The sequence below is a fragment of the Triticum aestivum genome, chromosome 2D (genome assembly GCF_018294505.1).
Source record: "Triticum aestivum cultivar Chinese Spring chromosome 2D, IWGSC CS RefSeq v2.1, whole genome shotgun sequence".
Lineage (NCBI taxonomy): Eukaryota > Viridiplantae > Streptophyta > Magnoliopsida > Poales > Poaceae > Triticum > Triticum aestivum.
This window is the reverse complement of record NC_057799.1, coordinates 26897877-26969965: the sequence shown is the minus strand read 5'-3', so window position 1 is coordinate 26969965 and position 72089 is coordinate 26897877. Positions and strand designations below refer to the sequence as shown.

The 72089-nt window shown below is 44.9% G+C and overlaps 2 protein-coding genes and 1 pseudogene across 2 annotated transcripts; all 3 read left to right on the top strand.

Annotated features, from left to right (window-relative positions):
* Positions 1 to 13403: 13403 nt before the first annotated feature.
* Positions 13404 to 14443, top strand: LOC123048450 (proline-rich protein 4). The gene has a single exon (XM_044471551.1). It carries the CDS (start codon positions 13489 to 13491, stop codon positions 14122 to 14124), a length of 636 nt encoding a protein of 211 aa, XP_044327486.1. The 5' UTR covers positions 13404 to 13488; the 3' UTR covers positions 14125 to 14443.
* A 6817-nt stretch (positions 14444 to 21260) lies between these two features.
* Positions 21261 to 27820, top strand: LOC123051229 (tyrosine-protein kinase JAK1-like; annotated as a pseudogene).
* Positions 27821 to 29607: 1787 nt separating this feature from the next.
* Positions 29608 to 34622, top strand: LOC123051228 (endo-1,4-beta-xylanase 5-like). The gene is made up of 7 exons (XM_044474043.1): positions 29608 to 29873; positions 29971 to 30008; positions 30123 to 30273; positions 32620 to 32795; positions 32899 to 33000; positions 33120 to 33266; positions 33518 to 34622. Exons 1-7 carry the CDS (start codon positions 29615 to 29617, stop codon positions 34502 to 34504), a joined length of 1860 nt encoding a protein of 619 aa, XP_044329978.1. The 5' UTR covers positions 29608 to 29614; the 3' UTR covers positions 34505 to 34622.
* Positions 34623 to 72089: the final 37467 nt, after the last annotated feature.

The following is a 72089-nucleotide window of genomic DNA, read 5'->3' as shown; positions in this document are numbered from 1 at the left end:
TACTGACTAGACATTGTAATTCATGGTAAAAGAGATCCAGTCATAGTCATACCCAATATAAATTAATAATAATGAATGCAAATGACAGCGGTGCTCTCCAGCTGGTGCTTTTTAATAAGTGGGTGATGACTCAACATGAAAGTAAATAGATAGGCCCTTCGCAGAGGGAAGCAGGGATTTGTAGAGGTGCCAGAGCTCGATTTTAAAGCAGAGATAAATAATATTTTGAGCGGCATACTTTCATTGTCAACATAACAACCAAGAGATGGCGATATCTTCCATGCTACACACATTATAGGCGGTTCCCAAACAGAATGGTAAAGTTTATACTCCCCCTTCACCAACAAGCATCAATCCATGGCTTGCTCGAAACAACGAGTGCCTCCAACTAGCAACAGTCCCAGGGGGAGTTTTGTTTGCAATTATTTTGATTTAGTTTGCATAAAGCATGGGACTGGGCATCCCGGTGACCAGCCATTTTCTCGTGAGTGAGGAGCGGAGTCCACTCCTCTTGAGAATAACCCGCCTAGCATGGAAGATACGGACAGCCCTAGTTGATACATGAGCTATTCGAGCATACAAAACAGAATTTCATTTGAAGGTTTAGAGTTTGGCGCATACAAATTTACTTGGAACGGCAGGTAAATACCGCATATAGGAAGGTATAGTGGACTCATATGGAATAACTTTGGGGTTTAAGGGATTGGATGCACAAGCAGTATTCCCGCTTAGTACAAGTGAAGGCTAGCAAAAGATTGGGAAGCGACCAACTACAGAGCGACAACAGTCATGAACATGCATTAAAATTAATAAACATTGAGTACGAGCATGAGTAGGATATAATCCACCATGAACATAAATATCGTGAAGACTATGTTGATTTGTTTCAACTACATGTGTGAACATGTGCCAAGTCGAGTCACTCAAATCATTCAAAGGAGGATACCACCCCACTATACCACATCACAACCATTTTAATAGCATGTTGGCACGCAAGGTAAACCATTATAACTCATAGCTAATCAAGCATGGCATAAGCAACTATGATCTCTAATTGTCATTGCAAACATGTTTATTCATAATAGGCTGAATCAGGAACGATGAACTAATCATATTTACAAAAACAAGAGAGGTCGAGTTCATACCAGCTTCTCTCATCTCAGCCAGTCCATCATATATCATCATAATTGCATTTCACTTGCACGACCGAATGACGTGAATAATAAGAGTGCACGTGCATTGGACTAAGCTGGAATCTGCGAGCATTCAATAAACAGGAGAAGACAAGGCAATATGGGCTCTTGGTTAAATCAACAATAATGCATATAAGAGCCACTTCAACAATTTAATTATGGTCTTCTCCTATCGACCCCCAAAGAAAAGAAAAGAAAAAAAACTATTTACACGGGAAAGCTCCCAACAAGCAAAAGAAGAAAAGGAAATCTTTTTTGGGTTTTCTTTTTAATTATTACTACTACAGCAAGAAAGTAAACTAGCTTAAAGCTATAACTAATTTTTGTTTTGTTTTTCTTAAGGTTTAAAAAACACACAAGAAGGAAGCAAGAAAAAGAAAATAAACTAGCATGAATATTACAGTGAAAGATTATGAGCACCGACATCTAGCAATGAGTGTGTGAACATAAATGTAATGTCGGTGAGAAATACGTACTCCCCCAAGCTTAGGCTTTTGGCCTAAGTTGGTTCATTGCCACGGATGGCCTGGCGGATATCCATAGTTGTAGCCGGGGTCGTACTGAGATGAAGAAGACTCTGATTGCCACTGGTTAGAAATCATCTCCGGATCCCAATAATTGTTAGACTGTCGTGGAGGTTCAGATTGTGGTTCCGGCTCCGTGGCTGGTGTACGGTTCCGGTAGGCGTGAATGGCCGCCAACGGAACGAGATACGGACCTTCAGATAAATTAAACAAGGAGGGAGCAGGCAAGGTAATAGTCTCAGGGTGATGTTTATCAAAGAACAATTTGTATTTAAGCGCTCCTTCCCTATTCTTAACAATAAAGTCATGCGCTACCATACTCTTATAATCTAAATAAGCAGTGGGCAGCAATTTTTCTTCTTTTTCATAGTGTCTAATAGGTATGTTATAGTGTGCAGCAAGGCGTGAAGCATAAATACCTCCAAAGATGGGGCCCTTTGTATGGTTCAGACTTAACCGTTTGGCAATAATACCGCCCATACTAACAGTGTTATCGCAGAATAAACCATGGAACAGAATAATAATATCAGGAACACTAAGGTTTCCACAGTTTCCGCGACTAATTAAGCAACGACTAGCAAATATGGCAAAGTAGCGTAAAACAGGAAAATGTATGCTAGTGATTCTTGCATCGAAAACCTTCCTGGTTTCCCCCACAGTGATAGTGTCAATAAACCCATCCACATCTTTACGATGTGGTTCATCTAAACTACCCTCAAAAGGTATTTTGCAAATATTGCAAAATTCATCTAGTGGCATCTTCTTAACCGCATCATATAAATGAAACTCTACTGAAGGAGGTGATTCCTTAGGAAAATAGTAGAAGTTTTGCACAAAAGTATTGGTGAGTAAGAGATACTGATTGCGTTGGTCGCGGAGGAAGTCGGTGAGGCCTGCATTCTCAGCCAATTCATAAAAATCATCATAAATCCCGGCTTCTCTCAAGAAATCATTGGAAGGCCATTCACACGGCTGGATCTCCGCGATGCGAGGCAAATTATATTTGGGCCTCTGTGCTTCTTCACTTTGCTTTTCCTTCGAGCTTCGGCTCGATGAGCCCCTCAAAAATCTCTTCATTATTTTCTGAAAAATTCTGAAATTTTTAGTAACTTTCAATAAAAGTGAACCAAGCTCAACAAGATTGATAGCAACTACTCCTTCAAGTGCCTAGAGCCTATATCAAGCATTAGAACTACTTGGAACCATATAAATTTGACATGCAAGCTCAAGAACATGGTCACCTAGGCAGCACAAATTTGCAATGAATAAAGCACCAGAACAAAAACTAATTGGACCAATGGAGGAGTCACATACCAAGGAACAATCTCCCCAAGCAGTTTTGTGAGAGGTGCTTTGAGCAAGGAGATCAAAAATCACAGGAAAGTGAGCTAGAACTCGTGCTTGAGCTGGATAGTGATTTTTTTGGGAGGAAGAAGAAGTGTGCGGGTGCAGGAATAAGTGGAGGGGAGCCACCGTGGGCCCATGAGGCAGGGGGCGCGCCCAGGGGGGTAGGGCGCGCCTTCCACCCTCGTGGCCAGGTTCTTGCCCCTCCTGCTGTGTTCTCAGTGCCAGATATTCTCAAATATTCCAGAAAAATCATATTCCATTTTCAGGGCATTTGGAGAACTTTTATTTTCGGGGTATTTTTATATTTTACGGATAAATCAGAAAACAGACAGAAAATACTATTTTTACTTTATTTCAACTAAATAACAGAAAATAAAAGGAGGGTACAGAAGGTTGTGCCTTCTAGTTTCATCCATCTCATGCTCATCGAAAGGAATCCACTAACAAGGTTGATCAAGTCTTGTTAACAAACTCATTCCGAATAACATGGAACCGGAGAAATTTCGAATGACACTATGTTACCTCAACGGGGATATGCACATCCCCAATAATAAGGATATCATATTTCTTCTTGACAGTCGGAAGAGGAAATTCGAAACCTCCAAAAATAATTGATGGAATTTTTCCAATAGAATTGATACTATGAACTTGAGGTTGTTTCCTCGGAAAGTGTACCGTATGCTCATTACCATTAACATGAAAAGTGACATTGCATTTGTTGCAATCAATAACAGCCCCTGCAGTATTCAAAAAAGGTCTTCCAAGAATAATAGACATACTATCGTCCTCGGGAATATCAAGAATAACAAAGTCCGTTAAAATAGTAACGTTTGCAACCACAACAGGCACATCCTCACAAATACCGACAGGTATAGCAGTTGATTTATTAGTGTCACGACCGGTTTTTCAATAAAATAATTATTGAGAGACCAATCCCTTTTACGGACCAGCGAGGAAGAATTCCTTCTCACTGGTAGACATTATCTTGGTCACAGAAGAAAAATACCAGGAGTACTAAATATAATACAAGGTTGAGCAGAGACTGCCCAACAATTTATTACATGCCCGCCGATAAACAATACGGCGGATAGGGTGGCAAACTACTAACTCACGATAATAACGGTGGTGGAGATATCACCGCGAAGCGACTGATATGATTCCAGAAGACTACAGCTCTTCGAGCGTCGGAGTGAGGCTCGAGAAGACTTATTGCGGGTGGCGGAAGCGTATACAAAACAAGTGACCAAAAACCGGGATCGCGCAGGACTGACTGGGACTCCTCTAGGCATCGGACGCGCTATCAAACTCTTCATCCAAGAGATCGCCTTCATCAACATCTGGCCAAATCAACAAGCCAGGTGAGTACTATGAAAGTACTCGCAAGACAGTTCGGACATAAGATATAACAAATGCGAACATGAAGTACATGAATAAGTTAACCAGTACGATTCAGGCATAGAGGTAATAAATGCTGGGTGCCAAGCGAGGGTCTGAATGACGCCTCGAGCGGAAACTGCAGAATAGTAATACTGGTGCCAAGCGAGTGTCTGAAAGACTCCTCGAGCGGAAAATGCGGAATAATAATACTGGTGCCAAACGAGTGTCTGAAAGACTCCTCGAGCGGAAAATGCGGAATAATAATACTGGTGCCAAACGAGTGTCTGAAAGACTCCTCGAGCGGAAAATGCGAAATAATAATGCCACAGTCGGGCGTCGAGGCGACACCACATAAAGGGCTTATAATAGAAAATAAGGACGGTGCATGCCACAGTCGGACGTCTGAACGACGTCACATAAAGGGCTTATATTTAATGTAAGAAACAAAAACACGCCACAGTCGGACGTCTGCGCGACGTCACATAAAGGGCTTATATCACAGCTCAATAATACAACAGTTAGGGAACATAATTTATCACGAGCATGAAACAAATATAGGGTTAGTCCATCCACAGGAATAACAATAAAACTGGATTACCACCTGAGCTTGCTCGCCGGGAACAAGTTTTCCACGCGGATAGATATGGATATAATGTTTTCAATTACTTGATCAGGGATACGATGATTTGGAAAGAATTGACTCTGCAGAGTTTGTACTTAACCACAGCCAATGGATTTCAGTAGTCACGGGGACTAGTTCCGTCTACGGTGTTTTGGAAGAAACACGTCTAACCAGTACACACCCAATTCAACCATCCGAAGCCAGGGATCACCCTAAGCATCGTTCAAGAAAAACCTTGAGACGGGGAGGCTACAACCTCGCGTAGCATGGGATCAAATTTCTATACGCGCGCTTTAAGGGGGTGCCCCCCCTCTCGGTCCCAACCGGAAACACCCATGCCCCCTGACCGGATGACTGGCATTAATCCTGGGCCAAGGTACCATCATCCCGGCCTCTTTGTTTGGTGTGTACACGGAAAGAGGTTACCAACTTACTAAACCGCATCCCTGGCAATGAGACATGTGGTAGCACGGAAGGGGGAAGGAACGGTAACGCGGCTCCAACCACATTAACGTCGGAGAAAGTCGGATGACGCAAGGCTGGCATGCTACAACAGTACCACCTTGCTGCCCTTCATGTCACCACATGATTTGGCCATCTCTCATCAGAGATCATCGCAACTTTGGAACATGCAAAAAAAAAGGAAGAACGATAACGTGGCTCCAACCACGTTAACGTCGGAGAAAGTCGGATGACGCAAGGCTGGCATGCTACAACAGTACCCCCTTGCTGCCCTTCATGTCACCACATGATTAGGCCATCTCTCATCAGAGATCATCACGACTTTGGAACAACCGGGTAGTTGCCTTACAAGCAACGAGGTATTTACCGACACTCATATGCCACGCACCAACTTTCACGCAAACATGCAAAACACCTGTCATCTCAAATTTTCAAAACATGCTTTCCTGGTTCGGAGAAGTCGAAGTCTAGCTCGGCGAAGTTCGCGGCTCCGTCACCTCTCCCGGAACCTACGGCAATCACCAAACGGATACTAACGTGAAAACCAACACATGCACAGAAACTTTGCCAAATATTTTTCAGATAAATCCCATAAAAAACTAGACAAAATTTGAAGATTGTCAGAAAAAGAATCACCCAAAAATACCTTTTTATTAAAAAGTTATAAAGGTTTCTGTCTAGGGATCTTTTTGTAATGAAACAGAAAAGTTCCAGGGTTTTAACTGAGAAAACAAAAAACGCTTCGGCTGGGAATGCGCAAGCGCAAGGGAGAAAGCGTATTTGCCCGAAGGCGTCAACAGAAAACGGTTCGGAGGAGAAAAGAATAGAGGCTGACAGGCGGGGTCCACCTGTCAGGTTTAAAAAGCTCGCCGGCGCCCGAAGACTGCGGTGGACGCCGGCGTCGAACCACGGCGAGTTAGGAGAAACGGAGGGTACCAAGAGCTTCAGCGTCTTCTTCCGCGTCGGTGGGTGGTGGACTCGTCCAACGGGGAGCACCACGTCGACGGCGACACTATCTCCGGCGGACGGCGGCTCGGGTGAGGATGGGGAACTCCGGTGTAGGGCTGCAAATTACGAATTGAGGCGCGGGTCAGAATGAGGGGTGCCAGGTGAAGCTACTGGCAAGAGAATGGAGGCGGAGGAGCACACACGGGGGCGAATCGGGCTGGATCCCGTGGCGGGTCGCGGCGGCCGGAGTCGAGGAAGGAGACCTCCTCGGGGTTCTTCCAGTGGCTAGGCGTGCTCTAGGGGAAGTGCAGGGATGGTGGGTGCTCGAGTTGAAGCTCGGGGCCTCTATTTATAGGCAGATCGACGGGGTGGCCGTGAACGGAGAATCTCCGGCGAGCGATTACGGCGGAGCAGTGGATTGGCAGGTGGTTTGAGCGGCCAGGCAGCATCAGTGGAGGTTACTGGAGTCGTTCCACAGCTAAACGGGGCTGGTCTCGGCGTAATGGCGTCGGTCCACGGTGAGGTGACCGCACGGGCTCAACGGCGGCAGAGAGCGCGCTCCACGCCCTGCGGTTCACGACGAGAGCGGCAGCGCATTTGGGGGAGTGGAAGGCCACTCGGCGGGCTCCGGTGGTTTGGGCGGCGCTGGGTGGCGTCGTCGGTGCCGTGTCTCCCGCTGGCGTCCGCAAAGCCGCCGCCGGCGTCGGTCACAGGGCGGCGCACCTTCTGCTGCTCGTCGCCGACGCCCGCAAGGTGCCAGGCGTTCGTGCGGTGCAGGAACAAGAGGGCGGGGACGAGGAGCAAGGCGACGCGGTGGCACTGGCGAGATCGACGTCCTCCTCTGAAGAAAACGACAGCAGCCACTGCAGTGTTGTCTGAACTTTCTGAACTTGACATAGACAGTGCACTGCAGGTGTTCGACAGAAGGATTTTGCAATGAGATGAATTTTTCTGGAGCTGTAACTTGGTGAGATGACCACTCAATGCACCCAGAGGCTGCATGATTTTACTTGGAATTTTTGGGGAGAGTTTTGAATGAATTTTGCCAAATTTGGCAAATCTGGTCCAAACTTGCAGCAGGTGTAGTTTGAAAATTTTAAACTGGAGACCAGTGGATCTTCATGGTTCTAGGTTGAGGGTTCAAAGGACTAGGAGGGAAAAAGGTTTGGTGGCAAAAATCAAGACAGAAAGTGGAGTTCCTTTGTAAATCCCCAAGTGCTAGAAAAGGAGGCAGAAAATTATTTGAATAGAATTTAAATGGAAATGATCACATGGGGAGGTTCAACTTGCTGGATTAGATGCAAAACCTGATCCAAAGGTGAGGGAGGAGTTAGGAGAGAGCATTTGCACTAAGGCTATGGCAAGAAGGAATTGTGGAAAGTGGCAAAGGAGTTTTCCAAAAGCCATAGTGCATTTCCCAAAAAGATTTTCAAAAGTTATTTTCCCAAATGAAAGACATTAAACATTTTGCCTTGAGTCCAAATGAAAGGCAAGAGCCTCCAAGACCAAAAACAGATCTTGGTTGAATCCAAATAAAACTTCTGCCATAAAGAAAAATATATGAGAGGGGGAGTTCTCTTGAAGAAAAAAAAATTAAATCACTCCCCTCAAGTCAAATAAAAATCTTTTGAAAAATCCAAATAAAAACTTGGGTGTCACAATTAGCCATTTGCAAAGATATTTCAGTAGGTGTCAACTTATTCAAGTCAAGTCTACGATATAAAGAGAGAGGCATGACACTAACACCGGCTCCAAGATCACATAAAGCAGTTTTAACATAGTTTCTTTTAATGGAGCATGATATAGTAGGAACTCCTGAATCTCCAAGTTTCTTAGGTATTCCACCCTTAAAAGTATAATTAGCAAGCATGGTGGAAATTTCAGCTTCCGGTATCTTTCTTTTATTAGTGACAATTTCTTTCATATACTTAGCGTAAGGATTCATTTTGAGCATATCAGTTAATCGCATACGTAGAAAGATAGGTCTAATCATTTTAGCAAAGCGCTCAAAATCCTCTTCATCCTTTTTCTTGGATGGTTTGGGAGGAAAAGGCATGGGTTTCTGAACCCATGGTTCTCTTTCTTTACCGTGCTTCCTAGCAACAAAATCTCTCTTATCATAACGTTGATTCCTTGATTGTGGGTTATCAAGATCAACAGCAGGTTCAATTTCTATATCATTGTCATTGCTAGGTTGAGCATCAACATGAACATCATTATTAACATTATCACTAGTTTCATGTTCATTACCAGATTGTGTTTCAGCATCAGAAATAGAAATATCATTTGGATTCTCAGGTGGTTCAGGAATAGGTTTACTAGAAGCATGCAAAGTCCTATCATTTTTCTTTTTCTTCCTTTTAGAAGGGCTAGGTGCATCAATATTATTTCTCTGAGAATCTTGCTCAATTCTCTTAAGGTGGCCTTCAGGATACAAAGGTTCCTGAGTCATTTTACCAGTTCTAGTAGCCACTCTAACAGCATAATCATTATTCTTACTATTCAATTCATTGAGCAAATCATTTTGAGCTTTAAGTACTTGTTCTACTTGAGTGGTAACCATAGAAGCATGTTTACTAATGAGTTTAAGTTCACCTTTAACTCTAGACATATGATCACCCAAGTGTTCAATCATATAAGCATTTTTTTTTTAATTGTCTACCAAAATAAGCATTAAAATCTTCTTGCCTAACCATAAAGTTATCAAACTCATCCAAATATTGGCTAGCAAACTTAGTAGGAGGGATTTCAGCTTTATCATATCTATAGAGAGAATTCACCTTTACTACCCGTGTCGGGTTATCAAGACCATGAGCTTCTTCAATAGGTAATGGATTAGGATCATATGTTTCTTCAACAGGCGGTAAATTAAGACCATGTATTTTTTTCAATAGGAGGTAAATTCTTAACATCTTCAGCTTTAATACCCTTTTCTTTCATAGATTTCTTTGCCTCTTGCATATCTTCAGGACTGAGAAATAGAACACCTCTCTTCTTCGGAGTTGGTTTAGGAATAGGCTCAGAAACTGGCTCAGGAAGTGTCCAATTATTTTCATTTGTCAACATATTATTCAATAGAATTTCAGCTTCATCTGGTGTTCTTTCCCTGAAAACAGAACCAGCACAACTATCCAGGTAATCTCTGGAAGCATCGGTTAATCCATTATAAAAGATATCAAGTATTTCATTTTTCTTAAGAGGATGATTAGGCAAAGCATTAAGTAATTGGAGAAGCCTCCCCCAAGCTTGTGGGAGACTCTCTTCTTCAATTTGCACAAAATTATATATTTTCCTTAAAGCAGCTTGTTTCTTATGAGCAGGGAAATATTTAGCAGAGAAGTAATAAATCATATCCTGGGGACTACGCACACAACCAGGATCAAGAGAATTAAACCATATCTTAGCATCACCCTTTAATGAGAACGGAAATATTTTAAGGATATAAAGGTAGCGGGTTCTCTCATCATTAGTGAACAGGGTGGCTATATCATTTAATTTAGCAAGATGTGCCACAACAGTTTCAGATTCATAGCCATAAAAAGGATCAGATTCAACCAAAGTAACTATATCAGGATCAACAGAGAATTCATAATCCTTATCAGTAACACAGATAGGTGAAGTAGCAAAATCAGGGTCAGGTTTCATTCTAGCATTAAGAGATTGCTGCTTCCATTTAGCTAATAATTTCTTAACATCATATCTATCTTTGCAGGCAAAAATTTCGTTAGCAATTGCTTCATCCATAACATAGCCCTCAGGCACAACAGGTAATTCATACTTATTAGGGGAAGAGTCTTCATCATCACTTTCATAAATATTATCAATAATTTCAGTCTCTCTAGCCCTAGCAAGTTGTTCATCCAGAAATTCACCAAGTGGCACAGTAGTATCAAGCATAGAAGTAGTTTCATCATAAGTATCATGCATAGCAGAAGTGGCATCATCAATAACATGTGACATATCAGAACGAATAGCAGAAGCAGGTTTAGGTGTCGCAAGCTTACTCAAAACAGAAGGTGAATCAAGTGCAGAGCTAGATGGCAGTTCCTTACCTCCCCTCGTAGTTGAGGGATAAATTGTTGTCTTAGCGTCTTTCAAATTCTTCATAGTGACCAGCAGATATAAATCCCAAGTGACTCAAAGAATAGAGCTATGCTCCCCAGCAACGGCGCCAGAAAATAGTCTTGATAACCCACAAGTATAGGGGATCGCAATAGTTTTCGAGGGTAGAGTATTCATCCCAAATTTATTGATTCGACACAAGGGGAGCCAAAGAATATTCTCAAGTATTAGCAACTGAGTTGTCAATTCAGCCACACCTGGATAACTTAATATCTGCAGCAAAGTATTTAGTAGCAAAGTAAATAAGCAAAGAACAGTACGTGAAAAGCTCGTAGGCATTGGATCGGTGATGGAGAATTATGCCGGATGCGGTTCATCATGTAACAATCATAACATAGGGTGACACAGAACTAACTCCAATTCATCAATGTATGTAGGCATGTATTCCGAATATAGTCATACGTGCTTATGGAAAAGAACTTGCATGACATCTTTTGTCCTACCCTCCCGTGGCAGCGGGGTCCTAATGGAAACTAAGGGATATTAAGGCCTCCTTTTAATAGAGTACCGGAACAAAGCATTAGCACATAGTGAATACATGAACTCCTCAAACTACGGTCATCACCGGGAGTGGTCCCGATTATTGTCACTTCGGGGTTGCCGGATCATAACACATAGTAGGTGACTATAGACTTGCAAGATAGGATAAAGAACTCACATATATTCATGAAAACATAATAGGTTCAGATCTGAAATCATGGCACTCGGGCCCTAGTGACAAGCATTAAGCATAGCAAAGTCATAGCAACATCAATCTCAGAACATAGTGGATACTAGGGATCAAACCCTAACAAAACTAACTCGATTACATGATAGATCTCATCCAACCCATCACCGTCCAGCAAGCCTACGATGGAATTACTCACACATGGCGGTGAGCATCATGAAATTGGTGATGGGGGATGGTTGATGATGACGACGGCGACGAATCCCCCTCTCCGGAGCCCCGAACGGCCTCCAGATCAGCCCTCCCGAGAGGTTTTAGGGCTTGGCGGCGGCTCCGTATCGTAAAACGCGATGAATCCTTCTCTCTGATTTTTCTCTCCCCGAAAGTGAATATATGGAGTTGGAGTTGAGGTCGGTGGAGCGTCAGGGGGCCCACGAGGCAGGGGGCGCGCCCTCCACCCTCGTGGACAGGGTGTGGGGCCCCTGACGTGGATTTTTCTTCCAGTATTTTTCTTATTTTCCAAATAGATGTTCCGTGGAGTTTCAGGTCATTCCGAGAACTTTTGTTTCTGCACATAAAAAACACCATGGAAAGTCTGCTGAAAACAGCGTCAGTCCGGGTTAGTTCCATTCAAATTATGCAAGTTAGAGTCCAAAACAAGGGCAAAAGTGTTTGGAAAAGTAGATACGACGGAGACGTATCAGCGGCGCTCTCTCAGCCGGTGTCGCTTCAATGACGGCGCTAGTGAGAGGTTGTGTCCGCTCTAACCGGGCATGAATGCGGTACTGACGCTCTGGAGCAGCGCTGACTATTTCGGGCGAGAAGCGCACGCGTGCGCAAGGGGAGGGATTTGGGTGGGCCATGGCGGTCAGAAGCGGACGTGACAGCGATTCGGACACCCTCAAAGCCACCACACTTTGTCTCCAGTTAACGAGAAAAAGTGCGTCTGAACCGTGGAGCGAATAGATACAGAACAGCGTTGGCTGCCACAATATGGTCCGGACTTATGCAGGCGGGATTCGCGTTGGTGATGCCCTTACAACCAAATCAGAGCTAGAAGGATTTGAGCACCAGAGCTAGGTGGCATAATAACATAAAAACCTCTCAAACCTTGAATATAATAATGCGGTTGCAACCGTACGTATTTTGTTCTGCAGTTCAGATGATAGTTGTATTCCTGTTCGTGAGAGCTTATATATATTGAGATATGTGGAAAAAAGAATCTTGGATGCGATTGAAGCATCCACGACAAAGATGTTTGCTAGCTAGGATACATTCGTGACGGATACAGCAACGGCATGAGCAGGTGGTCGAGGTTCCCAACAATGGCCGAATTTCATCAGCAACCTTGGCTGTTGCTGTGACCGCGAGGTCGGCACGGTGACTGGTTCGGGGGCTCGGCGCGGCACAGCTACTCATCTTCACATGGTGCGGGTAGTGGCGGCGGTGCCCATCGAGATCTCCGGCCTACTGTAGGGAACCGAACGGTGGTGCGGTCCTTCATTCTTCTTTTCTCTAAGATGGCATTCTGCTGGTGAAAATCCAAGGCCTGAACTTAATTGGTTGTGCCTTCCAATAACTTTGTTGAAGGCATTGTTTTGACAGCGCAGATCTTCTCCAGGGTGAAAACCTAAAATCTAGGATCGAGCGATGACGGTGTTTGTGCAGTATTTTCTTCTTGGAGGCGTCGCTTTTGAAGAATTTGGACTTCAGATGTTGTCTAGGTGATGATCAGTGCTGCAGCTACAAAGAATTAATCACTTTAGCAGGATCTTTCTTTTTTCCTTCTTCTTCTTTTTATCTTTAGGTTGTATGCATCCGTAATGTCTTTACGTCATGACGTTGTTGCAGAGGCTGGATGCAACTGCTATCTTTGCAATATTAATGTATTTTTATATTCGTGACCTGTTTGTATATTTTAAATAAATCACCAGCTGAACAATGACGTGGATCTAAACGACGATCGGTATTAATTCGCCATCGGGAACTTCGGCGCGCCGAAAGCGAATTAGCTCATCTCTCGTTGTCTCGCTTCACTGCGCCCGCCGGCCACCCTTCTTCTTCTGCGCTTGCAGACAGATCGGCCAGTTGAGCATTCGAGCTGTGTCGATCAATACAGAGGCCTATAAAAGCCATGCGTCGCCTGTTCCATCCACTCGTCCATCCATCGATCGAGCAGCCACTTCACACCAGCAAGTGGCAGTAGTTCGATCCAGAGGTTCAAGCATGGCGGCTCCGAGAGCACTCGCCCTCTGCGTCCTGCTGGCCATCGCCGTCGCCAATGCGGAGGCGGCGTCCGTGGTCGTCGGCCTGGCCAAATGCGCCGACTGCACCAGGAAGAACATGAAGGCCGAGGAAGCCTTCAAGGCTCTGCAGGTGGCGATCAAGTGCAAGAACAGCGCCGGCGAGTACGAGAGCAAGGCCGTGGGCGCCCTCGACGGCACCGGCGCCTTCAGCGTGCCCCTCGCTTCTGACCTTCATGGCGCCGACTGCGTCGCTCAGCTCCACAGCGCCGCCTCCAACGCGCCGTGCCCCGGCCAGGAGCCGTCCAAGATCGTGCCGGTGTCTGACGGCACAACCTACGGCGTCGTCGCCGGCGAGAACACCGCCACGTCGTCCGCGGCGTCGCCCGAGTGCGCGTCCATGACCCTGTGCGGGCCGATCAAGAAGCACATCATTGAGCACTTCCACCATAAGAAGCCCGTGCCGCCCAAGCCGGAGCCCAAGCCCCAGCCCCACCCGGACTACGGCCCCGTGCCCAAGCCGGAGCCCAAGCCGCAGCCCCACCCGGACTACCACCCTGTCCCTCCCACGCCCGCCTACGCCGGCGGCGGCGACGGTGGATACCACGGACACCACTGACTCAGAGTCTCAGATCAGCCACCGTACGTCCAGCCCGGCACTGAAATCTATCACCGGCCGGTTCATGGTCAGTGAGTGATCGACGTCGTTGCTATTTATGATGCGTTGCATGCGTGGGAATTGTTTGGTGCTCCGCCATTCGCTGCTCCGTTTTACTATGTGCATTACAGAATTGAGGGTTCAGAATAACAGTCATGTACTACGAGTGTATCAGGCGAGTATGAGGGGGTGGTTTGTGTGTTGCTTGCTTTATCAAGATTTTGTAATTTCAGTGTGTATTTTGTATAACAAGTTATTATGAATCAACTAATTTAAACAAGTCGATTTGTCAACCGAACAACTGCAGCTGTTCGAGGCAATGGACATGATAAGGACACTGTGATTTTGCCATTACTTCAAGTCAATTTTCAGATCCGTGAACTGAAACTGAAGAGAAATTCAGGCGTGTGCAATGCATTCATACCGCTGGTCGTAGTTTTTTCTCTTAGGATGAACAAGTTGATTTATGAACATTTTTTCTAGATAAGTGAGGCTTTTAAAAAATGTTCATCATGTCTTCAAAACATGATAACCGTGAATTTAAATTGTTTCTTGCGTATTGCAAAATTGTTCGCCATGTATCTTATAAATGTTGATCGTGAATTTAAAAGGTTTGCCATTAATTTTAAAAAGTTCATCCTGTATTTAACAATGAATTATCATGTATTTAAAAGTTGTCATCGCGTAATTAAAAAAATGTTAATTGTGCATAAATGAAAATTTTCACCATGTTTCAGAAATGTTCATCATGTATTAATAAGCTTAACCGTGTACTTTTAAAAGTAAAAAAATCTCATTATGTATTTAAAAAATATAAACATATTTTAAAAATGAACTAAAAATATTCATTGTGTATTAGAAAAATATTCACCATGAATTGTCAAAAAAATCACCTTGTATTATTCAAAAACGCTCAAACACAAAGGACTAATGTTCATACACAGGGGGGGGGGGGGAGAAAATGCATAGAGTAAAAGAACAACAAAAGAGGAAAAATGGACAATGAAAAAAAAAAGAAATAAAGGGAAAGAATGGACAATCCAAGCAAGAAAAAAACAAACAGTTCAGAAGCCAAACACAAAAACCAGGCAAAACAACACAGCAGGAACCAGCAAACGAAACAACACCCCTAGCTGGCCTGCCCAAGTCACCTTGCTTGTGACTGTCTTCGCATCCATTTGACGTGTGTGCGTATTTGCCGGAGACCTCCTATTCCCTGACCTACGCGGGGAAAAGTGAGGAAACATGCACCTAAACCTGTGGGTAGCCCGGCCCGAGCTTGGCCTGAAAAATACAGGCTGAGCTCGGGCCTTGTTTTGCAACCCAAAGTACATTTCGGCTAGGCTTAGGCTTTCGTAACAATACTGAGAAATAGTATTTGGTTGGGCTTTCAGAATTCAGGTCGGGCTTACACGTAAAACATTGAGAAACAACATTTGGGCTAGACTTTCGGGCTTCGGGCCTATATTTGGGCGAGGCTCGAACTTGAGAAAGTGTGTACTTTCGGGCTTTGGACCTGCTTGGGGCTTGAAGTTTGGGTTTCTGGCTTTTTCAAGCCCAACCCGAAACCCGGCCCAGCCCGCCATATAATCAGGTTTAAGTGCTCCCCCACCCCCAACGCGTGCTTTTGGGCCGGCCCATATGCAGGGTGAGCCACGTTTTTTTTTTTTTGCTTTTGTACTTTTGTTCTTTCTCAATTGCAAAAAATGTTCATGAACTGGTAATTCTACAAAAAAAATTGGGATTTAAAAAATATTCTGAATTTCACAAAACTTCAAGAACTTAAAAATATTCTGTTCAAAAACCCATGTTTCTGAATTCAAATTATTGTTCATGAAATATAATAAAACAATCCGAATATCCAAAAATGTTCACGAATTCCAAAAAGAGTTCCCAAAATAATAATAATAATTTTCAATTCAAAAATAGTCATCGGTTCATAAAATGTTCACAAAATAATCATATGTTTGCGCATTTCTGAAAGTGCTTCAAAATTTCAAAATATTATATGATTTAAATTGTTCATAAATTGAAAATTTTCTTGAATTTCAGAAAATGTTCATGAATTGTAAAATTGTTCCCCTAGTTCAAAAATTATTCATGTATTTGAAAGTCCATGGATTCGAAAATTGCTCGTGAATTTGAGAAATCGTGCGTGATTTTTATATATGATCATGAATCGGATAAAACATTTGCAGATCTGTTAGAATCTTTACAGCTTTGTTCTTGTGTATAGTGAACATTATTAGACTTTTTCCTAGTGAGAGAAGAGAATGGAATAATAGAGTGAGTATAGCAATTGATATCTACACATACTTTGCGAGGTTTATATCATTAAATTTAGAAATGATGTCATTATCACGACATGTATTGGATGTCCTTTGTTCACTAGTTAATATCCATACTCATATCATGTTAGACGACCGATTGCTCATAATATAACATTTATTGTGAATCAAAAACCAGAAAGCAAGAATCCTGCAAAGAAAATGTAACACATAATCCTAGAGAGCGCCTTACACATGTCATTTCTAAGTGTGTTTACTTATAATTTGGTAAACATAAGTCCAAGCAAAAAAAAAAGCAAATCAAAGTACAGAAAATACCTACATACCATGGCCCGGTGACCAGTCCACACAATTGACTGCTTTAATGTGACCCATCAAAGACACTGAGAGCTTCAAAGGTGAACTGTTGTTTGATCCAGGCTTTGGTTGGCACCGTAAAGAATGCAAAATATCAGCTCAAATATTTGTATCAGCAAAAGATCGAACAACTGCAATAAGAAGCATAGAGCACATGAACAAGGAACATAAATGTTGTTAATAAAACAAGAAAAAAACTAAGATACACTTGTGTCACTCACAACTCACTAACTCATCACAAATTCTTCATACGAGCAAAATATCACTACTAGGGACAAAGCAGGGCTTCGATTTTCTTGCACAACAGCTAACAGTCAGAGCTTTTAATTCACGTTTACGCAATAATTCTCCACAATTCCTCACATAGTTTCAAGTTCAACCATTACCGGTATGTAAATAGACAAGATTAGATCGATTTTATCTCCACATAGATGACACAAGAATCTCACTTGAGCAGTTGGTCACAATGCATACTAGGATACTAATGTTTCCAATCGAACCGCAGCCAGAAACTTAGAACGACTTATCCAATTTCTACCACCAAATCAAAGTCATAATATGATGTTGCCTCCAGGTTCCACGATCCCGGTAGGTACATCCATGCACGATCCACATGCGAGATGCGACGAAGATGTGAGATGTGGCCAAGGATTTGGGATGTTGTAAACATATCTACGAGATATTTTTTTTCTCTCTCTATGTATACCTAATAGTTTACTAGAAGCCGCTATTAGGATATTTCTGATTTTTAAAGACACACCGAGAGAGATATACGTATATACTATGGTCATGTGAGTGTCACAACTTAATCCATGAAACATGCAATTTTATGTATTCTATTTTCTTATGGTTAGAGGGGTTGAGTTTAAGTATTATTTTATGGTGCAATCTATTGAATAGAAAGAAACTAATCAAATTTAGTGTAGGGCGTGCACATATTTTAATGACACACATTATAACTTAGCAGAAAATACTATGATTTATATTAAGCATAATTATCGTAAGTAAATATAAAAGTAAGTAATCATTGGCAGTTAATAATGACTTATAAACATGTGTAAAATATAAATATTTAATTTAATTAGACTCAATTTCTATTCTCAGGATTGTCTATAAAATAATAGTACAAACGAAGTCTGTGATTAGTACATCATTTTTGTTACAACGACAAATTTATACATGTACGAACGAATTCCGCATTGTTGTAACCTCACCACTGATTTTAAGCCCCGGTGTGCCTTCTTGGCCTGCACAATCAGCACACAATCAAGACAGGACAAGGGTTAAGCTGGCGAACATAAATTGTCGCAAGAACAAGATGTATTACCAAAAAACCACGGAACGCAGACTGAATTTTGACGGCAGCAAGCACCCTCAAAGACGAGCAGATGAACTGAACAAGCTTTCTCTCCAGACTAAGCTACGCCGCCCCGACCGCACGCTCGATCACCCCGTTGCCGCGGTCGCCGCCTCCGCCTCCGCCGACCTGCAGAAGCCTAACCACTTCTTATGAATCAAGTAATTTATTTAAACAAGTCGATTTATCAACCGAAGTACACTCCAGCTTTCGAGACGATTGACATGATAAGGACAATGTGATTTTGCCATTACTTCCACTCCATTTTCAGATCTGTGAACTGAAATTGAAGATAAATTGAGGCAATTGTGCAATTGGATTTTTCATAAACAACTGACGGCACTCACGTCATAAACAAATGGCAGCTACTAGAAAGCATGCATTCATACTGCCGGTCCTAGTTTTTTCTTTTAGGGGAAAACAAAATGAACAGGAATGGAAAACCGAAAAGCAACCAAAGAAAAAGGACAAGAAGAAAGCCGAAAAATTTACTTTTGAAATGTTAAACATGAATAAAAAAAGGTTGATCATGTATTTTCAAAATGTTAAACGTGAATAAAAAAATAGTTCTGATGTATAGAAAAACATTGTCTAACGTACATTAAATAAATGTAGACACCAGAAAACATATATTTTTACAAAAGTTAATTCTATATTTAAAAAATTTAAACATGTATATAAAAGTGTTTCTGATGTATATGAAAAATATAGATTGTGTGTGAAAAAAAGGAATATTGCCATTAACAAAATAATAAACAGATGATGAATATGTTAATAAATGCTTAGAATTTTTTAAGTACATAATCTATGTTTTTATACACCTTAACATTTTTAAATACATGATAAACATTCTTTTCATACACATTGTATATTTTTTGTATACATCGGAAACATTTTTTCTATACACATTTAACATTTTCAAATACTTCATTAAGATTTTTCAAATACTTGATTAACATTTCTTAAATGCTTGATTAATTTTTTAAATACGTGACATTTTTCATATACATTATATATTTTTTCGTTGGAAACATTCTTTCTATACACATTTAACATTTCTGAAATTGTAGATTAATATTTTTAAAATATATGATTACCACTTTTTCAAATGCTTGATTAGAATTTATTAAATACATTATCAAATTTTTTATAAACACTGTATATTGTGTGTACACTTTTTTCGTATACATGAGAAACATTTTTCTATACATATTTAACATTTTTCAAATGCTTGATTACTATTTTTTTAATGTTTTATTAAAGTCTTTTTTACTATATGTATATTGAATAGTTTGTAATGTAAAAAGTAAAGGAAAAACAAATGAAAAAAAGTAGGCTGTGGCCTCGCATGCCTGGGCCGGCTCATCCCGCGGTCGCCTTTAGGCGAGGCTGTCCTACGTCTTGCGTCAAGCCAGACATAGGCGTTCCCTCTATTTGACGCTTAGTCAACAAAACACGCGCGCATGTGGGGTTTTGTGAATTTTTTCTCTCCGTTCGTTATAGTTCACTGAGGTTTTATCTATGTTTTTTATCTATAAAAGTACGAATCTTTCTTTAAGAAAGTGATAATATTACATAAATAATGTTTTTACATTTTCTGGAATATTTTTTGAAAGTGGAGAAACATTTTGTAGCTAGGTGAAACTTTTTTTTATAAAATGCTCATCATTTGTGCAAAACATGTTCGTCATGTATCGAAATATGTTCGTCATGTGTTATAAAAATGTCCATCATGTGTTTTAGAAAAATTCTTTGTGGATTCAAAATAGGTCATCACTTATTTAAAAATGTTCATCGTGTATTTAAAAATAAATTATCATGTATGTTTTTAATAGTTTTCATCGCATAATTAAGAAGTGTGCACAATATTAACAAACAGTTCACCATGTATTTTTTTGAATAAACAAATGTTCGTCATGTTTACCCAATGTTCTAGACATAGTTGTTCATGACTTTGACATTATCTAGAAATAAGATGACTGTAGAAGATGTTTACAGAACACAACAATTTATGACTTATTATAACAACAATGTGAATGACGAAGAATGCTCCCTTTTATTAATCTTGCTTCCACTATGATATAAATTGCTAATGTCACAATACGCATAGCTAGTGTTCTTACCATGTGTGCATCCCAGCCTAATTCTGACTCTGCATTCATCTTTTAATCTTTTGTACTAATTTTTCCTTGGAAAGGCTTCTAAATAGAATACACCTCACATAATTTTTGTTTAGAATTTCCTCTATTAACAAAGCAAGTTATCTTACGTTGACTGCACAAGATGTGAAGAAACTCGTCCACATGCTTTTTCAGGTTTTGTTTGTCCGTAGAAAAGGGAAGACGAGAGCAAACCAACCTGTGGTTGGATGGTTAAAAGGACAGTGGTATCCCTAGCCCACCAAGGTTTAAGTCTAATCTTCTTCGACGATCTGGTTGCTCTCTCCATCTTTTATTTCTCTCCCATGTCCCTTTCCCGAGCCATCTGTTGTGCAGTTACCTTCACCTCTCCGCTATCCCGGTGACGGCTGGATCCAACCTCACCAAGCCCTGCCACCGCTGGATTCAACGGCGAGGAGCTGTGATGACATGTGCCACTGCAGCATTCCATATGGTTTGCGACCGAGCTCCACACACATGTTCACCTCTTTGCTGCTCCTTGGTAACGACGCATCATCTAACTTCTCTAACTCCCACCACCGCCGGATTTTATGGGGAGGAGCTACGACGACCTACACATCGTCGGATTCAATGGTGAGAAGTTGCGCCAACTGTAAGTCTGTAACCGAGGTCAGCCAAAGAAAAGGTGAGAAAATAGATGAGATTTTGGTTTTTCACTTTTTCTTCAGTGTCACTCCAAGATCTGATCCGAAATTTGTGGAGTGTTGTAGAATCGTTAGGATAAGCCGAGAGATCATGTTATTGTTTTTCTCCGACGAGCTCGTGTTATGATATTTTGCCATGAGATCTTGAAACGTGCGGGGTGTCATCTAGTTATATATATGGATTACACCCGCCGCCCCAGCATACCATGTGTTTTGGTTGCTCAATTATTGTGGGTCATTAAACTAGTCTCGCGCCACTGGCAAGAGTATTATACTAGCTGCAAGTAGAACATAGAAAATACATGTAGCAGTAGTGCAGTACGAATTAGTCGAATTAGCTGGAGCCTGGAGGCGTTGCCGGGGAAGGAAGGTCGTCGAACCGGAGGAAGGGAGAGCAGCCGCAGTTACAAGCTCGGTCGTCTAATCATCTCAAGGATTGCTTGATTGGCCGCCCCGTCGTCTAGCCAAGGTATGCTCCTCCAGTATGATGTATTACTCACTCTTACTATTTGGTCCCATGATTAATTATTAGCTGGGCGTTGAGGACGACGGTCGACGGCGGCCGCTCTTGCGCCGGCGAAGATCGGGCAATCAACTTGCTTGCCGAGGTAGCTATTCCTTAATCAGTTTCCATAGCTACATCGATCTCGCTGGCCGCTCTCTGTCTCTCTCTCTTTCTGTTGCGCCGGATGCGCTAGATCTGATCTGCCGGTGTTCTTAGCCCACGGTAATCAGCTAGTCTCTTGGTCAACGGTAAACTGTCCGGCTCATTCATCTCGGCGCCGGAGATTTGTAAGTCTATCATTTTTGCTGAAATACAGTAAGTAGTGAAGTTGGACTGAAACTTTCAGTCTTCAAGCAGAGCAATACTGCCATTTAAGGGTGTTTGGTCATCGGAATGACAAAGTACAATTACATGGTGCATGCTGTTCACGTGCAGTTTAATTTCCTCAACAGTCGGCGTCAATAATGTACTAAGATGTACTATAAGCCTAAATAACGGCATTGCTCTCGATTCAGGAGATTGCGAATGGATCCCGAAGGCAACAGTAAACACGCCATCCTGGAGCGCTTGCTGGTTGATAAAAATGCAGAGCCCGTGAAACTGCCAGTATCACTATTGGAGGACATCACGAACCGTTTCTCTCCTGATAACCAAATCGGCATCGGAGGGTTTGCAGTGGTTTATAAGGTAAATAGCATTTTGGTATGTGCAGGGCCAGACACACACGAAGCTGACAATGCATATTGTCACCACAGGGGATGGTTGGAAAATACATGGTCGCTGTCAAGAAGCTATCCAACACATACAATATCCGCGAGAATAAATTCCACCAAGAGGTTAAATGCTTGATGAAGGCTAAGCATGAGAACATAGTACGTTTCTTGGGGTATTGCGCTGAGACACAAGGGGAAATGGAAGACTACAAGGGAAAGCTTGTCATGTCAGATCGACGAAACTGGCTGCTTTGCTCTGAGCATGTGCCCAAAGGGAGTCTTGATAAGCATATTACCGGTAGGATCGATGCTCAATTTGTATTTCTGTCAATATTTATTTACTCTATTGTAGGTTATTTGACTACTTAGCATGTTCTGTACTTTGCATTCCTAGATTTACATTACAATATCAATATCGATAAAAATTAAATATGACTATTTGAAAAAACCTGCCACCTCCTCTTCAGATGTATCTACTGGACTTGAATGGAGAGAGCGCTATCGAATAATCAGGGGAATATGCGAGGGGCTACATTATCTTCATCAGAAGTGCATTCTTCATTTGGACCTCAAGCCCGCTAATATACTTTTAGATGATCACATGGTACCTAAAATTACTGATTTTGGTCTATCAAGGTGTTTCGAGGAAGGGCAAACAAGTGCATTCACTGAACAAATATTTCTATCACGGTAAGCAAGCCTCTTAAAAGTTATTCTTCTCTTTGGTGGCAAAAACTATTATACAATTTATTTGCACATTCATCAATCAGACTTCATAAATCTTGCAACAGAGGATATTTTGCTCCGGAACTCCTGAGTGGACAAATCACATACAAGTTAGATATATATAGCCTAGGCGTCATAATCATGGAGATACTGACAGGAGAGAAGAGTTATCAAGAAGATGAGAAGGTAACAACAAGTTATGCTATCCTCCAAGTTAGTCGAAGGAAATATTGTTAAATCAATGTTTTACACTCTAGTTTAGCAAATATATCTCCCCCATTAGCACTAATACAAATACAAGGTGGTAGGGCATTTTGATCCGACCCATCCATATATACTTTCAGCAACCACTCACGATTTAAGTTTGCTATAATTATATCTTAATCTCATGCTTGTGAAATCATCTGTGTGGTTAGTGAGAGAAGAAATACCTTTTACGAAGTTAAATTCAATTTAGATGTGATCTTCTACATATATTGGTACATTCTCTTGGATTGTGCATTGCACATGTACACTTCCTTGAAAATGTACATTCTTAAGATGCTTCAAATAACAACATTTTGACACTTTACTTTAAATACTCATTGTTACCAAGCTATGTGATTTTGATTTCCTACTACTACCAAACATATACAACTATACATGTGATGCACGGTTTTGATATATTGACTACTCCACCCAAAATGTACTTTCACCAATTCAAAAATCATCCTTGCATTTTATTTGGTTTATTATGAACTTAGCACATTCACAATATTAACTCCACCTTGCTAAATAAATAAACTAACACAACGTTTTTCTTAGAATACATAAATAGGATAAAGAAGTATGTGATTAACCCTTTAGTGAAGTCATTAGAGGCTAAGGTTCCAGGTTTTCTTTCTTGCCCCCATCAGATTTGATATTATGGACGTTTAACATTGGTTGGTTTTCACAAAAATCATTCTTCTTGTAAGTAGTATAGTATAGGTGCTAAATCCAACATATCTCGAGGTAGGGGCCCTAAGCTAGGCGTCTTAGAGCGATGGTAACATGGACACAGGATTTTACCCATATTTGGGCTCTCTCGAAGAGATAATGTACCCTACGTCCTGCTTTTGATTGTATAGATATGAGGTATAGTACAGAGTACAGGTATCTACCATGAGATTGTTGATCTACTTTGTAATCCTCTATTGACTAGCCTGGCCTCGGTTTATATAATGCACCGGAGGCCTAGGGTTTAGAAGAGTCCTCTTCTTGTGCGCCAAGTCTTGTGGAATCTTCCTTCTATGCATCATGGGCTGCCCAAAGTGGCCCATTGGTGAACCGCCATGGTGGTCCTCGGCTAGACCCACCTGGTCGGGAGACGACGTGATGAGTACCCCCTAGTCTAGGACTCCATCATATAGCACTATAGGTATGCATATTTTTGGTGGAAGTAAATTGATCCCGTTTTCTAGACACCCACTACAAGAAACTATGCATAGTGAATCATCACGAAACAAAATCTCTGTATCACTAGATATATTTTGTGACGAAATTTTTGCATCAGAATTTTCTTCATGTAACATGACTCGCAAAAGTACATCGAGAAATTTTCCCCTTATCATAGTTTCATCTACCATGACACGAAATATTCATCATATAATTTTGTCAGGAAACATCGCAGATGACCCTTTTTTTCATCACAAATAATTGAAAAAATAACCCAGCTGGAAGTTGGAGCCTTGATGTTGTATAAGTATGTAAGATCAAAAGTGAGATAATTAATTATTTGTAAATAACAAAACATTAATTGTATCGCTTTTGATCTGACCTTTAATTATGTGTTGTGATCTCAAATTACATACAGTTGACTCGTTTGGCTGTTAATATGGCCTTCTTGCAAACAATATGTAAATATATACTCCCTCCGTCCGGTGAAAAATGTACATATAGAAATGTTAGGACAAATTATGGATTGGAGTAAAAAAGCATTGGAAAGGTGCAAGCCACCATCTCTTTCCTCTTTAATTATCCTACCCCCAATGACCTAAGTGCATGTAAAAATTAAGGAAACCATGTGTAGAATGCTATTTTGATTAAAGGAACCATGTAAAAATTAAGGAAACCATGTAAAAATTAAGGAAACCAATCGGAAGGCTGGAAGAAAGAAGAGCCTTCCGATTTGATTTGAACGGCAGATTCTACTACCTACTGTACCGGTACAGTAACAACACAACTGTAGAGGAGCCGAACCTGGAAGATAGATGTACACTCTTTTGTGGACAAATTTTAAAGCCAAACGTACACTTTTCACGGGACAGAGGGAGTATGTACGTGAAACCCAAAAAAGTTGTTCCCCACGCTGTTGTTTGGGGAACGGTGTTAGTTATTAAATACTAATTAACTCATGATTGCAACTGTGTAGGTAGTTGCAAGTTGGATGAATCAGGTAGCTGCAAGTTGGATGGATCGACTGGAGTCATTAGAGGGAGATACACAGTTGGAACAAGTAAGAGTATGCACTAAAATAGGGACAGAATGTTTGGACTTGGACCCGAAGAAGAGACCAAATACAGGGGACATAAGCGATAGGCTTGATAAAACAGGAATTGTGGACTATTCAGACAAAATTGGTATCAACAGTTCATCAGCTGAGCAGGTTGGTTTACTGAATGGTCTCAAGAAAGAAGTTTACTTATTAGACGTCACGTGCAACAGATAACATCGTGTTGGAGACCTTTTGTAAATTATACTTCTCTTCCACTTTTCTTGATCTCCCTACAATATAACAGTATAATCTTCTTTGTTAGAGTCACAAGAAGGTCAAGCCTGCAGACCTCATCCAAGAGGATGAAAACGTAAACTGGAGATCATTCAACATTGATGGTCTAAACAAGTTCACAGAGGCTGAGATTAAAAGGATCACTGACAACTATAGCACTCTCATTGGCAAAGGTAGCTTTGGAGAAGTTTACCTTGGCGTTCTTGACGATTGTACTCAGGTTGCAGTCAAGATTCCACTCACAGATATGAAGGAACATTTTGCCAAGGAAATAATCATACATTGCCAAATCAACCACAAGAACGTTGTTAGGCTCTTGGGCTACTGTTCAGAGGAAAAATGCTTTAATGATGATCACCGAGTACATCTCCGGAGGAAGCCTCAGAGAAGTTCTCGGTTGCAAAGACTATCCCATTTCTTTAGATCAAAGGTTGGGTATTGCTCTAGACTGTGCAAAGGCATTAAGCTACATGCATTCTTCCATGTGTCCACCAACCATTCATGGTGATTTCAAGCCTGGTAACATCCTTTTAGATGATAACTTTGGTGCGAAATTATACGACTTCGGGATATCCAGAATGTTTTCCAAGGACAGCACTCAATACACAGTGAATGTAATAGGCAGCATAGGTTACCTTGATCCGTTGTTTGCTAAGACTGGGTGCATCGATCCGAAGAGTGATGTTTACAGTTTTGGGGTCGTTTTAGTAGAACTAGTCACGAGAAAAAAGGCATATGAAAACGGGAGCATGGGCCTCATAGAAACTTTCGTCCAAGCTGTTCGAAAAGGAACGAAGGCAAGAGAGATGTTCGATGCTGATATAGCACAGTCGAGCAACATTAAGGTTCTTGACAAGATTGTAAATCTAGCAGCTGAGTGCCTCAGAATGGAGATGAGCAAACGCCCTCGAATGGAAGATGTTGCAGAACGTCTTCGGATGCTAATAAAAGCTCGTTGCCAGAAGGGTCAAGAAAAAACGGCAGGTCACTGGACATTGTGGGGAAAACAAGACAACAACACAACACAAAGCGAAAGGATTTCCAGCTCTAACTCTACCGTGTTCTTCAACTTGAACAGTTTGGGCATCTTCAGTAGGAATGCGCACACAAATTTCAAAAGGAATGGAGGTCCAGTACTGCAGAATGTCAAGGGACTATACATTTTCACAAAAAGCGAACTAAGAAAAATCACCAACAACAACTCAGAGTTTCTTTCGGTCGGAAGCTTTGGTAAAGTCTGCAAAGGAACCCTTCCTGAGAACACCGCAGTGGCAGTTATGTCCTCTGTCAAGGTAACTGAAGCTTTAAAGGAGCAGTTTATCGAGCAAATAGAGATCCAGACACATATGATGCACGTGAATATTCTCAACCTCATCGGTTGCTGCCTGGAGGTGGATGTTCCAATGTTGGTGTATGAGTTTGCTGGCAAAGGAAGTCTTCAAGACATTCTTCATGGCAACAGCAGAAACCAAAAGCTCCCCTTAGACCTGCGTCTGCATATTGCAATTGGAACTGCACAAGGCTTAACATACATGCACTCCTATGGAAATCAAGCCATACGGCACGGTGATGTCAAGCCGGACAACATACTTCTGGATGACAAGTTCGTACCGAAAATCTCAGATTTCGGGTTATGGAAGCTGCTTAGAGAGGAATATTATTTCGGCAAGATTGTAGCTGGGGACATGGCTTACGTTGACCCAGTGTTCCTTAAAACCGGGCAACTGACAGAAAAAAGCGACGTCTACAGCTTTGGGGCGATTCTCTTAGAACTCATTACCAGGAAGCCAAGTGTATACGACGAATACTGTAGCCTCATTTTGGAGTTCCGTAAAGTTTGTGAGAAAGAAAAGAGCGGTAGGGCGATGATGGACAAGGAGATCGCAACTGAAGAAGAAGATATCTATTGCCTGGAAGAAATTGGCAAGCTGGCAATTGAGTGCCTAAAAGAAGATGTAGAAGATCGGCCCGACATGGCGGCGGTAGTTGAGCGACTTGTAATGCTTAAAAAGGATAGGATGCTTGAGAGTTAGGAACGGTATCCAAGTGGCTTGCACTTGATTTACCTGGCCACTTTCCTCTGCTCCCTTTATATCACTGTAGTACATGTGAATAAAATGTGAGGTCAACATTAACCAGCTCTGTGCAATTCTGCATAACTGAACTATGGTACTGTCATGATGAATGGCTAGCCAGTTTGCAAAGCTGGACTTCATACGATTGGGATGCTGGGATTTTTGCTTACATACCAGGAGCAGTTTGGAGTGCAGGATGTGTCTCTGAATACATTGTATTGGTGTCATTTCTTCTTCTATCCCTGAACTTTTCGAAGGATTATTGCAGCCATCAGCATGGGCGAAACAAATGCGTGTTTGGGGGTAAACTGAAGGGTTCCAAAGGGACTAAGCGCATATCATCGGACCCAGTTAAAGCCTGGTTCGTAGATGGAATCAAGAAAACTACTCTAGGTAAGATGCATGGAGAACAGGACGATTATTGGTTTGGATGGACATGGAAATAAATACTGATTAATTTGCGATGAATGAGATTTACTTGGGATTGTAGGCGTGGATCGCTGATGAACTGGAGCGAGGCGAGCAGTGTAGCCCCCAAATCTCTTGAGCTCCGTGGGACCAGATCAGCTGCTTGCTCCATGCGACCGGACCGAGCCGGACAAGTTACTCGCGGTGTAAATATAAGTCTTTGAAGAGATTTCACTATGGACCACATACGGAGCAAAATGAGTGAATCTATACTCTAAAATGCATTTAGATACATCCGTACGTGGTCCATAGTGAAATCTCTACAAAGACTTATATTTAGGAACGGAGGGGGTACATCCTTTATGTGCATGCTTTCGTAATTCGTTTTTTCATAGTAAAACCAGTTAATTTTTGAAATTTCCAAAGCTTGTGCTCGAGCTCCATTAGCAATTTCCGAACGCATGCTTCCCGGCTAAACACGGGCCCATGTATTGTAGCTGCGGCCTCGCCCTGCAGTGTCCCTGACCGAGTCAGTACAGTAGGAAAGAGCACGAATAACAGGAGACTGATTCAGCACGATTGTTCATCACTTTGCCGTCAAAACATTCCATGTTCCGGGTCCCGACCTTCTGGCACCCACTAGAAATGTCGGGACATATATTGTGCGTCCCCCAAAAGGCCAAAACCACATACAGCTCGCGGCTTAACAGTAGAGGTAGGACAAATGATGGTATGGACTTTGTCCTCCTAACAGAATGGTAGCCTAATCACCCACCGGTCGTCCTAACAAAATGATATGCTGACAGTACAGCACAGAGACGATGCTGGTTCTCCATGCATACCATACCCAGAGAATAGATGACAGGTTTTATACACTGACCTCGAGTGTGCGTAGCCGTATAATATAATGCATGCTCTCCGGCGAGGTGTCGGTCAGCCGGCCCATCGCCTCTCACCTGCGTTGCTACTCTCCACGCGTACCACTGTATGTGCAGATATCGCACCGAAAGTAATTCCGTGGACAGTGCTGAGCTCCACGTGCATGTAGTAAGCTTAATGACTGCCGAGTCAAACACTAACTTCGTGTCATGGCAATGCCACTAACCAGCTACTGGCAGCACTTACTCCCTCCGTTCAAAAAATACTTGTCATGCGTAAAATAGTTAGCAACGTCGCAGCTCTCAAGCGTAAGATAGTCATTAGTTTATCCATGAGCTAGGTAGCAACATACTCCAGCAACTAGTCAAACCCACAGCCTAATTATGCTATGCAGGTGTGGCTTGGCTAGCTAGTCCGGCCCTGCTCATGTTCATCTACCTACCTAATTAATCAGCAGTAAGATCGTTGCACTAAGTAACCACTTAGTATCACCCACGTTCGAATTGTCTCTGCTACCACTACCTCGCTGGCTCGCTCGTTGTTTCGTTGCTGTATAAATGCTGGATCGGTATGGTAGGCGCACCGACCGAACACACACACGGGGACAAGGAAAGGATCACGGGAGAACTGCCCGCCCGGTTACGCTTGCTACCCGCCGGCCGGTTGCCTGTGCTCTCAACAGAGCAGTTCTTGCACCTTAGCCACCAAGTTATGGAGCCTGCGGCGGCGTCGCCTCTTCCTCCTCCTCCTCGGACCAAGCCCAACAACATGCTCCTCCTCCTGCCACTGCTGCTGCTCGCCGCCTCGCTCGCTCCGCATGGCTCCTCCGGTGAGTACCGCCTCCGGGCACCGCAAGCCTACGCTCAAGTGCAGAGGCAGAGCTTAAACTGATGCTACTTAATCTCATCCTCCGTGCGTGCATGCAGCTGACGGTTTGCGCTACGACTACAAGGCCTACACTGAGGTACGCCGCACCGTCTCCATCCATCTCTCGGAATAAATCTCTGCTTCGGCCTCGTCCGTCCCTGTCCTCGACTCACCGCGGGCGTTTTTCTGCTGCTTCTTTCTTGCTCTGCAGTGCAAAGGCCACCCTGAGCCTGCGCTGTACAACGGCGGCATCCTGCGGTGGGCCAAGAAGATCAAGGACTTCAGGACGGCGGACGAAGGCAACTACTCGCCCTCCTTCGTGCTCTACAACATGTCTGCGGGCATGGCGTACAGCTTCTCATGTGAGTTTTTTTTTTCTTTTCTCGATAAAAGGAGCCCAGCTCCCAATTTCATTGCTGAAATTGCTTGTTTTGTGAGCGACTCACTCCATGTATATGCATGGCTAATTATCCTTACTTAAATAGGTTAATAACTTGATTGAGAATGTGTAGAAAAGGAGTGAGAATAATTTTTGAGAAAAACGTGTCAGTCAGACATGTCCTTTTCCCCTAAATTCTTTTTCTTTAGTTTGAGGGTCAAAAGTCAAAACACCTAGTCCTAGAAAAAAGAAAGGAATTTAGTTTGATGAGATCTAAGTAGAAGATTTCCAGGGACGAGCTACGCGAAAAGAGACTTGACATTTCAAATCTGAAAATGCCTTTTGAAAAGCATATCCGCAAGTTCAAAAAAGAAAAAAAAACCTCAAAATAGATGTACAACTTGCTTGGGCGAAACACAGCATAACTTTTTTTTTTGAGACAAAACACAGCATAACTCTGTCGGTAAGCTTTGCTGAGTGCGGATGCAAGCCCATCCGCCGCATCGCTCAAGGGCCGGTCGTGGATGGTCTCGAAGGAAGATGCGCATGTCGGAAAACAGAGTTTTTGTACATCCGTGCATTTTTTTCAACTTGAAATCCAATAGGATTTGCCAAATCGACAATGAGTAGTCTAGAAAGTTTTCAGGGTTACGGCAGTGTGTTTTTCGTACTCTGCAAACAGTTTTATTTTTTTCTGCAAATTCAAGGAGTGTGTGGTGTGTGAAGGTGAGAATTTGCGCACAGCACTTGCGTGGTCCTACAGTTATGTCAGTAAGATGCATAAAGCTTTTACTGAACTGGTCTGGTTCAGCTCAGGGGAAAAAATGCGTGCTTGTTCAGACAGTCAGATTTCAGATGTATAGTAATTAGTAAACACAAAGAAGCGAGGACCCAAAGTGTGGAAATATCTGTACTGCAATTGGTCCAGTCCACCCAACCCTGTCCACAGTTTACTGAACTGTAGTTCGGAGGTAACTTCCAGATAGTCATCAGATTTGAGAGGTCCAGTCCACCTAGACTTGTCCTCATTTTGGCCAATACTACCAACACACACACACATACATACATCCACACACACCGGGAAGACTGAGAACCGGACAATCCAAGGGAATGAATCCAATCACGGAGTGAGGGCAGAAGGATCTGGGCTCTAGGCTCTCGCTGGACCTGTATCGAGAATGATTAAGCGGCAGCTAGGTATGCGAGCAGCAGGAACGGGCAGGAGGTAGCGGGCGCGGAGAAAGACGGGCGAGGCAAGGAGCCATAGCCAGCGACGACCGATCGAGTGCTGGTAGTGGTACGTGGTGGGGGCGACGACGGCGACGGAGATTCCTCCCGCGGCCGCATGCGCGCGCGCATACAGGTACAGGTATGGGGTGGGCGCGCGGGACAAAGCTTGAGGCAAGACGTGGGGGTGGCGACGAGGGCGCGCGGCGGGCGGCCTGGGCAGATGAGGCACGTCGTATGCTCAGCGCACCAGCCGCCGTCCTGCGCATGCATGCACACGCGTGCCGCCGTGGGTGGAGGATGGATGGGTGCACAGTACGCGCATCGCTGCTGTGCATGTGGCGCGCGCGCGCCGCGACACCGCGTGGACCAGCGCTCGATCGATCGTTTCCTTCATTCATTCCGATGGTAGGGAGCGGGCGGACGCGTGCGTGCGTGCTTGTGACCACGCCCACGCATCGAGTGAGATCCATACAGGCGGAGAGAGCACTGAGAAGCAGGCGAGCGAGATGAGCGCTAGCTTTTGTTACCTTGTGTGTGTAGGGTGGCGGGGCATGCATGGCGGTGGCGGGAGGGAATTGAGCTCATTGGCTATTTGGGTGGGTGGACGGCGCCCCAGATTGAGCAAAGGCATGCGTGCTCATGCTCTTTCCACCACGAGCACACCTTTTTTACTACTAGTAGTACTACTCGGTTGTATCATGAGCTATTTATACCTGTATCATCATGGCAGTACAGTACAGACGTTAGTGCATTGCACACTCCCTCCATTCCCAAAATAGATAGCGCATCAACTCAGTTAAAAGTCAGCTGTTTCTAAGTTTGGCCAAGAATATTTAAAAGAAAATATCAACAGCCATTAAATAAATGCATTATTAAAATATATCTAATGGTGAATATATTGATTTTTTTTAACAATGCTTTAGATTTTGGGTATGTCTAGTGCATGTCTACACATCTATGTGAGGGAATCAAACCAGAAAGAAAAAAAATACCTAAATAACAAGTGCCACACGTGTGGCTCGAAGTAACACCGCTCTGACGTTTTTACAACTAAAGTTGCCATAAGTTCATTTGTTCACCATGATTTTCAATCTTCTAGGCTGGGTGAAATTCAACGGGCCAGGAACTATCCACGTGAAGGCCAAGATCCTGTCACTAGACAACGCTGGATCACAGTGCCTGGGCACGGCTCTGGTGCGAAACGACTGCTGGTCCTTCCTCAAGGGCGGCTTCACCCTCAACTCGCCGTCGCAGACCTCCGTCCTCTATTTCCAGGCGAGGCCCGCCCGCTTGAACGAACCCGTAAACTTAATAAGATAAAGAAGAACTGATCGAATGGCAGCTCATGCAATTTTATCTGTCGGTTCGTTCTCTGCAGGCTGCAACCGCAAATGCGTCCATGGTGTCGATCAGAAGCGCCTCGCTGCAGCCGTTCTCGCCGGAGCAGTGGAGCCAGCACCGGGAGGACCGCATCCAGCTGGTAACGGAATGCCACTACGTTTGCTACTGAATTTAATTTGTTCCCACACATGAATTTGTACAAATACACACAAATACTCATGGTTTGATAACACCTCTTCTTTGCCATTTTCATGGCAGATCCGCAAACGCTTTGTGAACGTGCACGTGTCGGACAGCAGTGGCGGCCGTGTCGTGGGCGCCAAGGTCGCCGTGCGCCAGATGAGCAGGGACTTCCCCTTCGGCTCCGCCATCAGCAAGACCATACTCGGCAACAAGCCATATCAGGTATCGGGACTGCTAAATCTTAACTTAATCAGGTCTCAGGCGATGCTTTATTCGTACGACCTTACGTGAAGATCCGCGTAAACGAAATCAAACTTTTTCATTTTTCTTTTTATATTCTGTGATTTGACTAGGTCTAGGTCGACTGAGATATAGCCACGCCCATCAGTTATTCCTACGCCATCGATCATACCATGATCACCGCGTTTTTATCAATGTCGGAATAACTAACGAAGATCGTTGCATTGGTGCAGGACTGGTTCCGGAAGCGGTTCAACGCCGCGGTGTTCGAGAACGAGCTCAAGTGGTACGCGACGGAGCCGGCGCCGGGGAAGGAGGACTACGCGCTCGCCGACCAGCTGCTGCAGTTCGTGCAGTCCAGCGACGCGGTGGCGCGCGGCCACAACATCTTCTGGGAGGACCCCAAGTACACCCCGTGGTGGGTCAAGAACCTCACCTCCGCCGACCAGCTCCGCGCCGCCGTGGCGGGCCGCATCGAGAGCCTCCTCTCGCGCTACAAGGGCGACTTCGTGCACTGGGACGTGAGCAACGAGATGCTCCACTTCGACTTCTACGAGTCCCGCCTCGGCCGCAACGCCACCACCGACTTCTTCCGCACCGCCAAGCGCGCCGACCCGCTCGCCACCCTCTTCCTCAACGACTTCAACGTCGTCGAGGTCTGCGACGACCTCAGCTCCAGCGCCGACTCCTACGTCTCCCGCCTCCGCCAGCTCGCCGACGCCGGCGTCACCTTCGAGGGCATCGGCCTCGAGGCACACTTCGGGAAGCCAAATATCCCCTACGTTCGCGCCGTGCTCGACAAGCTCGGCACGCTCCGCCTCCCCATCTGGCTCACCGAGGTCGACATCAGCAACGCCCTTGACCCCAAGACCCAGGCGGCGTACCTGGAGGAGGTGCTGCGGGAGGGGTTCGCGCACCCGTCCGTGGACGGGATCATGCTCTGGACCGCCATGGACGCCAGCGCCGCCTGCTATCAGATGTGCCTCACCGACGGCAACTTCACCAACCTGCCCGCCGGGGACGTCGTGGACCGGCTGCTCGGGGAGTGGCAGACCAGAGAGGTGCTCGGCGCCACCAACGACCGCGGCTCGTTCAACTTCAGCGCCTTCCTCGGGGAGTACAAGTTGTCCGTCACCTACCTCAACTCCTCCGCCGAGGGCACCTTCTCGCTCGCCCGCAGCGACGACACCAAGCACATCACCATTCGTCTCCAGCCATGATTGATTCATATCATGCATGTATACGTACCGAACGAGCTTTTGTATTTACTATAACTTGAGATGGATTTGTAGCAGATCAGATGCCACCCGTATTTATTCAATTGTGTTGACATATAAATGCATAGTCCATCTTTTCCCATCGGCTTAAGCTTTTGGATGAACTGGCTGGTACGTGCAGTTTTACATGGTACCAGAGTCAAAAAGTTTTGAGTTTTAAAAACGCAATTAAATTATGGCCCACTTTCAGTCCACCATCCGTACTTCAGTCAATGAAAGCTTAGCAAACCCCGTCAGCTGCATGGTCGATGATGTTGCCTAAACGGTGGCTTCAGTCTTATTTCTGTATTACTTTGTACGGTCTTTTATGAGTAATTAATAAAGTGGTTGTATGCATCGTCCAGATGCAGAGGTCGGGGGTCTCTCTTTTTTTTTAAAAAAAAAGCTGCAAGGTCGATGAAATTAATAATAGCATCAATGTAAGCTCAACCTGTTATTCGCAAAAAAAAAAGGTAAGCTCGACCTGTACTTGAGTATAGGCTTGCAGGATCGAGAGCAGTACTTACCGGAGGAAGCATGTGGAGCGAGCGAGGCGCGCAGTAGCAGGGCGGTCGCCTTCTTGGTCCGAGTAGGAATAAGAGGCGGCGCCGGCACCGCAGAGTCCATAACTAGCTTAGCTAGGTGCAAGAGCCAAGAGGTGGTATGTTGAGAGGCGCCCGGCGGGTAGCAAGTGTATGTAACCGGGTGGCCAGTTCTCCCGTGATCACTTCCTTGTCCCCGTCCCCGTGTGCCTGTGCGGTCGGTGCGCCTACCGATCCAGCATTTATACTGCAACGAAACAAAAGGGAGAGCCAGCGAGGGTGCAGAGACAATTCGATTGTAACGTGGACGGTTAACTGGTTAATTAGTGCAAAGATCTTACCACCGGCTAATTAGGTAGATATACATCACATCAGCAGTGCCACACTGACCACAGGAGACTAACCAAAGACCGGCTGGCAATTAGCAGAGCTACCAGTTGCTATGTTGTTCATGGATAAACTAGTTGCTAACTAAGTGCTACCAGTAGCTGGTTAGTGGCGTTGCCATGACAGGCAAGTTAGTGTTTGACTCGACGTTGCTAACCAGGGAATTACTTTCGGTGTGATATCTACACATACAGTGGTACGCGTGCAGAGTAGCAACGCAGGGAGGACGCCTTCCAGCATCCATGGAGAGCCAGCATCATCTCTGTCTCTGTACTGTACTGTTGGCCTATCATTTTGTTAGGACAAATCGGTGGGTGATTATTAGGCCATCATTCTGTTAGCAGGACGATCCACAAAGTCCATACCATCCTTTGTCCTTGTTCCACTGTTAAGCCGCGAGCTGTATCTGTATGTGGTTTTGGCCTTTTGGGGACGCACAATATAGGCCCCGTTGGTTTACCCGACATTACTAGTGGGGAGTCAATTGCAGGAAACCACCACATTTGTGGCTAGGTTTGCAATAAACTACTAACTCGTTAATCCGTTGCAGAAAACACCGTAAAATCTCTTAACTCGTTGCAAAAAACACTGAACAACCGTTTAGCCTCGTTTGATCTCTTTTCCGACAGGTGGGCCCCGAAAACGCCGACGTGGCATGACGGCCAGGCAAACGGCGCCGTTAGGACCAAAACGGTCAAGACGCCGCGCCGGTCGGTCCTGGTCAGACATCCCCCCCCGCGCGCGCCCATGTCCTCTCTCTCGCCCCGCGCCCCTCTCCTCTCTCTCGCCCCTGCTCGCCGCCGGTGATGGCCACCTCGCGTGGCGGTGACGATGGCGGTGGCGGTGGTGCTGGCGATGCATCTGGTGGCAGTGGTGCTCCTGCAGATCCAACAGAGGTTTGCGGCAGTTCAAACCCATCTAAGGCTCCGCCTCTTCCACAGCCGTCGTCGCCGACTTACTGTGTTGAGTACGCGGCGGCGAGGGCCTTCGCCAAGGCCGTCAAGGAAGATCCATAGGGGAGCCATCACTACGCATCCTCCTTCGGCGGTGTCTCATAAGTTTTCTCTTTCCTTACCCCGATTTGGCTTCTAGGGTTAGGGTTCTAAGGTTAGGGTTCTAAGTGTTTGTACTTCTAGGGTTATAGGATTATTGTTGTAGGTTGTTTATGTGGTCAGACATGTAAGTGAAGTGTTTATGTAGTTCTAGGGTTCTAAGTGTATGTAGTAGGCACCTAAACTTTAACTGAAACTACTGAATGTTAAACTCAATTTCAACTCACTCTATTACTAGAATTACTGAATGTTTTACTGAATTTACAATTGAATTTTTAAATGAAAATGTTACTGAATCTGTAACTGAATTTTTGACTGAAACTTTAACTGAAACTTTTATTGAATCTTTAAGTGAAACTTTAACTGAATAGTTTACTCTAACTGAAGCTTTTACTGAATTGTGAAGTTAACAGTTTACTTTAACATAATTTTTAACTGAAACTTTAATTAAATCTTTAAGTGAAACTTGAACTGAATTGTTTACTCTAACTGAATATATAACTGAATCTATAGCTTTTAACTGATTTTTTTACTTTAGCTGAATTGTTTACTTGAACTGTAGATTGAATGATGAAGTGTGGGATGTCAGATTCCATTTCCATGGCAGACATAATCTTGAAAGAAGCCTAAATGTGGATGATATAACATTTTACAATCTGATTGCACTAATAGAGCTTGAAGGATATGGGATGACAGACTTTATGTATTATGTTAGAGATCCAGTTGTTGGGGTTTCAGGTATGGAAGAACTGACATATGATGATAAGGTGGAGGAAATGTTGGATGACCTAGTTATCAAAGGTCAGAAGGTGGTGAACATAACAGTCATCAGAAGTGATGCTCCAAGACCTAGTGATTTGAACATTGGACCAGTTTGTGAGGAGCAGGTTCCATTGTCTGAAATTGGTGTGCCAGTGGTGTATGAGATAGATACAGCATGAGTATTGTTTCCTAGCCCAACAAAGCCACAACCAGTGCCAGTGTAGGTCATTAACACACATGAGAGTTCATTTTGAAGCAGAGTGTCCACCAGTACCAGAATTTGCAATGGAGATTGGTGAAGAGAGGCATGAGTATTTCATGGAGCAAGACCAAGATCAAGAGCAAATTGAGCAACTGATGGAGCAGAAGAGGAATGAAGAGATTGAGAAGTTCAGGAAAAAAGGGAAAGAAAAAGAGAAATACAAGGCACCTAAAAGAAAACTTCCAGATCTAATGGCTGGAGATTTCACTAATAGTGACAGTGACACAGATTTACTAGCATATGAGGATATAATTGCTAGGCTTGAGGCAATGAAGAAGCATAGAGATGATCCACTTCTTCATATTGAAGGGGACACTGATGTGGATGAGCCCTATGAAGCAGATGAGGAGGAGGAGGAGAAGGCACCAAAGGAGGAGGAGGAAGCGATCAGCATAGGAGGAAGTAGCAGAGGAAGTAAAACAAAGGGGCCAACCACAAGATCTCATGCTAGTTTGGATGAGATTATTGAGGAAGATTGGTTTCCTTTATCTGATGAGGAGAGCAACCCTGGTGACCTAAGTCAGGAGGACAATGATGGGGCTCAAAAACCATGTGTGAAGCTTCCGGCTGATAGGAAGAGCAGGACTAAAAAGAAGAAGCCCAGACTTTGGTATGATGAGCAAAGGGAGAACCCAGAAGAGCAATTTATGAAGAAACTTTGTTTCCTAGATGTGAACCAGTTCAGGAGGGCACTTCTTAATTTTCACATCTCACAGAATAGGAAACATGCATTCCACAGAAACTGTCCAGACAGGATTATAGCAGTCTGCAAATTTGAGAAATGTCCTTTTTTCATTGCAGCTTCTCAGATAGCACATGAGAGGACATTCTGTATAAAGAAACTAAACTTGCACCACAACTGCCCAGTAGTAGGAGAGAGCACAAAAGTGACTGCTAAGTGGTTGGCACATGAATGTGAGCAACAGTTGAGGACAAACCCCAACACACCTGTCCAGACTATAATTACAAACTTGAAGCAATGATACGTCTCCAACGTATCTATAATTTTTTATTGTTCCATGCTGTTATATTATCATTCTTGGATGTTTTACAAGCATTTTACAATCATCTTATATCATTTTTTGGGACTAACCTATTGACATAGTGCCAAGTGCCAGTTGCTGTTTTCTACTTGTTTTTTACATCGCAGAAAATCAATATCAAACGGAGTCCAAATGCAGCGAAACTTTTTGAAGAATTTTTATGGACCAGAACACCCAGGATAGGCCAGAGCAGCACATGGTGTCGGTGTCAAAACCGGCGGATCTCGGGTAGGGGGTCCCGAACTGTGCATCTAGGATCGATGGTAACAGGAGACGGGGGACACAATGTTTACCCAGGTTCGGGCCCTCTCTACGGAGGTAATACCCTACTTCCTGCTTGATTGATCTTGATGAATACAAGTGTTACAAGAGTTGATCTACCACGAGATCGTAATGGCTAAAACCCTAGAAGTCTAGCCTGTATGACTATGATTGTATATCTCCCGATCCGAACTAAGCCCTCCGGTTTATATAGACACGGAGGGATCTAGGGTTACATCAAGTCGGTTACAGAGAAGGAAATCTTCATATTTGGTCGCTAAGCTTGCCTTCCACGCCAAGGAGAGTCCCATCCGGACACGGGTAGAGTCTTCGGTCTTGTATCTTCTCAGTCCATTAGTCCGGCCCATGTCCAACAGGCCGGACGCCCGAGGACCCCTTAGTCCAGGACTCCCTCAGTAGCCCCTGAACCAGGCTAATGACGAGGTGTCTGGCGCGCAGATTGTCTTCGGCATTGCAAGGCGGGTTCCCTTCTCCAAAATAGTCTTTGGATGCAAAGAATGTATCCGGACCTATAACACAAGCACCACACACAACCGTAGAGAATATACTATTTCACGAGTCCAATCCGCTGACAACTTTTTATAAGGTGACATCATGTCTGTCCGGTCATTATTTCGAACCGTTTTCGTCTGCCGTTCCACGCGGTTTTCATTGGCATGTCTTGTCGAAGCAGAGATCGTGTCCCCTTATTGCGGGATTCTCATCAATACGGGCGTGGGTAATCCAATCGTGCCGTTTATACAGCCCTTGGGAACAGGCGAGTTTTAAGGCGAGTGGGGACGTGCTTGATATTCAGTGCCTTTATAAGGGGATAATGATTCCTCTCTTTCACCCACGCCTTCTCTCTTTCTCTGCCCTTCCATTCTCGAGCTCCAGCGCCCAAGTCCTAGTCTTTTCCGCCTCAAGAAAGCACTCGACCATGTCCGGATCTGGAGCGCAAGGCAAGTGGATGGCCTCCTCCGTCAAGGAGAAATACATCGCTGGGCTTCGGGCGGCCGGGTACCTGGCGAAAGAAATCACCCACCGGCTTCCGGCCAAGGGGCAAATCGTCCCCACCCCGAAGCCCAATGAGAGGGTGGTGTTCATCCCCCATTTCGTCCGCGGGTTAGGGTTTCCTCTCCACCCGTTTGTCCGCGGACTTATGTTCTATTATGGGCTAGATTTCCATGATCTAGCCCCGAACTCCTTCCTCAACATCTCGGCATTCATTGTCGTGTGTGAGGCTTTCCTCCGCATCCAGCCCCACTTCGGGTTATGGCTCAAGATCTTCAACGTGAAGCTAAAGGTGGTGGAGGGCCAACACGCGGAGTGCGGAGGGGCCATGGTGAGCAAGATGCCCAACGTCACATGGCCCAAAGGCACGTTTGTGGAGACTGTCAAGGAGGTGGTTCTATATCACAGAGCCCCGCGACGCCACCTGGGCCGCGGCTCCCAAATTCAAGTCCGGAGCTCCAATGCGGCTTACCTCCTGCATGGAGAAGGGCCCAAATTGGTCTTCGTCGGACAAGCTGATAGCGCTGCAAACGCGCATCCAAAGCATGGTGGATAAAAACATCAAGCTCGTCGACGTGATCCAGGTGATGCTGGTTCGCCGGATCCTCCCCTGCCAAAGCCGAGCCTGCCCTTTATGGGAATTCGATCCGACGAAGCACCAAACTCTGGAAAGGCTCTTCGGAACTACTTACGAAGATGCCTGGAAGTTGCTCTTTAAGGGCAATGAGAAGCCGCCGGTCATAGACTCGGACCGCAGGCACGATCTTGCCCACCCTGCTAGTGCGGTAAGACTTTCACGTCTCAAGGCGCATCCTCTACTTGCTTGTTCAAGGAGGATATCAAAACTTTACTATTTTATTTTTTCAGGTATGGACAGAGAAAGCGGAGCGGATTCAGTGTTCGGCTCCGCTGCCCGAAGAGCCAGTCATCCCGCTCCTGGTGAAGATTTGCTACCTCTTGAGCATTGCGTTGGTTTTCCCTTGAAGAGGAAAGGGTGATGCAGCAAAGTAGCGTGAGTATTTCCCTCAGTTTTTGAGAACCAAGGTATCAATCCAGTAGGAGGCTACGCGCGAGTCCCTCGTACCTACACAGAACAAATAACTCCTCGCAACCAACGCGATAAGGGGTCGTCAATCCCTTCACGGTCACTTACGAGAGTGAGATCTGATAGATATGATAGGATAATATTTTTGGTATTTTTGTGATAAAGATGCAAAGTAAAATAAAAGCAAAGTAAAAAAGCAAAGGAAATAACTAAATGTTGGAAGATTAATATGATGAAGATAGACCCGGGGGCCATAGGTTTCACTAGTGGCTTCTCTCAAGAGCATAAGTATTCTACGGTGGGTGAACAAATTACTGTTGAGCAATTGACAGAATTGAGCATAGTTATGAGAATATCTAGGTATGATCATGTATATAGGCATCACGTCCGAGACAAGTAGACCGACTCCTGCCTGCATCTACTACTATTACTCCACTCATCGACCGCTATCCAACATGCATCTAGAGTATTAAGTTCATGAAAACAGAGTAACGCCTTAAGCAAGATGACATGATGTAGAGGGATAAATTCATGCAATATGATAGAAACCCCATCTTGTTATCCTCGATGGCAACAATACAATACGTGCCTTGCTGCCCCTACTGTCACTGGGAAAGGACACCGCAAGATTGAACCCAAAGCTAAGCACTTCTCCCATTGCAAGAAAGATCAATCTAGTAGGCCAAACCAAACTGATAATTCGAAGAGACTTGCAAAGATAACCAATCATACATAAAAGAATTTAGAGAAGATTCAAATATTGTTCATAGATAATCTTGATCATAAACCCACAATTCATCGGTCTCAACAAACACACCGCAAAAAGAAGATTACATCGAATAGATCTCCACGAGAGAGGGGGAGAACATTTTATTGAGATTCAAAAAGAGAGAAGAAGCCATCTAGCTACTAACTATGGACCCGAAGGTCTGAGGTAAACTACTCACACTTCATCGGAGAGGCTATGGTGATGATGTAGAAGCCCTCCGTGATGGATGCCCCCTCCGGCGGAGCTCCGGAACAGGCCCCAAGATGGGATCTCGTGGGTACAGAAGGTTGCGGCGGTGGAATTAGGTTTTTGGCTCCGTATCTGATCGTTTGGGGGTACGTATAGGTATATATAGGAGGAAGGAGTACGTCGGTGGAGCAACAGGGGGGCCATGAGGGTGGAGGGCGGGGCCTGGGGGGGGGGGGGGGGGGGCGCGCCTCCCTACCTCGTGGCCTCGTCTTTTGTTTCTTGACGTAGGGTCCAAGTCTCCTGGATCATAATCTTCCTAAAAATCACGTTCCCGAAGGTTTCATTCTGTTTGGACTCCGTTTGATATTCCTTTTCTACGAAACTCTGAAATAGGCAAAAAAACAGGAATTCTGGGCTGGGCCTCCGGTTAATAGGTTAGTCCCAAAAATAATATAAAAGTGAATAATAAAGCCCAATAATGTCCAAAACAGTAGATAATATAGCATGGAGCAATCAAAAATTATAGATACGTTGGAGACGTATCAAGATGCTGGTCCCGGCGCCCTACAAGGCGCCAGAGAAGAAGGCCAAGAAGAAGGCCAAGGGGACCAAAGGTGGCCCTCGCCGCAAGGGTGCTTTGGACGTGACGTCCGAGGATGACGAGGATCACTCCTCCGCCGCCGAAGACGACAAGGAGGAGGAGGAACAAAGCAACTCTCCCCCTGATGGGGGAAGGAAGAAGAGGGCGGCCTCCACCAATCTGGAGGCGGAGGCGCCCAAGAGGGGGAAGGGCCCCCTTGCGGATAACCCCGCGTGGGACGTCGACAGCAGCCCAGAGCGACCCCCCCCCCCCCCCGAAGCAAGCCCCTGGCTGCATCGTAAGCACTAAAGACCTATATACGTCCATGTATCCGACCTCTCCTCTTCATGGTATTAACATGTTTAGTTATGCTATTGTAGTCCGGCCCACGACAGCTCCCAGCGATCCTCATCAGGAGGTTCGTTGGATCCAAAGGCGATGGCGAGTGAGTCACCGCTAGCCTCTCACTCTCCCAAGGCCAAGGGCGACAACGAGGTGATGTCCCAAAGGACCTTCTCAGGCCAGGGGAGGTTCAGGAGGCTGTCAGGGTGGCGCCAGAAGGCGAAACCTCGGCCGCCGGACACATGGGGAAGCAAATCCATGGAAACTGGCGATGGGGGCCATGTTCAGTTCGACCCCTAGCCGGAGACGGTTCCGGAGACTTATACGGCTCCGGAATCCGGCGAGCAGCCTCCTTCGAGAGAAGGAGGTGTGCCTATCCCGCCGGTGACCTCTGTCACACCAGAGGCACCGGATAATCTGCTGGAAGTGCTACGAGGCGCTTCCATTGTGGATGAACACTGTATCCTTATGGGTACGGTAATTCAGAGGGTTCAGTCCGTCAAGAGAGGACTGACCGAAGCCTGCAGCAGCCTGCTGACCGGCTTTGAGGTAAGCGACGCAAAAGAAAAAGTCCCAATATAGACAGTAGCCCCTGAGACACTGTCCGGTGTTCGGAAAGAAAAAGCTAGACAGAGGATCAATTAAACTTCGCAGGAAACTAACTAAATATGTCTTGTGTGAATAAGCAGGCGTCGTTGCTGGCCGCGACCTCACACACTGCCGAAGTCTCCGTACTAAAGCAGAGACTGGAGCGGGCTGAGGAGGAGCTCGGCCAAGCGAGAAAGCAGCTGGAAGACAAGCAAGGTATGCAATGACTCGCTATATATTCGGAAAGAATAAATGATGTGTATTGACCATAGTGTTATGATATTTGTAGGGGCGACGACCGAGGTCGAGGCCCTTAAAAAGGCCCTGGCCGAAGCCGAGGAGAAAGCTGCCAAGGAACAAGCCGCCCATAAGAAGCTCAAGGCCAGGCTTAATGAGGTTCAGCAGGAGCTCCAGGATGCCGTGAAAAAATGCGAGACCTTGGAGTGCGATGTTTCGGCTCGAGAGACCGAACTCGCCAAGGCTCGCCAAAGCGCGGAAGAGGCCCGGATTGAAGCCTAGGGCGCCCGCCAGGAGATCGAGGAGGCCAAGAAGACTGCGGCGGGTAAGGCGTTTAGTATGCAAAGCCAGTATGTGAAGAAGAAGTATCTTTTACTAACCCGGGTTCGGAGTTCTCTAGGGGCTTTTGCGGATCTGCCATGCAGTGTGTCCGACGCTGCGGAGTTCTTCCGAGCCGAAGAAGGGAGCTCAACGGAGAAGCTGTTCTGGTCGCAATATCTTGCGCCAGAACATCCAGTGCCCTTTAACGATCAGCCGAAACAGCTGGTCGAGCTGCATAGGGTGGCCTAACTGGCCATGAAGGATTTGATAATCCGGCTGTGGCCTGCCGAAGCTATACCCAGCAGCTACTTCGGCCTCGTGAAGCGGCTGGTGAATGCCTTTCCTCGGCTGGATGTCGTCAAGCGGTCGGTCTGCATCGAGGGCGCGCGCATGGACTTTGCCCGCGTCAAGGTCTGGTGGGTGAAGATGGACGTCGTCAAGCTTGTGACCGAGGGGCCGCCTAAGGGCAAGGAGCACCGCACGCCCGAGCGGTATTTCGAAGACGTCCTGGAGGGGTCTCGTATTGTGGCAACGCAATGTGCGCAAGACATTATCTTCGAATGAATACATTCATGCTGTCTCTGCCTTGTATGATGAAACAAAGTCGTTATGTAATATAATATTTGTTTTTAAAAAAAATCACCTCCTGTGTGGCCGTTTTGTGTGAAATCTGAGAGTTGGCCAGTCGTCGGCTTCTGCCCCCACATAGGTAGTACGGGGGTGTTCGGGATGTAATCTAAACACTCTTGATCCAATTGTTTGGTCCTTGAAGGAGGTGTTTAGCACAACAAACCAGGCAATCGGACTATGCGGCTTTAGCACCCTCACTTAGCCATAGGATTTTGACAATAAAAATGTAGGCGCAACCCCTAGCATCCAAACTAGGGTGTTGTAAACACCTGATTGGGTAAGTACCGATCCTTCGCGTAATGCGGAAAAAACCTCTAGCGATTTGAAACCTCCGAAGAGCTGACCGGCTCTCGCTGCATCATGACAGTCAGTTTTCGGCTTTCTCTACTGAGGTGCTCATCCGGATAAACCAGGACACAATCGCAGTAGTTCTCCCTTTACTACCCTAGCCGATATAGCGGAATGTAAGGTAGTAAGCACAGGAGCCGGGCAACCCAACTAATGACCAAAGACATGATTCAGAGCCAATGCATTTAGTGCTAAATTTGGGGTGCCGAACTATACTATAAAAAGTGTTCGAACTTTGTTACCGTATTGCGGGGCGCTATGAAGCCCCTGGAAAATTGAAACGTACTAAAAAACGGGTGCTATTTGATAAAGTTGTCAAAAAGGAAAAGAATAAAGGGTAGTAAGCTAGAGCCGTGAAATTTGGGCCGCAAACTGTTTCCATTATAATTTGGTAATACGTCAAAGCGCATTCATACAAATAGTGCAATGAGCAAAAGGCTATTTAACATGCCACAACCAAGGGAGAGCTGCGTGTGGGTCCTGAAAACAGGTAGAGTGATCGTTAAAGAGACCACCTGGAAATTCCGCTATACGTCCATGCTTACTGCCGTCTTGGTATATTTATCCTTCGAAAGGACCTGTGATCAGGCCGTCAAGGAAGGCCTGTGAAAAAGAAAAAAAGACAAAAAGGAAACAGTGAAGGTATGTGTGTCCGGAGGCGGTCGAGCCATATTGTGGACTACAAGCTAGTTATGCCTCCGTCTATGCCCATGGTACTTTAAGTGCGTAGTTATGTACGCGTGGCATGAATGCCGCCACTTGATTGGGGCTGGGACGGAGGCCGAATTGCTAGTCGAGCTCTTCACGAGCTGAGCTGTCCTGCTGCAGAATTTTCCGGACTCTCTTGACAGTGTCCGGGAGCTCGGCCGCTGAATTAAGGTTCTGCTTGAAAAGGCCGCTCTGTACTTCTGCTGCTAAGGCAACAGTGTGCTCCTTGGTACGTGATACGTCTCCAATGTATCTATAATTTTTGATTGTTCCATGCTATTATATTATCTGTTTTGGATGTTTAATGGGCTTTAATATACTCTTTTATATGATTTTTTGGGACTAACCTATTAACCGGAGGCCCAACCCAAATTGATGTTTTCCTGCCTATTTCAGTGTTTCGAAGAAAAGGAATATCAAACAGAGTCCAAACGGAATGAAACCTTCGGGAGAGTTATTTTTGGAACGGAAGCAATCCAGGAGACTTGGAGTAGATGTCAGGGAAGCTTCGAGGAAGCCACGAGGCAGGGAGGCGCGCCCTACCCCCCTGGGTGTGCCCCCACCCTCGTGGGCCCCTCGTGGCTCCCCTGACTGACTTCTTTCGCCTATATATGTCCATATATCCTAAAAACATCGAGGAACACAATAGATCGGGAGTTCCGCCGCCGCAAGCCTCCAGAGCAACGAAAAACCAATCGGGACCCCGTTCCGGCACCCTGCCGGAGGGGGGATCCATCACCGGTGGCCATCTTCATCATCCCGGCGCTCTCCATGACGAGGAGGGAGTAGTTCACCCTCGGGGTTGAGGGTATGTACCAGTAGCTATGTGTTTGATCTCTCTCTCTCTCTCGTGTTCTTGAGGTGGTACGGTCTTGATGTATCGCGAGCTTTGCTATTATAGTTGGACCTTATGATGTTTCTCCCCCTTTACTCTCTTGTAATGGATTGAGTTTTCCCTTTGAAGTTATCTTATCGGATTGAGTCTTTAAGGATTTGAGAACACTTGATGTATATCTTGCATGTGCTTATCTGTGGTGACAATGGGATATCACGTGATCTACTTGATGTATGTTTTGGTGATCAACTTGCGGGTTCAGTGACCTTGTAAACTTATGCATAGGGGTTGGCACACGTTTTCGTCTTGACTCTCCGGTAGAAACTTTGGGGCCCTCTTTGAAGTTCTTTGTGTTGGTTGAATAGATGAATCTGAGATTGTGTGATGCATATCGTATAATCATACCCACGGATACTTGAGGTGACATTGGAGTATCTAGGTGACATTAGGGTTTTGTTTGATTTGTGTCTTAAGGTGTTATTCTAGTACGAACTCTATGATAGATCGAACGGAAAGAATAGCTTCATGTTATTTTAATACGGACTCTTGAATAGATTGATCAGAAAGAATAACTTTGAGGTGGTTTCGTACCCTACAATAATATCTTCGGTTGTTCTCCGCTATTAGTGACTTTGGAGGGACTCTTTGTTGCATGTTGAGGGATAGTTATATGATCCAATTATGTTATTATTGTTGAGAGAACCTGCACTAGTGAAAGTATGAACCCTAGGCCTTGTTTTCTAGCATTGCAATACCGTTTACGCTCACTTTTATCATTAGTTACCTTGCTGTTTTTATATTTTCAGATTACAAAAACCTATATCTACCATCCATATTGCACTTGTATCACCATCTCTTCGCCGAACTAGTGCACCTATACAATTTACCATTGTATTGGGTGTGTTGGGGACACAAGAGACTCTTTGTTATTTGGTTGCAGGGTTGTTTGAGAGAGACCATCTTCATCCTATACCTCCCACGGATTGATAAACCTTAGGTCATCCACTTGAGGGAAATTTGCTACTGTCCTACAAACCTCTGCACTTGGAGGCCCAACAACGTCTACAAGAAGAAGGTTGTGCAGTAGACATCAGTACGAAGGGAGCGTTTCGTGTTTCCATTAATTGTTATGATGCCGCGTGGTCCGGACATCTTGAGCTTGAGATAAGCATAGTGTGGCAGCGCGTTGAATCGAGCAAATGCGGTTCGTCCAAGCAGTGCGTGATAGCCGTTGCGAAAGGGGACGATATCGAAGATTACCTCTTCGCTTCAGAAGTTGTCCGAAGATTCGAAGACAACCTCTAGCGTGATAGAGCCCGTGCAGCGGGCCTCTACACCTGGTATGACTCCTTTAAAGGTAGTCTTTGTGGGCTTGATCCGTGATGGATTAATGCCCATTTTGCGCACTGTATCCTGATAAAGCAGGTTGAGGCTGCTGCCACCGTCCATCAGGACCCGCGTGAGGTGGAATCCATCGATGATTGGATCGAGGACCAGTGCGGCCGACCCGCCGTGACGGATACTGGTCGGATGGTCTCGGCGATCAAAGGTGATCGGGCAGGAAGACCATGGATTGAATTTTGGGGCGACTGGCTCCATCGCGTAGACGACCCTGAGTGCGCGCTTGCGTTCCCTCTTGGGGATGAGGGTAGCGTATATCATGTTCACTATTTTCACCTGAGGGGAAACTTCTGCTGTCCCCCTGTGTTCGGTGGCCGAGTATCCTCGTCATCGTCCTTGCTTTGCGACCCCTTCTCCTTATTCTCGGCATTTAACTTGCCGGCCTATTTGAAAACCCAACAATCTCTGTTGGTGTGGTTGGCTGGTTTTTTCGGGGTGCCATGTATCTGGCACGGACGATCGAGTATGCGGTCCAGGCTGGATGAGCCCGAATTGTTCTTATTGTACGGCTTCTTACGCTGACCGGACTTGGAGCCACTGAATCCGGCGTTGACCGATGTGTCATCAGTATGGTTGCCATTTTTTCGACGCTTGTGTCTGTTGCGTCGGGGCTTGCCATTGCTATCCTTGGCTTCAGAGGTGCCAGGTTTGCTTGCATTATTATTGCAACGGGCTAGCCAACTATCTTTGCCCGCGCAAAAGCGGGTCATAAGTGTCGTAAGGGCCGCCATGGACTTCGGATTTTCCTGCCCGAGATGTCGGACGAGCCATTCGTCGTGGATGCTATGCTTAAAGGCCGCTAGGGCTTCGGCATCTGGACAGTCTATGATCTGGTTCTTTTTAGTTAAGAACCTAGTCTAGAATTTCCTGGCTGACTCTCCGGGCTGTTGGACTATATGACTTAAGTCATCTGCATCCGGAGGCCGGACGTATGTTCCTTGGAAGTTGTCTAGGAAGGCTTCTTCCAAGTCTTCCCAGCTGCCGATGGAGTTTTCGGGCAGACTGTTCAACTAGTACCGAGCTGGTCCTTTGAGTTTTAGTGGGAGATATTTGATGGCATGGAGATCATCACCACGGGCCAGATGAATATGGAGGAGAAAATCCTCGATCCATACCGCAGGGTCTGTTGTCCCATCATATGATTTGATGTTTACGGGTTTGAACCCTTCTGGGAATTCGTGGTCCATTACTTCGTTAGTGAAGCAAAGAGGGTGTGCGGCGCCTCTATATCGGGCCACATCGCGACGTAGCTCCGATGGGGTCTATCTGCGGTTTTCGGCCCAGGCGTGACTACGCTTGTTACGTCCGAATAGGTAGCCGTCGTCATGTGTCGGGGCACGTCCTCGCGATCCGTAGATCGATCTAGTATGTCCTGTATTATTGTCGAGTTTTTGCCGCAGGTCGTAGGTATGTCCCCGAGCCGTTTTATCTCTGCCTTTACGGTTAGGTGGAGTGGGCTGGTGTTCGGCTTGAGTTGCCGCCTTGTCCTGACCACTCGGTGGTCGGTCAGCCGCATTGCGCGATGATGGTATGGGCTCCAACGCCTCATCATCGAACTGAGGTAGCAATTTACGCTGTGGGTAACTTTTGGCTGGGTGCTTGAGGACGTATTCCTCGGCTGCCAGGACATCAGTCCATCTATAGTTTAGCAGATCTTGATCAGCTTGAAGCTGCTGCTTCTTTTTCAGGCTCCTTGCAGTGGCTATTAGCTGGCGCTTAAAGCGCTCCTGTTCGAGGGGTTCCTCCGGCACGATAAAATCCTTGTTGTCGAGGCTCACCTCCTCCTCGAAGAGCGGAGAATAGTTACTGTCCTCCGAGTGTTCGTTTATGGCCTGTTCGTCGTTGCTAACTTTCCCGTCCTCCCGTTCGTCCTGTTCGGAGGTTGCTGCAACAGGGTCTTCATTATCTTCGAGACAGTCTGGAGTGTTATCTTCTCCTGTGGCGGTGTTGCTGTCTTTGCTGCGGCGTGATTTAGAGCGGCACCGCTGACGCCGGCGCTTTGGTTGTGTCCCAGGAGGTTTATCCTCAACTGGATCTTCCTTGTCATCGCCACTATGCCCTTTTGGTGTATCCACCATATATACGTCGTACAAGGAAGTGGCCGTCCAATGTCCGGTAAACAAAGGATTTTGGGCCTCTTCTTCTCCTGCATCGTCATCCATGTCGTCAATGTCTTCGGAGCAGTAATCGAGTGTGTCGGTTAAGTCCACGATAGTGGCTGTGAAGTGGGCAGTGGGTGGGAAACTCTCCATCGTCAACCTCCAGTTCGAACCGGATATAATTCGGTTGTGAGTCCCGCTAAGTATAGATTTTTTAATGATTTTAGCACATCGCCCAAGGGCGAGTGCCGGAAGATGTACGCGGAGCTGAATTCGACGATTGATGACCGATCGAGCTCGACGCATGTGGACGCGCATAATTCGGAATCTGTAGCCGGAGATGAGTCCGGGGCTCCGATGACACATACTCCACTCGAGGTTGGGTCTGTGTGCGGCTCTGACGCCGCTGGGACTGTGACATCCGTGGCGGGGTTGAGCTTCCCGTCGTCGGACGGCACGATCTGCCCCGGATCTAAGGCCAGAGCACTTACAGGTGCTATCTCCTGGGTGCGGTCCGATGACAGATTTACGTCATGTTCATCATGGTGGCGGGGTGTCAAGATGGGAATGGCCCGACCTAGACCTGGCCTTGGACCTGGCCCTGTGGCCCCAAGGCCAATATGTGAGGCCATGGGTCAGCCCATTTTATCAGAAATTTGTGGCCTCACTCGCCCGTTGGGTACATGAGGCCGACCCAAAATCCAGCGAATTAACACTTACAACTCTGTTTTTACAAATAAATAGCTGGGCAGGCCAGCCTAATGGATGACCAAAAATGTTTTTTGAACCATAGTACTCCAATACTACCAGGCATTAATCAATACAAAGTTGTTTTGAATAGATATACAGTGTTGGATGTGAGGTGTGTAGGTCCTGTCTTATCTTCCTGTGGAGTAGGCTGCAGTAGGCTGGGCATTCAGACTGCAAACAGTAAATCTCTAGTGCATTCATGCAAGCTAAACATAGGAATAATCTCTCGTGCATTTCATAAAGAAAAATGTCGTCCATTCAGCTGGATGCTCACGGATTGGACTATGCATGTGTAAAAAAGTTGCTTTAGGCAGGGTGGGCCACAGGCACACATTTACCCCAACACAGCTTTGTCGATGAACGCACAAATAACTTCACAGTACGTCTCTATAGTATGTACTGCCAGTATATGAATGGGTCGACCCGTGTGACCCATCGGGTCGCACAGTGCCGGCTCCACTGGCCCGTATATCATCTAGGGCCAACCCGCTTGACCCATTGGCTCTGACTTTTTGGGTCGGGTCAGTGACCCAGCGGGTCGACCCAGCCCATTCCCATCTTGAGCGGGGAGCGGCTGCAGCGGTCTCGAATCCGTCAAAGATCAAGTCTCCGCGGATGTCCGCGACGTAATTCAAGCTCCCAAATCTGACCTGATGGCCAGGGGCGTAGCTTTCGATCTGCTCCAGATGGCCAAGCGAGTTGGCCCGCAGTGCGAAGCCGCCGAATACGAAGATCTGTCCGGGGAGGAAGACTTCCCCTTGGACAGCATCATTGTAGATGATTGAAGGAGCCATCAAACCTCTTGATGATGACACAGCGGAACTCTCAATGAAAGCACCAATGTCGGTGTCAAAACCGGCGGATCTCGGGTAGGGGGTCCCGAACTGTGCGTCTAGGATCGATGGTAACAGGAGACGGGGGACACAATGTTTACCCAAGTTCGGGCCCTCTCTACAGAGGTAATACCCTACTTCCTGCTTGATTGATCTTGATGAATACGAGTGTTACAAGAGTTGATCTACCACGAGATCGTAATGGCTAAAACCCTAGAAGTCTAGCCTGTATGACTATGATTGTATATCTCCCGATCCGAACTAAGCCCTCCGATTTATATAGACACCGGAGGGATCTAGGGTTACATCAAGTCGGTTACAGAGAAGGAAATCTTCATATTTGGTCGCTAAGCTTGCCTTCCACGCCAAGAAGAGTCCCATCCAGACATGGGTAGAGTCTTCGGTCTTGTATCTTCTCAATCCATTAGTGCGGCCCATGTCCAACAGGCCGGATGCCCGAGGACCCCTTAGTCCAGGACTCCCTCGCCTGGGGGGTGCCCCGAGGGGGGCACAACCCACCAGGGCGCGCCTGGGCCCCCAGGCGCGCCCAGGTGGGTTGTGCCCACCTCGGTGGCCTCCCGCACCCCCTCTTCGCCCTATAAATTCACAAATATTCCAAAACCCTTCAGGGTAGCCCTAGATCAGAAGTTCCGCCGTCGCAAGGCTCTGTAGCCACCGAAAGCCAATCTATACCCCGTTCCGGCACCCTGCCGGAGGGGGAATCATCTCCGGTGGCCAGCTTCATCATACCGGCGGCCACCACGATGAGGAGGGAGTAGTCCACCCTCGGGGCTGAGGGTTTGTACCAGTAGCTATGTGTTTAATCTCTCTCTCTCTCTCGTGTTCTTGAGATGTCACGATCTTGATGTATCGCGGGCTTTGTTAATATAGTCGGACCATATGGTGTTTTCCCCTCTCTATATTGTTGTGATGAATTGAGTTTTTCCCTTTGAGATTTCGTTGCTATCGGATTGAATACTTTTATGGATTTGAGAACACTTGATATATGTCTTGCAATTGAATACTCATGGTGACAATGGGGTATCGTATTGATCAACTTGATATATGTTTTGTCACTCAACTCGAGGATTCCCGAGGTGACATTGGGGTAATCTATGCATAGGGGTTGATGCATGTTCTTGTCTTCGTTTCTCCGGTAGAAATCTTGGGGCACTCTTTGAAGTTCTTTGTGTCGCACTACTAGGGAAAAGCCTAGCAGCAGCGCGGGTTCTAGGTATAGCAGTAGCACGAGGACCCGCGCTACTGATAAGGCGCTACAGCTAACCTGTAGCAGCAGCGCGTGTACGCCCGCACTACTGCTATACAAGTGTAGCAGCAGTGTGCTGTATGGAAGCTCGCTACTGCTAATAGCTCTAGCGCGCTTTGCCGGGCCGCGCTACTGCTACTGGCACGCTGCTGCTAACTTTTCTCCACTCGCTACTGCTAATTTTAGTAGTTTTTGATTTTTTCTGCATATTTGTTTTGTATTTGAACAGGCTTTATACAAGAATCTTTAGCACATACAAATGTCATCATCACACACATACAAATGGCTGCGAGACCACAAATGTAATCATAGTATATACATACAAATAGTCTCATCATAATCATCATCCAACACAAAGTCGTATCTCGTCATCATCTCGAAAATAGCGATACATGCAAGTCTCAAATACTTGCAACTACAACATCATCCATCTAAACAATGATATACGCCAGAAGTGCTATCACTATGAGTGATAGTGGAACTATGCAGTACATGAGGCGGCGGTCATGAGTCCTCTCTCGCGCTAGCCTGAACCTCAAGTAACTAACTTGTGCTTCTTGTCTGCTTTTGAAGCCTTTATGGCTGGCGCCCGAGACCCCCTGCACTTGCGCCTGACACTCATGCCACTCGTCATACACTCCCAGAACATTCCCTTCGTACACGACATAGCACTTCGCCATCAAGAATCTCGGTACCTGTTAGAGATGCATCTTCATCAAGAGAATGCACGATCATATGCAAGAAAATATACTAGAGCAACACGAAAAAGAAAGGGTTAGCAACTAGATGCAACATATAGTACGCAAACTAATTAACTAGAGGTACGCATGTCATCGTACCCAAACTAACAAAGTAGTGTTACGCAAGTTCGGTTGGGACCATGGACATCACAAAGTTTCATCGCTACAGAAAGTAAACAAGTTCAACCGACATATATCATCATCATCGGCATCGTAAATCACTAGAAGTTCCATCCTTCCATATCATCAAGGAAGGACCCTAGCTTCTTGAACGGCGTGAGGTCATGACGTTGCATGCCTATGCGAGTTCGGATGTCAGCTCGCGATATAGGGCCGTGGTGGAACATCGCCTTCTCATCGACGACTTCTTTCATGATGATCGTCGCAATGTCCCTTTGGATGCGAAAGAAGTCATCTCTAAGTTTATAATCCGCTTCTCCATGAGATTCTACCCACTTGCGGATATGATCATCGTTTTTGGTTGTCATACGAAGCTTTTGGTGATCCGTGTTGAACTCAATCATGAGATGGAGGAGGTAGAATCCATCTTTCTTGCTTGGTTTTGGGACATGGATGCAGCAGAAGTTAGTTTTATGCGAGAAACCCAACTTCTTGTTCCTTTGTTTCCTGATCGGCAGGTGGCCACCCCTAATGCTGAAGCCTTGGAGAGCATCATCTAGAATATTCATTATGTGGGTGTAGTCCTTCTTCTCATAGTCTCTGGTAGGGTCGAAATACATGGCGTGGGAGACTCGCGGGTAAAGAACGATAAGGACGGTGCGCCCGTTGCTGTGGGGAAAAGTGTTGGGGAACGTAGTAATTTCAAAAAAATTCCTACGCACACGCAAGATCATGGTGATGCATAGCAACGAGAGGGGAGAGTGTTGTCCACGTACCCTCGTAGACCGAAAGCGGAAGCGTTAGCACAAGCGGGTGATGTAGTCGTACGTCTTCACGATCCGACCGATCCAAGTACCGAACGCACGGCACCTCCGAGTTCAGCACACGTTCAGCCCGATGACGTCCCTCAAACTCCGATCCAGCCGAGTGTTGAGGGAGAGTTCCGTCAGCACAACGGCGTGGTGACGATGATGATGTTCCACCGACGCAGGGCTTTGCCTAAGCACCGCTACAGTATTATCGAGGTGAACTATGGTGGAGGGGGGCACCGCACACGGCTAAAAGATCAAACGATCAATTGTTGTGTCTATGGGGTGCCCCCTGCCCCTGTATATAAAGGAGCAAGGGAGGAGGAGGCCGGCCCTAGGAGGGGCGCGCCAAGGGAGTAGGATTCCTACTCCTAGTTGGAGTAGGTTTCCTCCTTTCCTAGTCCAACTAGGAGAAGGGGGGAAGGGGGGAAGAGGAGAAGGAAGGGAGAGGGGGGCCGCGCCCCAAACCCCTTGTCCAATTCGGACTGGGCTTGGGAGGGGCGCGCGCCACCCCCTGGCTGCTGCCTCTCCTTCCCACTAAGGCCCATTAAGGCCCAATACTTCTTTTCCGTATTCCCGTAACTCCCCGGTACTCCGAAAAATACCCGAATCATTCGGCACCTTTCCGTTGTCCGAATATAGTCGTCCAATATATCGATCTTTACGTCTCGACCATTTCGAAACTCCTCGTCATGTCCCCGATCTCATCCGGGATCCGAACTACCTTCGGTACATCAAAACACATAAACTCATAATATAACCGTCATCGAACTTTAAGCGTGTGGACTCTACGGGTTCGAGAACTATGTAGACATGACCGAGACACGTCTCCGGTCAATAACCAATAGTGGAACCTGGATGCTCATATTGGCTCCCACATATTCTACGAAGATCTTTATCGGTCAAACCGCATAACAACATACGTTGTTCCCTTTGTCATCGGTATGTTACTTGCCCGAGATTCGATCGTCGGTATCTCAATACCTAGTTCAATCTCGTTACCGGCAAGTCTCTTTACTCATCCTGTAATACGTCATCCGCAACTAACTCATTAGTTGCAATGCTTGCAAGGCTTAAGTGATGTGCATTACCAAGTGGGCCCAGAGATACCTCTCCGACAATCGGAGTGACAAATCCTAATCTCGAAATACGCCAACCCAATAAGTACCTTCGGAGACACCTGTAGAGCACCTTTATAATCACCCAGTTACGTTGTGACGTTTGGTAGCACACAAAGTGTTCCTCCGGTAAACGGGAGTTGCATAATCTCATAGTCATAGGAACATGTATACGTCATGAAGAAAGCAATAGCAACATACTAAACGATCAAGTGCTAAGCTAACGGAATGGGTCAAGTCAATCATATCATTCTCCTAATGATGTGATCCCGTTAATCAAATGACAACTCATGTCTATGTCTAGGAAACTCAACCATCTTTGATTAACGAGCTAGTCAAGTAGAGGCATACTAGTGACACTATGTTTGTCTATGTATTCACACATGTATCAAGTTTCCGGTTAATACAATTCTAGCATGAATAATAAACATTTATCATGAAATAAGGAAATAAATAATAACTTCATTATTGCCTCTAGGGCATATTTCCTTCAGTCTCCCACTTGCACTAGAGTCAATAATCTAGTTCACATCGCCATGTGATTTAACATCAATAGTTCACATCACCATGTGATTAACACCCATAGTTCACATCGTCATGTGACCAACACCCAAAGGGTTTACTAGAGTCAATAATCTAGTTCACATCGCTATGTGATTAACACCCAAAGAGTACTAAGGTGTGATCATGTTTTGCTTGTGAGATAATTTTAGTCAACGGGTCTGTCACATTCAGATCCGTAAGTATTTTGCAAATTTCTATGTCTACAATGCTCTGCACGGAGCCACTCTAGCTAATTGCTCCCACTTTCAATATGTATCTAGACCGAGACTTAGAGTCTCTAGATTAGTGTCAAAACTTGCATCGACATAACCCTTTACGACGAGCCTTTTGTCACTTCCATAATCGAGAAACATATCCTTATTCCACTAAGGATAATTTTGACCGCTGTCCAGTGATCTACTCCTAGATCACTATTGTACTCCCTTGCCAAAATCAGTGTAGGGTATACAATAGATCTGGTACACAGCATGGCATACTTTATAGAACCTATGGCCGAGGCATAGGGAATGACTTTCATTCTCTTTCTATCTTCTGCCGTGGTCGGGCTTTGACTCTTACTCAATTTCACAATTTGTAACATAGGCAAGAAACTCTTTCTTTGACTGTTCCATTTTGAACTACTTCAAAATCTTGTCAAGGAATGTACTCATTGAAAAAACTTATCAAGCGTCTTGATCTATCTCTATAGATCTTGATGCTCGATATGTAAGCAGCTTCACCGAGGTCCTTCTTTGAAAAACTCCTTTCAAATACTCCTTTATGCTTTGCAGAATAATTCTACATTATTTCCGATCAACAATATGTCATTCACATATACTTATCAGAAATGCTGTAGTGCTCCCACTCACTTTCTTGTAAATACAGGCTTCACCGCAAGTCTGTATAAAACTATATGCTTTGATCAACTTATCAAAGCGTATATTCCAACTCCGAGATGCTTGCACCAGTCCATAGATGGATCGCTGGAGCTTGCATATTTTGTTAGCACCTTTAGGATTGACAAAACCTTTTGGTTGCATCATATACAACTCTTCTTTAAGAAATCCATTAAGGAATGTAGTTTCGACATCCATTTGCCAGATTTCATAAAATGTGGCAATTTGCTAACATGATTCGGACAAACTTAAGCATCGCTACAAGTGAGAAAATCTCATCGTAGTCAACTTTGGAGTGATTCTTCATCGCACGTTGAGGGATGGTTATATGATCCAATTATATTAGCACTGTTGAGAGATTGCACTAGCGAAAGTACGGACCCTAGGCCTTGTTTTCAAGCATTGCAACACTGTTTGTGCTAACTTTTGTTACTTGTTACCTTGCTGTTTTTATTGTTCCTATTACAAAAACCAATATCTACTATCCATATTACACTTTTATCACCATCTCTTCGCCGAACTAGTGCACCTATACAATTTACCATTGTATTTGGTGTGTTGGGAACACAAGAGACTTTTTGTTATTTGGTTGCAGGGTTGCTTGAGAGAGACCATCTTCATCCCACACCTCCCACGGATTGATAAACCTTAGGCCATCCACTTGAGGGAAAATTGTTGCTGTCCTACAAAACTCTGCGCTTGGAGGCCCAACACGAGTCTACAAGAATAAAGTTGCGTAGTAGACATCAAGCTCTTTTCTGGCGCCGTTGCCGGGGAGGTGAGTGCATGAAGGTATATCTTTAGATCTTGCAATTGAATCTTTTAGTTTCTTGTTTTATCACTAGTATGGTTTTATAAAAGAAAACTACAAAAAATGGAATTGAGGTTGCATCATATTATTAATCATCTTCATAATATCTTTCTTGAAAATGATGGATCGGAAAATTGTGCTCAATTGTTAGAAGAAGAAGTCAATAAAATGTTTGGCACAAAATATTTGAATGATGAGCATGATTGCAATGTTGTTAGTATGAACTCTTTGAATATCCATGATGCTATTGATATGCAAAGCCATAAGCTTGGGGATGCTATGTTTGATGAAGATGATATTTTTATTCCCCCAAGTTTTGATGTGCAAATTTGTTATAATGGTAGCATGCCTCCTATTTATGATGATTACAATGATGAAAGTGGATTTGGAGAGGTCATGACTTTATTTAGTGATGAATCCACTATTTTGGAGGAGGTTGCAATTGATTATGACAACAAAGTTCCTATCTATGATGATTATGGTGATGACATGTATGCTATATTGAATAATGATAACCATGAAACTTGTCATCATGATTTTTATTTTCAATCACATGATAGTTATTGTGTTGAGTTTGCTCCCACTACTATTGATGAGAAGATATTTGCTTATGTGGAGAGTAATAAAATTTCTATGCTTGTGGATCATGAAAAGAATGCTTTATGTGATAGTTATATTATTGAATTCATTCATGATGCCATTGAAAATTATTATGGGAGAGGAACATATGCATTTACATATCTCAATAATATCAAGTTTCCTCTCTACGTGTTCAAAGTTTTGAAGGTATGCTTGTTTTGCCTTCCCGTGCTAGTTGATTCTTGCTCCCATAAGTTGTTTGCTCACAAAATCCCTATGCATAGGAAGTGGGTTAGACTTAAATGTGTTAGTCATATGCTTCATGATGCTCGCTTTATGTTTCAATTCTTATCTTTTATGCGAGCATCATTGAAATCATCATGCCTAGCTAAAAGGCATAAAAGAAAAGCGCTTGTTGGGAGACAACCCAACACTTTTACCTACATTTTTTGTGTGTTCACATGATTATTCTACTGTAGTAATCATGTTTTATTGCTTTTGTTTCAATAAAGTGCCAACTAAAGCCTTTGGGATAGTGTGGATGATAGTTGACTTGAATCTGTGCAAAAACAGAAACTTTTGTGCTCAGTCCAGGAAATTTGAAAATTCACTGGAACGTGATTTTGATCTGAATTTTTTACAGGTGATAGATATACAAATTCTCTACGTTTTCCTAATTTTTAAGAATTTTTGGAGTAGCAGAAGTATGGTTGGAGTACAGATTACTTCAGACTGTTCTGTTTTTGACAGATTCTGTTTTCAATGCATAGTTTGCTTGTTTTCTAGTTTCTATGGCTTATGTTGCTCAATATAAATTATGGAAATGATATGCTACAGTAGGCATTGTGTGGAAACAATTATGAATCTTGTCTTTGACAGTACCGAAGTGAAATGGTTTGCTCTTTATCATACTAACCTATCTCACAAAGTTCCGTTAAGTTTTGTGTGATTGAAGTTTTCAAGTTTTGGGTGAGATATCGATATGAGGAACACAAGGAGTGACAAGAACCTATGCTTGGGGATGCCCAAGGCACCCCCAAGGTAATATTCAAGGAAGATCCAAGTGACTAACCTTGGGGATGCCCCGGAAGGCATCCCCTCTTTCGTCTCCAACAATATCGGTAACCTAATTACTTGAGGCTATATTTTTATTCGTCACATGATATGAGTTTTGCTTGGAGCGTCATTTTCTTTTGTTAGTATTTTCTTGATGTTACTTAGAATAATGTTTTGCATCTTCATTTTCAATAAAAATGTCAAGGATAGCCTTTACCATGCTTATTTTGCAAGTATACATGTTGCTGTTTCAAAACATAAAGTTTATCGCTGTTGCAAAAATTCCCTAGAAAAGTCAGAATATGATAAAATGTTGAGTGGGAACCTACTATTAAAATTAATATTAAGGATCATGAGTTCTATGCTTTATGTGATTTGGGTGCTACTGTTTCCACTATTCCCAAAACCTTGTGCGATTTGCTAGATTTCCGTGATTTTGATGATTGCTCTCTAAACTTGCACCTTGCGGATTCCACTATTAAGAAACCTATGGGAAGAATTAATGATGTTCTTATTTTTGCAAATAGGAACTATGTGCCCGTAGATTTTATCGTTCTTGATATAGATTGCAATCCTTCATGTCCTATTATTCTTGGTAGACCTTTCCTTAGAACGATTGGTGCAATTTTTGATATGAAGGAAGGGAATATTAGATTCCAATTTCCATTAAAGTAAGGCATGGAACACTTCCCTAGGAAGAAAATAAAATTACCATATGAATCTATCATGAGAACCACTTATGGATTGCCTACCAAAGATGGCAATACCTAGATCTATCCTTGCTTTTAAGCCTAGCTAGGGGCGTTAAACGATAGCGCTTGTTGGGAGGCAACCCAAATTTTTTTTTTTAGTTTTTTGCTTTTGCTTATGTTTAGGAATAAATATTTGATCTAGCCTCTGGTTAGATGTGTTTTTATGTTTTAATTAGTGTTTGTGCCGAGTTAAACCTATAGGATCTTCTTGGATGATAGTTATTTGATCTTGCGATAATTTCTAGAAACTTTCTGTTCACGAAAATAATTGTTAAAAATCACCAGAACGTGATAAAATAGTGATTCAAATTGCTGCTGATAAATAAACAAATTGTCTAGGTCGTCACATTTTGTCTGATTTTTTGGAGTTCCAGAAGTTTGCGTTAGTTACAGATTACTACAGACTGTTCTGTTCTTGACAGATTCTGTTTTCCGTGTGTTGTTTGCTTATTTTGATGAATCTATGGCTAGTAAAATAGTTGATAAACCATAGATAAGTTGGAATACAGTAGGTTTAACACCAATATAAATAAATAATGAGTTCATTAAAGTACCTTGAAGTGTTCTTTTGTTTTCTTTCGCTAACGGAGCTCACGAGATTTCTGTTAAGTTTTGTGTTGTGAAGTTTTCAAGTTTTGGGTGAAAGATTTTGATGGATTATGAAACAAGGAGTGGCAAGAGCCTAAGCTTGGGGATGCCCATGGCACCCCCAATATAATCTAAGGACACCATAAAGCCAAAGCTTGGGGATGCCCCGGAAGGCATCCCCTCTTTCGTCTACTTCCATCGGTAACTTTACTTGGAGCTATATTTTTATTCACCACATGATATGTGTTTTGCTTGGAGCGTCTTGTATGATTTGAGTCTTTGCTTTTTAGTTTACCACAATAATCCTTTCTGTACACACCTTTTGAGAGAGCCATTCATGATTTGGAATTTGTTAGAATACTCTATGTGCTTCGCTTATATCTTTTGAGTTATATAGTTTTGCTCTAGTACTTCACTTATATCTTTTAGAGCACGGTGGTGGATTTGTTTTATAGAAACTATTGATCTCTCATGCTTCACTTAGATTATTTTGAGAGTCTTAAATAGCATGGTAATTTGCTTAAATAATCCTAATATGCTTGGTATTCAAGATTTGTAAAAACTTTCTTATGAGTGTGTTGAATACTTTGAGAAGTTTGATGCTTGATAATTGTTTTAAGATATAAAGATGGTGATATTAAAGTCATGCTAGTTGAGTAGTTGTGAATTTGAGAGATACTTGTGTTAAAGTTTGTGATTCCCGTAGCATGCACGTATGGTGAACCGTTATGAGATGAAGTCGGAGCATGATTTATTTATTGATTGTCTTCCTTATGAGTGGCGGTCGGGGATGAGCGATGGTCTTTTCCTACCAATATATCCCCCTAGGAGCATGCGCGTAATACTTTGCTTTGATAAGTTGTAGATTTTTGCAATAAGTATATGAGTTCTTTATGACTAATGTTGATTCCATGGATTATACGCACTTTCCTCCTTCCACCATTGCTAGCCTCTCTAATACTGCGCACTTTTCGCCGGTATCATACACCCACCATATACCTTCTTCAAAACAGCCACCATACCTACCTATCATGGCATTTCCATAGCCATTCCGAGATATATTGCCGTGCAACTTTCCACCATTCCGTTTATTATGACACACTCCATCATTGTCATATTGCTTAGCATGATCATGTAGTTGACATCGTATTTGTGGAAAATCCACCGTTCATAATTCTTTCATACATGTCACTCTTGATTCATTGCATATCCCGGTACACCGCCGAAGGCATTCATATAGAGTCATATTTTGTTCTAAGTATCGAGTTGTAATTGTTGAGTTGTAAGAAAATAAAAGTGTGATGATCTTCATTTTTTAGAGCATTGTCCCAAGTGAGGAAAAGGATGATGGAGACTATGATTCCCCCATAAGTCGGGATGAGACTCCGGACAAAAAAAAGAAGAGAAAAGAGGCCATGAAAAAAAGAGAGAAAAGGCCCAAATAAAAGAAAAATGAGAGAAAAAGAGAGAAGGGACAATGTTACTATCCTTTTACCACACTTGTGCTTCAAAGTAGCACCATGATCTTCATGATAGAGAGTCTCTCATCTTGTCACTTTCATATACTAGTGGGAATTTTTCATTATAGAACTTGGCTTGTATATTCCAATGATGGGCTTCCTCAAAATGCCCTAGGTCTTCATGAGCAAGCGAGTTGGATGCACACCCACTTAGTTTCTTTTGTTGAGCTTTCATATACTTATAGCTCTAGTGCATCCGTTGCATGGCAATCCCTACTCACTCGCATTGATATCTATTTATGGGCATCTCCATAGCCCGTTGATACGCCTAGTTGATGTGAGACTATCTTCCCCCTTTTTTGTCTTCTCCACAACCACCATTCTATTCCATATAAAGTGCTATATCCATGGCTCATGCTCATGTATTGCGTGGAGATTGAAAAAGTTTGAGAATGTCAAAAGTATGAAACAATTGCTTGGGTTGTCATCGGGGTTGTGCATGATTTAAATACTTTGTGTGGTGAAGATAGAGCATAGCCAGACTATATGATTTTGTAGGGATAACTTTCTTTGGCCATGTTATTTTGAGAAGACATGATTGCTTTGTTAGTATGCTTGAAGTATTATTATTTTTATGTCTATATTAAACTTTTGTCTTGAATCTTTTGGATCTGAATATTCATACCACAATTAAGAAGAATTACATTGAAATTATGCCAAGTAGCACACTCCGCATCAAAAATTCTATTTTTATCATTTACCTACTCGAGGACGAGCAGGAATTAAGCTTGGGGATGCCTGATACGTCTCCAACGTATCTATAATTTTTGATTGCTCCATGCTATATTATCTACTGTTTTGGACATTATTGGGCTTTATTATTCACTTTTATATTATTTTTAGGACTAACCTATTAACCGGAGGCCCAGCCCAGAATTGCTGTTTTTTGCCTATTTCAGAGTTTCGCAGAAAAGGAATATCAAACGGAGTCCAAACTGAATGAAACATTCGGGAACGTGATTTTTAGGAAGATTATGATCCAGGAGACTTGGACCCTACGTCAAGAAACAAAAGAGGAGGCCACGAGGTAGGGGGGCGCGCCCACCCCCCAGGGCGCGCCACCCACCCTCGTGGGCCCCCTGTTGCTTCACCGACATACTCCTTCCTCCTATATATACCTACGTACCCCCAAACGATCAGATACGGAGCCAAAAACCTAATTCCACCGCCGCAACCTTCTGTACCCACGAGATCCCATCTTGGGGCCTGTTCCGGAGCTCCGCCGGAGGGGGCATCCATCACGGAGGGCTTCTACATCATCACCATAGCCTCTCCGATGAAGTGTGAGTAGTTTACCTCAGACCTTCGGGTCCATAGTTAGTAGCTAGATGGCTTCTTCTCTCTTTTTGGATCTCAATACAATGTTCTCCCCCTCTCTCATGGAGATCTATTCGATGTAATCTTCTTTTTGTGGTGTGTTTGTTGAGACCGATGAATTGTGGGTTTATGATCAAGATTATCTATGAACAATATTTGAATCTTCTCTGAATTCTTTTATGTATGATTGGTTATCTTTGCAAGTCTCTTCGAATTATCAGTTTGGTTTGGCCTACTAGATTGATCTTTCTTGCAATGGGAGAAGTGCTTAGCTTTGGGTTCAATCTTGCGGTGTCCTTTCCCAGTGACAGTAGGGGCAGCGAGGCACGTATTGTATTGTTGCCATCGAGGATAACAAGATGGGGTTTTTATCATATTGCATGAATTTATCCCTCTACATCATGTCATCTCACTACTACAAAAACAGCTATAGCCAATATGGACACTAATGGCGCACTGTACATGTGGTGCGCCATTACTAAATACTAATGGCGCACCACGTGTTGGTGCACCATTAGTGTGCAAATACTAATGGCGCACCACATCCACGGTGCGGCATTAGTAATTTTTTTTAATTTTTTCAAAACTAGTAATGGCGCACCGTGGGATGGTGCGCCATTACTAGTTCAACTAGTAATGACGCACCACTCCCACGGTGCGCCATTAGTAATTATGTTTCAATTTTTTTTCAATTTTTTTTATTTTTATTTTTTAAACTACTAATGGCGCACCGTGGGATGGTGTGCCATTACTAGTTCAACTAGTAATGGCGCACCACTCCCACGGTGCGCCATTACTAGTTGAACTAGTAATGGCGCACCACTCACACGGTGCGCCATTAGTAATTTTGTTACAAATTTTGTTTCAAACTATTTTTTGAAAAACTAATAATGGCGCACTGTGGGGGTGGTGCGCCATTACTAGTTGAACTACTAATGGCGCACCACCCCCACGGAAAATTTACAAATATGAATTTCGACTTTATTTGCAAAATCTCTCTGGAATTTGTAAAATGGGCATAACTTTTGCGTACGAACTCGGATTAAAAAGTTTTATATATGAAAAATCATCTACTCGAAAACCTAACAGAAAAAAGATACGGGGCTTTCAAGATCTAGAGGCAAAAAAATTCAAAAAATTTCAAACTTACTAGTGGCGCACCGTTTGCTAGGTGCGCCACTAGTAACAGAAAAAAATATTGGTTTTGAATTTTTTTTGGAATATTTTTCAAAAAATGATTCGTAATATGACAGGGAAGTTTGAAATATTTTTCAAAATTTCATCATACTCATGAATATGAACAAAGTCCTAGACATCAACAAGGTTTAATAGGATTGATATGATAGAAATATCAACAAGTGGCTGTTAAGTGATGTGGTGCTGGGGTTGGATAGAACTGCGAAGTTAAGCGTGCTCGGGCTGGAGTAGTGTGAGGATGGGTGACCTTTCGGGAAGTTTGACCACTTAGTGCGATTTGACTTGAGATTAAGCATATTGACCCGAGATTAAGCCATAGTGACCCGAGATTATGAAAAAAATATTTGAAATTTTTTTGAAAAAAATATTTCTGAAAAAATATTTGAAAAAAATTGTTACTAATCGCGCACTTCTATGTGGTGCGCCATTACTAAGTCAGATAGTAATGGCGCACCGTGGCCTATACTAATGGCGCACCAGTGGTGCGCCATTAGTATCCATTAGTAAAAAATACTAGTGGCGCACCAGTAGTGCGCCAGTAGTAGGCAAAACTGGTGCGCCACTAGTAGGCCTTCTCCTAGTAGTGTCTTGCTTAAGGCGTTACTCTGTTTTCATGAACTTAATCCTCTAGATGCATGCTGGATAGTGGTCGATGAGTGGAGTAATAGTAGTAGATGCTGGCAGGAGTCGGTCTACTTGTCTCGGACGTGATGCCTATATACATGATCATACCTAGATATTCTCATAATTATGCTCAATTCTGTCAATTGCTCAACAGTAATTTGTTCACCCACCGTAGAATACTTATGCTCTTGAGAGAAGCCACTAGTGAAACCTATGGCCCCCGGGTCTATCTTCATCATATTAATCTTCCAACACTTAGTTATTTCCTTTGCCTTTTACTTTGCTTTTATTTTACTTTGCATCTTTATCACAAAAATACCAAAAATATTATCCTATCATATCTATCAGATCTCACTCTCGTAAGTTACCGTGAAGGGATTGACAACCCCTTATCACGTTGGTTGCGAGGAGTTATTTGTTTTGTGTAGGTACGAGGGACTCGCGCGTAGCCTCCTACTGGATTGATACCTTGGTTCTCAAAAACTAAGGGAAATACTTACGCTACTTTGCTGCATCACCCTTTCCTCTTCAAGGGAAAACCAACGCAGTGCTCAAGAGGTAGCATGCCCCGACACGTGATGACGGCTACCTATTCGGACGTGACAAGCCTAGTCACGCCCGGGCCGAAAACCGCAGACGGACTCCATCGGAGCTATGTCGCGATGTGGCTCGATATAGAGGCGCCGCGCACCCTCTTTGCTTCACTGACGAAGTAATGGACCATGAATTCCCGGAAGGGTTTAAACCCGTAAACATCAAATCATATGATGGGACAACAGACCCTGCGGTATGGATCGAGGATTTTCTCCTCCATATTCATATGGCCCGTGGTGATGATCTCCACACCATCAAATATCTCCCACTAAAGCTCAAAGGACCAGCAAGGTACTTGTTAAACAGTCTGCCTGAAAACTCTATCAGCAGCTGGGAGGATCTGGAAGACGCCTTCCGCGACAACTTTCAAGGTACATATGTCCGGCCACCAGATGCCGATGACTTAAGTCACATCGTCCAGCAGCCCGGAGAGTCAGCCAGGAAGCTCTGGACCAGGTTCTTAGTTCAAAAGAACCAAATCATAGACTGTCCGGACGCGGAAGCCCTAGCGGCCTTCAAACACAGTGTCTGGGACGAGTGGCTCGCCCGCCACCTCGGTCAGGAAAAACCAAAATCCATGCAGCCCTTACTGCTCTAATGACCTGCTTTTTCCTCGGGAGAAGACAGCTGGCTCGCTCGTAGAAGCAACAGCGCCAGCGATCCGGGCACTTCCGAAGTTCGAGACGACAATGGGAAACCACGACGCAATAAACACAAACGTGGTAATACTAATGAGGGAACGCATGACACAACGGTCAACGCCGGATTCAGCGGCCCCAAACCGGGTCAACAGAAAAAGCCATTCACGGCAAATAGAGACGGACCATCGAATTTAGACAAGATATTGGATAGGCCATGCCAGATCCACGGCCACCCCAATAAACCAGCTAATCACACCAACAGAAGCTGTTGGGTCTTCAAACAGTCTGCCAAGTTAAATGCCGAACACAAGGGGAAGAGGCTGCCCGGCGACAGCGACGACGAAGAGACTCGCCAACCAAACACCGGGGGTCAGAAGCAATTTCCCCCCGAAGTAAAAACAGTGAACATGGTATACATGACACACACTACTAAAGGGGAGCAAGAGAAGCACTCCCTCCGGACTGAGGATCATACTACGACAACCTCAGTCGAAGTACAAATCGGTCTTATTAAACCGCATACCTTGTTGGCCATTAAGCCACCGGTCTCCATTCAACAGGATCGACCAATTTCGGAGCTGGACTAGCAGTTCGGCTTCCGCCGTCCTCCTCATATATCTGCGAAATCAGTACCGCGCATACATAACTATGCACTTAAGATACCCTGGGCATCGGCGGAAGCAATATACGGACGAGCCTGCAAGTACTCCCATAAACCTCTTTTTTCTTTTCTAACTACTCTCTCCTTTTCATTATCCTCTACCACAGGTGGCTCAAGGGCGGGTCATCCCACGGACTCTACCGAAGTTCGGGTTCATATACTCACCCAAAGGCTATTCCCGTCAAGGAACCCCTTCATCGAGGACAGGTGGCGCAGACGTGCGACAGGAGGTCCAAAATAACTTTTTGTAGACCGCACTCTCTATCTTGAGCCTGTAAGGTGCCTTTTTCCTCAGCCTTCGACCCCAGGCAGGTCAAATAGCCGGGGTTGCGGCTTTATCATCTATAAAATAACGATTGGCATATCACTCAGGTCCCAATGAACATAATTCGTATTCAGTATTTGTTTTTCTAAAGAACTGAATTTTGCTCCCTTGGTTGTTTCACACACACCTCGGCATAACCTGCCAGGGGTTCGGCATGGGAACAAATGAGTTGCCGACAAGTCCGAACAGCTTTATAGCATACTTCAACGTCGCGAGTTTGGCCTTATATGCATCAGCTCCGAATCATGTCTTGGGTCAATAGTTGGGTTGCCCGGCTCCTGTGCTTGCTACCTTACATTCCGTTCTATCGGCTAAGGTAGTAAAGGGAGAACTACTACAATTGTGCTTCCGGTTCATCTGGTCAAGCACCTCAGTAGAGAAAGCCGAAAACTGACTGTCATGATGCGGCGACAGCTGGTCAACCACTCGACGACTTATTGGGATCTTTCGTGATTCCCTCCATATTACACGAAGGACCTTTCTTCAGGTCATACATGTAACGCACCATATTGGGATAACCGCGTACATACAAGGGGCTATATCGTAGACCCACCATAAAACTCCTATGGCTAAGTTAAAGTGTTAACGCCCTATAGTCCGATTGCCTCGTTCGCCGCATTGACACCTACTTCATGGACCAAGACGTTGGATTAAGAGTGATCAAATGCTTTTCGGAACACCCCTGTATTTCCTACGAGGGGGCTGAAGACGACGACTGGAAAACTTTCAGATTATACAAAAACTGCCACACAGGAGGAACCAAAGCTTTTAGGTAACACTAAAATGAAACTAGCTTTATTATATTGTCTTTTACAATTTCCATACACTTCACTCGAATATTATGTCTTTCGAGCATTGACCCTCTATAAAGCGGGCAGCCTCTAAGACATCCTCGAAATAATGCTCTGATGCGTGGTGGTCCTTGCCCTAGGGTGGACTCTTCGCTGCAACATCGATGGCCTTCATCTTCGTCTAGTATGTCTTGGCACGGGCAAGGGCCATCCGTGCACCTTCAATGCACGTTGATCGCTTAACGGCGTCGATACGCGGCACCACGTCAGCAAGTCGCCGCACCAAACCAAAATAACTATCCGGAATTGGCTCGGTCGGACACAGCCGGACCACGACGTCCTTCATGGCAGCACTGGATATTCGGTGAAGCTCGGCCCATTGGGCCATCTGTTCGTTCAGCAACAGTGGGCGCTATGACGCACCGAATTGCGACCAGAAAATCTTCTCCGTTGCATACCCTTCTTGCGCTTGGTAAAACTGCGCTGCATCGGAGGCACTCTTCGGCAAATCCAATAAAGCGTCTGAAGAACTCCACACTTGGTTCAGAGGGGCATAATTCGGATCGCCGAACTTAGTTTGTAATAAAAATGGCTTACCAGCCCCGATCTCCCCAGCTTGCCGGATCTCCTCCCGGGCCGCTCTAGATTCGGACCACGCTTCTTTTGCCTCTCGTAAGGCCTTGTCAAGATCAGCCATTTTGGCTTTATTATCCTTCTCGAAGAATTCACAGCGGCCAGCGGCATACTTTAGTTCATGCACCATCGTGGATATTTTCTCCTCGTTTTGGCGCCGAGCAGCCTGTTCGGCCTTTAACTCGGCAGACGCCTTTTCGGCAGCCGCATTACTAAACCGTGCCTGCTCCTTGGCCCGAACCAGCTCCGCCCGAAGAATCTCAACTGCGGCGGCACCATCTGTAGCCATGCATATCTCAGTATACAATCTTCAGAGTCACGCTTATATTATAAGCACATGCATGTAGTGACTACCCCCAAGGCATACCTTGCGCCTCATCAAGCCGCCTGTTGATAAGCGTGATGTCATCATCCGCTACATCGAGCTTCCGCTGCAGATCGGCAACCTCTGTAGTTTGGGCAGTCGCCAGGGATGTAACAGCCTGCGTTTTAATTACTTTGATCACTTCCTGGGCATATCTTTTTGATCCTCTGATCGCCTCCCTTGGGAAGCCAATCAGAGTCTCTGGGGCTACTACCTATACACAGGTGCAGTTTGTGAATAAAACACAATCAAAATTTTTACAGTACAAACCTCGAAGCCTCTTAGTAGGCTCGTGCGGGCTTCAGTCAATCCGCTTTTCGTGGACAGAACCTTTTCAACCACCGTACCCATCAAGGTACGATGTTCCTCCGAGACGGACGCCTGTCGCAGCATGTTCGTCAACATATCCGGCGCTTCAGGACCTCCGAAAGCTGCTGTATGAGTACGGCCTCCCTTTGAAGGGATTCGTTTATTCGTCCCTGGAGTTGTCTCCGGCCGTAGGCCGGACAGTTCGGGGCCTTCGTTGTTGTCCCCCGGACCCTGGGCTATCGAAGTATCACCTTCGGGTAGTGTCTTCATCACCCCTCGCACCACTTGTTGATCGGGAGAGACCCTCCGGGACGACACCTCGAGGTCGTCCGCCTTATTGGGCGAGGAGACCGGTGGAGGTGTCTCGCTTTCCATCATCTCCGGGAGAAGATCCCCCGAGGAAGAGGATTGGTGAAGGAGGCTGTGTGCCGAGCTACAAGAACATATATTCTAGATGTTACCTTGGTAACAGGAAAGGAACGGGACATGTTTAAAACACCCTTGTTCACTTACGATTTGGCTAGAGGCTCGTCCTCATTATGGGACTGTGCGACGATGTCGTCCTCTATGCCCGAGCCACCCGACAGGGGCATCCTGCCCCGCTTAGGAGCCCTTTCATCCCATCCTTCGGAGGCCGCCCTCTTCTTACCATGGGGAAAGGGATGTTGGCTTCTCCTTCACTTTTGTTTGTGGGGGGGGGGGGAATCTTGATATCCCTAGACACTGTGTCTGATATACCCTCGGAAGGGAGGCCACCTTTGGCCTTCCCACTCTCAGCCTTGTCTCCCTTCATAGGCACCTGGTACGATGCCGGGGCCAGCATCCTTGTTAGTAGGGGATTCGCTGAGTCTTCGGGAAGGGGAGCCGAACACCTAATTCGCTCCGTTTTCTTTATCCAGCCCTAGAAGAAGATAGTTTGCTCAACAACATATTACGGCATACTTAACTAGAAAGAGCTCGAGAGTCGAGCGCTTACCGAGGTATCTGGATGATTGCAGTCGAGGCCGATGTCCTCGGTGGTGTCCGGCCATTGTTTTCGTTTCCCGAAAAACAGCTTCCACATTCCTTTGTGCGTGGTGCCAAAGAAGTGTTGGAGGGTCCGTGGTCCTTCCGGATTAAACTCCCACATACGGAGAGGCCGACGCTGGCATGGCAGGGCTCGGCGGACTAGCATTACTTGAATCACGTTGAAGAGATCGATGTCCTTCTCAAGGAGGCTTCAGATGCAGCTCTATAGAGTCTGCACTTCATCGACGGATCCCCAGTCCAGCCCCTTATTAATCCATGATGCAAGCTGTAACGGAGGGCCAGAACGGAACGCAGGTGTAGCTGCCCACTTGGTATTGTGGGGTTCTGTGATGTAAAACCACTCCCGCTGCCATTGGTTGGAGGTTTCGTTGAAAGAGCCTTTTGGCCAGAGAGTATTGGTAAGCTTGCTCACTACAGCACCGCCGCACTCCGCTTGTTTCCCTTCGATCACCTTCGGCTTCACACTAAAGGTCTTGACCAATAAGCCAAAGTGTGGGGGAATTCGGAGGAAGGCCTCACACGTGATGATAAACGCCGAGATGTGGAGGAAAGAATCTGGGGCTAGATCATGAAAATCTAGTCCATAATAAAACATGAGTCCCCGGACAAAGGGGTGAAGAGCAAATCCTAGCCATCGGAGGAGGTGAGCGATGAAAACAACCCTCTCGCCGGATCTGGGAGTCGGAATAACCTGTCCTTGAGCAGGAAGCCTGTGGGGGATCTCTGCAGTCAGGTATCTGGCCGCCTGAAGCTTTGCAATGTCCTCCTCTGTAACAGAGGAAGCTACCCATCGGCCCTATTGGCTGGGTCCGGACATGATTGGGGAGCTTGAAGCGATGAAGGCGAACCTGGGATGCTAGAACTTGAGGTTGGAAAGGCTGGGGAGAGGTTTGGTCTAAAAACAGACGGCCCTTGGCCCCTTTATAAAGGCAACGGGTATCGAACGCCTCCTCCTAAGCCTAGAACCCTGCCTATTCCTATGAAATCTTTCCAGTGGAACGGTTGTGTCGGGTGGTAGGTGCGACATATGCCAACGGGTGGCTTATCATTGTGGGAGCCAGTAAGACATCGCCGGTGCCTGGAAACGGGATAAGGCGAAGACATGCACGCTGGCGAATCTTACCCAGGTTCGGGGCTCTCCGTGGAGATAACACCCCTAGTCCTGCTCTGCGGGGTCTCCGCATGATCACTAGATCAACACAAGTAGCTACAAGTGCTCCTTGAGCTGTTTGGCTAGGGGAAGAAGAAGGGCAAGGCTAGCTCTCCT

What these genes read in the sequence shown, in the direction of transcription:
- LOC123048450 (XM_044471551.1), top strand. Translation starts at nt 13,489, where the DNA reads ATGGCGGCTCCGAGAGCACTCGCCCTCTGCGTCCTGCTGGCCATCGCC.
- LOC123051228 (XM_044474043.1), top strand. Translation starts at nt 29,615, where the DNA reads ATGGTAGGCGCACCGACCGAACACACACACGGGGACAAGGAAAGGATC. An exon ending in CATGGCGTACAGCTTCTCAT is followed by an intron (nt 30,274 to 32,619) that starts GTGAGTTTTTTT and finishes TCAATCTTCTAG; the next exon opens with GCTGGGTGAAATTCAACGGG. An exon ending in CCTCCGTCCTCTATTTCCAG is followed by an intron (nt 32,796 to 32,898) that starts GCGAGGCCCGCC and finishes CGTTCTCTGCAG; the next exon opens with GCTGCAACCGCAAATGCGTC.